Below are 72,089 nucleotides of genomic sequence, written 5' to 3'. Positions count from 1 at the left end.
CAGACCCTGTAACTCAGGGCATAGGTGTACCCAGGGCCTACCAGGGGCTGCAGCATGTATTATGCCACCCATGGCTGGCCATCTAAATCTGACACAACTGGCTGCACGACAGCTGGGGCAAGGTGGTGTAATCACCCTTTGCTTTAGATATAGTATACCTATATCTAACCCTAAAATGGACACACAGATTCCTATCAGTCACTCCTATGGCAGGCCTTGACAATCCTGAAGGCAGAGTGCTTGGAATCGTGTGAGATGGTGCTCTGGCATGAGCTGAGCCCGTTTGCAGCTTGCGGAACCAAGTCCTAATAGCTGTTCCATGATAACGCATACCATATACTCTTAAGTGCATTATAATCCTCGCGGTTATATGCTATCTCTGGTATCGCTTTATCAAAACATGTCGAGTAAGGTGTCATACGAATTGGAATACTAACCCCTCGCTAATTCTGGCGACGGGGTTAGCATTCCACCCTTCTAGAGGGACACGACATGAATGTAACTGTGAACCCCGGTTGAAGTTAACTCGAGCCTCAGCATCACAAAATGGATGCTGCCACCACAGACACAAGTCTGACCCCCTACAGCTGGGAGTCCTTCCAGCGAGGGGACCTTGGACAAAGGGTTTCCTGTCAGGGGCGGTGCTAGCACCATCCCAGACAGGGTTTTGTGTATCCTGGGTAGGCAGGGCTTTAGAGGAAGGTGACTGCAAGTGGCACCCCGGTGCTCACTATGCATCTGCCGGCTAGAACCAGTTCCAGGGGCACACCAGCCCCTGAGCTGGGGAAAGTCCGGCATGGGAGAGGGGTGTAACCACCCCCCTTCCTGGTCCCACCCATGGGCAGGACCTAGTCGCGTGCCAGCACCTTTTCCTAGTATAAAGATAGGAGCAGGCCCCCTTCCAAATTAGATCATCTTTGAATCCTGAAACTACTTTCTACGAAAGGAACTCTCGACTTCTTCTCAAGATTTCTCCCTTGTGACTAAGGAGTAGTCACCCTGCACCCGCAGGCACCATCCAAGAACACTGCGGTTTGCTGCACGTCCTTCCTCCGGAATCTGACTGACCAGCATGACGAGACCCGGCTTCCCTGGCACCTCTGACCTCTACCCACATCGTCAGCTCAGCTGAGATCCGTGGGTGCGACAAGACCTCGAGGGACCGGCCATCTTCAAGACTGCACGACTCTTGCCCAGCACGACTGCCGAGGGATCCTCGAGTGAGTGCTTTGGGGTCCGAGAAGCCCCAAACCTGAGCAGCTCCAGCACTGAAGTTCAGCCTCCCAGCCTCCACGAGATCTGCGTGGGGCCCTTCTGCTCTTTGCTGCTCACCGCGTTGTCTGGCTACTAGCCCGCTGGCTTGTGGCCTTCCCGACGACGAACGACGACATCAACACTGCTAGTCTGGTTGCTCCAGACTGGCCCTTGCTCCCCTCCAACAGAGGAGCACCCCGGACCCTCCTGGTCCACTCCAGACACCATTTTGAGTCCACCGCGTGGGCTTGCATTTGCCAAGACTTGTTGCCCCAATCCTGGGTCCAGCGACGTCGACAGCAGAAACCATTGTGGGACAGCTCGCACCTCCATCCTGGTCGCCGACAACGCCTCCTGGTCCGTGAGACTGCAGAGCCCAGCGTCGCCCACTCACCTGGTCGAGGTGACTCCATCCGGTGCCATCCTGGTGCCCATATAATCACTGGCTAGTGATTAAGAACTTGGTCCCCTCTGCTTACAGGTGTCTTCCATCTTCGATCCAGGCTTGGATCCATCCAAATCTCTTCACTGGTCGCCTGCCAGCAACTTCTTCTTTCAGGCTCCATAGACTGCAACGAGGATTCCCGACGTCTTTCCAGACCTATGCATCCGCAGCCCCTGGGCTAGGTAACTTCGGCATTTTGGTGCCCCAGCATAGCCTCACTATCCAAGGGTCCAGATCCTTTTTCGTTTCAGCTCTACCTAGTCGGATTCGTCCGATAACACTAATTTTGTAATTCCTAGCATCCATAGACTTTGTCCCGCATCCCGCGTGAGAGTGCACACTCTGCACCCGAGTCCCCTAGGCCTCCTGCTAGTAATCTGAAGGTTCAGTAGTCCAGTCCTAGCGATCCCAAACCCTATGAGATTAGTACTTACCTGCTAGTAATTTTGTATTCCACTTTTAGAGTATATGGTTTTTCATGCCCCTCGGGCATTTGTGTAAATTGTGCAACTTAAAGTATTTTCGTAAGAGTTTTGTTGTGTGCTTAGTACCCAGTCCTCATAAAGAGTACAGGGCTGTTGTGATCCAAATAAATACACTGTTTATTTTCATAACACTTGTGTGGTGTCCTTTCACTTGGTGTTCAAGGGGTATATGTAATGGTATAACAGCTGGCTTAACACGCCCTCTAGAGTTTAGCCCGAAGACTGCTCGTATCCATGCTACTAGGATAGCTGGTCTATAAGGTTGACTTACAACCAATCATCAATAAGGGTTGTTTGGACTGATACAAAGTGCTCACTAGAATAGTGAACATTATATATCAGGCCAACTTCTCACACCGTAGTCTAGTCAGCTTGTGACCAGTGCATGGGTGACCGTCTTTCTTGTTTCGGTGGGGATCCAACGGAAGATTTTGTTGAGCATACGTAGGATGTTGAAGCATGATGATGAAACGGCGTTGACTTGTCTGGTCATCGAGAGGGAGGAGTCCAGGATGAAGCCCAGGTTACGTGCGTGGTCCGTTGGTATGGGTGCGGTTCCCAGGGCCGGTGGCCACCATGAGTCGTCCCAAGCGGAGGGGGATGATCCTAAGATGAGGACTTCCGTTTTGTCCGAGTTAAGTTTTAAACGGCTGTTCTTCATCCACTCTGCTACTTCTTTCATCCCTTCGTGTAGGTTGGTTTTGGCGGGGTTTGGGTCTTTGGTGAGGGATAGGATCAGCTGAGTGTCATCTGCGTAGGAGATAATGTTGAGGTTGTGTTGGCGCGCAATGGGTGCGAGGGGACTCATGTATACGTTGAAGAGGGTGGGACTGAGTGAAGATCCTTAAGGTACGCCGCAGATGACTTCGGTGGCCTCTGATTTAAAAGGGGGGAGGCGGACTCTCTGGGTTCTTCCGGCGAGGAACGAGATTATCCAGTCCAATGCTTTTCCTTGTATTCCGACGTTGCTGAGGCGTTGTATAAGGGTGTTATGACAGACTGTGTCGAAGGCTGCGGAGAGGTCGAGTAGGATGAGGGCAGCAGTTTCTCCGTTGTCCAGTAGAGTTCGAATGTCGTCTGTTGCTGCGATGAGGGCGGTCTCGGTGCTGTGTTTGGCTCGGAAGCCGGACTGTGAAGGGTCGAGGGATTTGTTGGTTTCGAGGAAGGCGGCGAGTTGACTGTTGACGGCTTTCTCAATGACTTTGGCAGGAAATGGGAGGAGCGAAATGGGGTGGTAGTTCTTAAGTTCAGTGGGGTCTGCTGTAGGTTTCTTCAAGAGGGCACTGAGTTTGGCGTGTTTCCAGCTTTCCGGGAAGGTGGCGGAGTTGAGGGAGCAGTTGATGACGTCTCGAAGATGGGGTGCGATAGTGGAGTCTGCTTTGTTAAAAATGTGGTGGGGACATGGGTCCACGAGTCCAGCCTTGCCATTTTCTATGCAGATAGTAGGTGTCGTGAATGACAAAGGTGAGCCGTGCCAGTGGAGTAAAATAGGTAGATGCCTCATAAGAAAACTTTTGGGCACCTGCGCTTATTAATATTTTTGTTTATTAAGGTCTGTCCTAATATCCTATTTGGATTTAAAAGACAACCATAGTTGCGGTGCAATGCACCCCTTACATTTGTAGGCCCTACTGCCACTATACCGGCTTCAACAATGATAGCTACACCCTTGTTCATGGACCAATTGGAGATCAAACCAGTTGCACTGGATGGCAGGTTGATCAACTGTTACCCAGTAAAGAAACTGATTGTGCAGGACCCCACATTGTCAGCAAACGGGATGCTCCCTAGTGAACAGGGCAATGCTGATGTTGTAAAAATGTATTTCTAATATTGTTATTTCGCCCAGTGATAAAAATAGAAACTATTTCATTGGCAACTCACAATCATGCAAGAGATTAGGGCAGGGGACTCCAAACCGGTCCTGGAGGGCTGGATCCATTCCAGATTTTTGGGATATCCCCATTGAGATACATGTAGTAATTTTAAAAATCTGGCGTGGATCCGGCACTCCAGGACCGGTTTGGAGACCCCTCGATTAGGGGGTGGGAGGCAAAGGTGCCACAATAGGCATGGCTTATAGATCGCATTGATGTGGCTAACAGGTGATGGTCATGGGCATTTAGTAGCCCACCAAGAAACTCATGGTACCACAACTTTAGTACTGGCCCACCTGAAGGTGGCTTTTGTACACTTATCAAGTAATTTAGACCCAGTCCCAAGGATTCATATTAGCAAGTGGTTTTCATCACCCGTTTATGCAGATGACAGCATGTATTGATCACAGTAACACCAGTCCCTAGTAGGTAGAACATCCGTAATGGACTGTACCAGCACATCCCATCAGATCTGCAATACTATGAATGACAGTCTAAGCATTTTGTCGGACGTTTGAGTTGTTGTCAAGCAGGTTTGGCACTTCTCTGCAGGATTGCCGCAACTTTAATTTGGCAGTATTAGCCCTTCAAGGCAGACTGAAATACATTTAGTGAAACAGTTCAGTTCTGTGTAGGTCTGTCATAGTTTAAATACAACTGTACCATTAATTTGAAAATGTATGGCCCATACTTACAAAGCATTTGCATTATCCTTGCATTGAGCAATGTGATGCAAGGACAAAGCAAAGAATTCAGTAAGATTTACAAAGCCATAGAAGGTGCTATTTGTGCTGCCTTGCACTGCTTTGTAAACAAATGTAACCCAATGCTGCAGCTTGTGTTGCGTTACATTTCAAGCTGGGAGACATTCCATAATTAGGGCATGGGCGTTCCCATGCATCTACCCTTGGATTAGACAAAATTCCAGTTTTAAAAATATTTGTAGACCTGGGATTCTACTTGTTACTTCCTCTTTCCTTGCATCACGCATTGAAAGAGGAACATGCCTTTTTGGATTGTTTTTGTCAGAATACACTTTTCTGCACAAAAACAATCCTGCCCGTAATGCAGGCCCCTTTACAGCATGGTGCAAGGGTGCCTGCACAGGCACCAGGCAGTGCACAGTGCACCAGAGCTGAGAGGGAGCAGAAGTGCACCATATCTTGGTAGATATAGTGCATTTCTGGTCTCTATGTTTCACACAATGGAGCGCCACAACTTTGTTTGCTGCCCTGTGTTATGTGAAACATTAGTAAACATTAGCCGAAATGTTTAGAGGCTATGGGCCTGAGGTACAAAGATTTTTTTAGAGTCTGGGTAGTTTGTGATTAAAAAAACCATAAAGTTTGCAGCCACTAAACAACTTTTAACAATGTACCGAATCTCAGGGTTGAATTGGGATCAGAAATCAGCCCGGCCACACCAAAAAAAAGTGGCCCACATATGCGTATTGCCTTTCCGCAAAACACTGCTTCAGCGAAGTTGTATGAAAAGAAAGAGGGTGGGGGCATGTTTTATTAACTTCTCTTAGATTTAAAGAAAAAATGCACAGATTAGGTCACACTGCTGAGCAGCCGTGGTCGGCAGTAGGAGTTCCTGCAGGGCGGTGACGTGGTGAGGGGGAGGAGCAGGGTGGGGGGTTGTAATGTTTACTTACCTGTTAAACTCTGTAATCCATACATTACAACCCCCCACCCTGCCCCTCCCCACGTCACCGCCCTGCAGGAACTCCTACTGCCGACCACGGCTGCTGCTGAGTGACACATGAATGCAAGTGAGACCACTTCTGCTCAGCCCCCCTGCCCCGCTCAATCAGCATACATTAATGGGACGGCGCAGGGATAGAAAGGGAGTGATACCTACCCTCATCTGCCTCTAGAAAGGCCGCTCAGGCAACCAAGGGGCCGCTGGCGGCATCCTAACAGCACTGACAGCCCCCAGGCTGCCCAAAAAAGCAGCACACAGCTAGAACTTGTCTACCGGCCCTTCGGCCATTTCCCGAGTGCCCGCGTTACCAATCCAACCCTGCTGAATCTCATCCGCTAGTCATGTTCGGAAATGGCTACTGCAACCCTTTCTGAATGCCACATAGGACAGCGCAGTAAAGTGGGGTTCCCCACATATTTGTCAGCTTCAAAGGAATATACTGGTGGTTTGTGATTGCAAGTGAAGTTGGAAATTGTTGATCTGTTACTGACGAATAAGTCAGTTATATATTAACACTACAGTTACTAACAGAGATACATGTTAATTTTATATACCACCTACATTTTAAATAGGGTTCTGACATTGAATGAACATTAGTCATTTCTCTTTTTTTTGTGTGCAATTTTGTGCAAATTACGTGTTTGCTGGAAGAGGAGTACAGATCCACAAAAACACAAAACAACACAGAGTAGCCAAATTTGTTACAACACTGTCATGATTTAAAGGTTTCCCTACTGCATACAGAAAGACAAAATGTACTAGCAATTACTTAGAAACAAACAAAAAGATCTAAAAAAAGAAAATTTGGTTTTGTCCACCTGCATTACATGATGTAGTCCATATATTGAACGTGAACTATGGTATTGGTTTATTCTTTAGTATTGGTAATCACTCGTTCAACGCACAAAGATAAGGGTTTTATTCAAACATATCACAACCCATTGAGTGTTTACAATAATAAAAACATAGTATTTAAAAAGTCTATGTATTGTTTCCTTTTTATGTTTTATTTAGGAGAGTGTACATTGGACTTCCATATTTATTTAATTTACAGAATAAAGAGTTTAATGGCTCAAGTCACAGTCTGAGCTGCAGAAAGCCAACAGTGCACACCTTAGCACTGTCTACCTTATGTTATTGACATTAGCTTTGTCTCCACTGAGGCCAGGGGTCACAAAGACAGTGCCAGGGGTTGCGAGGAACAAACCAGAATATTTTGTGTGAACCACAAAAGAGGAGGAGCATTGCAGTGTTCAGCAAAGACTTACTTGAACACAATAGCTTGTTTTGCCATATGCATGACATTTCAACAAGGAGAAACCGTGATAATCAACCCAAAGGATGACTGTGAGGATTGTGAGACCTATTCACAGTGTACATACCGCTCCAGATGCTGCTAGAATACGTTGAAGGAAGGGCATACAGGAGAGAAGTCCCCAACAACCATTTCTGAGGTACACAATGAATAATAAATACATTTACATGAAATAACCACTTACAAGTTGTCATGACTACATACAGGGGGTTTGTGTCTCTAACATTTGTCCAGTTTATTCCCTGATATAACAACAAAATGAAAAAATCCAGCAGTCTTGAATGATAATCGTTGATGATGTGAAAAAAATTAAAGATGTACAAAAATATATAAATATTACATCCCAAGTAATGCGCCGAACCCAAAATGCAATTGTATTTTGTTTTCAGAGATTTTTTCAAAGGCCTTTAGCATGTGCTACTAACATGAGTTTGTGTCTTTCACCTTTGGCTCTGTTTCTTTCAGTCTCTGGTATTGGTTTCCCCCAATATACCCCGCTACAAATAAAATCAGATATTCCCTAGATCCCGGATATGATTTCAGCTTCTTTAGGATTTTATAATTGTCCTCCATCTGAATTTCAAAGCTGCAGAAAGTTAGGACCTTGAGAGTTATTTATGAGGTGACTCTTCAGCATGACACAGGAGAAAAGAAGACAATAGTATTCATGATCCCAACCTGATGAGGTGGTTGTTGGCCTCTGGTTCTGTTCTTTGCGTTGTCTATCTTTACTTGCATTGCAAGTTCTGGTGCTGAGTATGGCTGCATTTATAGATATAAATGTGAATATAGCCAAGTGTGTTTATTTATTTGTCACTTCGAATTGCATAAATTCATCAACAAGAACAACGCAAAAGTACAGTAATAAGACCATAGAACAAAGAGTATTGAAACGGGTTATGTGATGGAACCACACATGCAATTACTGGAGAACCGGGCCTTATGGGCCGGGCGGCTCAGGGCACACCTTAATCCCCGGGCTCACCTGCCTTGTTACTAACAGAGACACGAGACACTCCGTTGAGCGTGGAAGCCAGGTTTATTAGCTGCAGCTAAGCACAGTTGTCCTAGAAGTACATACAGAGTGTAAGTTCTAAGGAGACTGCCACTACAGTCCGTGGCGTACAATCTCTTATACTAAACACATTTACAATATCCCACTCCCCGCACACACAAACCGAACCAATAGGAAAAGTTGGAAAACAAGTTATCAGGTATCCCAGTAATCGCCTCTTTCTCGGACCCCGTGTGTCACCCCTCCGAACAAATTAATCAGTGATGGTGTTCACAATCCCCTCTCGCAGGTGGCAGGACATGCTGGTGTGTCTCAAAGGATAGTTGTGTAATAGGAGCATACAAGGAGAGAATAACGAAGGCCAATCGGATAAGATAGTATAAGGGAAGAATAGGAGAGGGCAAATAGTCAGCTGAGACAGGGATCAATCGAACCAGACATGGATTAACGAACTCGGCCAGACCCTGACATCGGGTTTCATGAACAAGGACAATAGAGTTACTTTTTAACTGAAAGGACACATAGCAACTGGAAAAGCAAAAGCGTTGCGTTCGCCGTGCCGCCTGAGTGAGGGCAACACAAAATGGCGACAAGACACAAAATGGTGGCTAGATACGGGACGAAATCCGACATCGCAGAACCTCATTACCACGCATGCCAGTTCCACACAGCCTTAACCACGCAAGTCGTACCCATGCATATGCCTTTACCACGCATGCCTTAACAACAAAATATGTGTTGTTAAGACATGTATGGAAAAAACATATGCGTGTTTAAGACTTATCAGGTAAGTATGACCCACAACTCCTAACCCCTGCCATGAGACCTAAAACTACCTCCTTCCTCTTAAAAACCAACCCCCTACCCACAAGCCCTAAAATCTTCCCCGCCTATAAGCCCTAAAACCTGCCCTGCCCTCCCATAAGCCCTAAATATGACCCTAACCCCCAGCCCTAAAAACTTCCCCAACAGTCCTAAGCCCTATAAACTATCCAACACCGCCAAGCCCTAAAAACGACCCCGACCCCAACCCCAAGCCCTAAAATCTTCCCCGACCCCTCAGTCCTGAAACAGCCCCGATGCCCCAGCCCTAAAAACTAACCTTAACCCTTAAAAACGACCCCCACCCCCATAATCTTGCCTCAGCCCCACTTACCTCACCGCATCCGCATCCTCTCCCTTTCCATCCTGCTTCCTAATTCCAGCAGCTAGACCGCAAACTGCCATAACCACGCATATGTGTGTGTCAGGCATATGCATGGTTAAGGGAAGCATGGTAGCGCTTGCGTTGCTGGGACACACGCAAGTCCGTCCACGTTGTTCTTTCTGTCTCTCATTATAAAGTTGTACAAATAATTAAAACATACATAAATCATAGGCAAAGTAGATAACAAATGCCTGAAGATGATTCTAGCCTATATTCGCCAAATGCGCAAATTATCATAAATTGGAATATACAATATATTAGCCAATAAAAACTAGGAACGATCTAGTTTAGTTAGCTAAATCTGTTTATATGTTAGCCAATACATGCTTAATGCCTGGCATCTGCAGGTTATATCACTTAGGACTGCTCTATAAAGGGCCAGTTCTTCTTTTGGCCAAAGCCTAAGCAGGTTCAAGATGGGTTTCATTCCAGCACTATTGCCTATCTTGCACATATTTAGATGCAAGGGTAATGTGGGGGAGCTCTCTGGTAGCTTTAACAAGGATCTTATCAAGGAGTTCTCATGGAAGAGTAGGTCTTCAACTTCTGTGACACCACAGCCCAGCATCATACAGCGGCGCACTAACAGCCTGTGCTCTTTAAACCTGCAAGGCAGGAGAGACTGGGCAGTTTTTAAAGCCCCTGAAGAACTTAATATTGGTGCTGGATCTATGTTTTAAGCGGACCTTACTTTTAGAGACTTGTTCTCCCCCTCTAACATTCTCTGACAATTTAATGCCTCAGCAGTCAAACTCCTTTTTTCTTTTGAGAGGTTTAGAGTCCACAATGATCATACATGTTCGACATCTAGGCATTAAAAGTCATGAATTTGATCTTTGAAGATTGATTTAAAGCCAATTTGTTTATCCAAATTGGTTGAATTTATTAACCAAGGTCTGTAGGCCTTTAGGTGTTTTGGAGATCAGAAGCGAAATGTAGCGCTGGAATTTCTTCCCTACCAAAGGGGGCGAGTCTTTTTCTGAATTAAGTAGAAATTCTATATACCCATTGATAAAACGTAGAAACAATGTGGGAGCCAGCATGCATTCCTGGTGTACCCCCTGCTTATTTCTAGCTTGCCCGTAAGTTCACCTTCTTGGCCACTGCGGATCCTGACATAATTGTCTGTAGGTAGGCATATAATAATGGATAACAAATCAGGCGGAATATCCATGTAGATAAAACTTGCCACAACGTAGTCCTTGGTACCAGGTTGACCACAGCATGTAAGACCACATTCCTCTCCCAACCAACGTCATCAATGAGTGGGGAAGTTCATAACTAACATTAAAATCACCTCCCATTATGAGTGATTTGTTTTTCCTACAAATGTAAACAGTTGAACCAAGAAGCGCAGTGTGGGAGATTCTGTTACTACTTATGGGTCTGATATATACATTGCCCAACAGTAAGTCTTTGCACAAACTGCATTCGAAATCAGAATATCCAGACATGAACAAGGAATCACTTTAACTAAGCCCTGGGTGGAAGTTTCAACACATGTGCACAATTCTCCCACTGCCCGACCCACCATGGAGCTCTTCGCCATAATCTGGAAGCATCTATATCCCAGCCTAAATGCATGAGTGGTCATCCAGGTTGAAGATATGATCATGATTTGATTGTTGATATTAAAATTGCCAATATTGATTTATATAAAAGTATGTGATATGTGTTATTAATATGCATCATTAATTGTCATGTTTATGTGTGTTATGAAAAATTAAACTTGGCCGTTTATACCCACACTCTAAAAGTATTAGCTGGTGTTTGTGGGTAACTAGGGAGCGGGCGGGGATCATACTAGGGGGTCCGGGTCCTATAAGACTGTCCACATTCCAGGAAATGAACTTCAGATTATCTAGGTTTGAGAGCATCCAGACTTTTTGTTGGCCAGGCTTGCTATATTGACCATGGAAAAAACCTGCGTAGTCTGTAGCTTTTTAGGTAAGAGCATGTCTCTCTGGGTGTGCAGAGTGAACACCAGAGGATCTGTTGATGGAAAATATAACATCAAATTGGTGCACTAGAAAACAAGATTCAGATGCAATATAATTGCTTTAGGAGAAATGGTTTCCAGATTACCCTCCTTCATGCCAGGGGGATGAGAACAAAGGTTTTGGAGTTTCTGAAGTATTTGAGGAGCTGTCGGTGAGAGTCATTGATTTGTGCATGTATTGTCCACTGTGTTTCGGGGTGATATTAGCAGTTGAGTTTCCTCCCTTCCCTTTTCCAGGGGAGCCGCCAGAGGAGTGCTAGTTAAACGAGCAGCTTTGAATTGTATCTCAGACCCTAAGGGAAGGTCATATCTAAGGCTGAGATATAGAAGCCCATTTGCTGTGGCGGCACTGGACAAAGTGAATTTAATGTATTTCCAATTACTACCTGGGAGATGGCAGCATATTGCACTCACTATATAATTCCAAATTAACAAATACCAATGCCTCATACTCCTAGTCCAATGGATTACTTTATTAATGAGTGATTCAACGTCTTCCAAAGATTGCCCAGCTTGGAATAATTTAGGTAGACATGCCATGTAAATCTTACTGTTGGCCAAACTGGCAAGACGGTATATTTGCTTGGAAGAACGCAAATCTTGACAGGAAAGCGGCCTTCATAACTAAAGAAGGAAATTCCAGTGAAGGCAAAATGTTTTGGTGACACTAGCAATATTACGAGGATTCAGTAACATATTACTATTACTAGGGCCTTGCTCACTTGAGGCTCTTGGAAAGTTTCTTCTAGACTTGTTGGGCTGGGAAGTAGGAGTTTTGGCAGAATAAGAAGGAGATGAGAGAAGGAGATGAGAGAAGAATAGCGGAGCCAACTGGAGTTAGGGCAATGGCTGCAGGGGGAGCACTCAGGCCAGGATAAATTCTTCTTGGATGGCGAAAGGCATAAAAAGGAGGCACACACCCTTGCTCTTGTCTCACCTCTAAGTAATGGGGCTACTTGCTATTACTTAAGTGTTTCACTGCATCAAAGTTTAGTGACAATAGACTTGAGGTTGATTATCTCTGATTGCAAATGCTGGATTAAGATGTCATTAGAAGCAAAAGTAGCACCAGAAGCGGATTGTACTCAGAGGCGCAACTAGAGCTAAATTTCGGTGGGGGGGCTACTAAAAATTTCAGGGGTGGGGGACCTGAATCTGATTCTTCCAGCAATTGGCAGAGTGGAGATGAAGGGGCTCTATGCAGAAACAAGTAATTGGTCTGTTAAATACCTGTGAAGTACTCGGGTGCGGCTGTGTGTGTCCCCAGGAAGCTGTCTCAGCCCGAGCTGACACACTAGGGGGGGCTGAAGCCCTTTGAGCCCAATGGGCGTTGCGCGCCTGATTGTACCACAGGGTCAGTTTGCGTATGCATGCCTCTCAGAGGTGGCTTGCCTTTGGGACAGGGCAGGCGATCTATTAATCCAAGTGGTTTGTTTCCATTACTACATGGAACTTGTGAAGCTCCTGGATCAGTAGCGTTAATGGAGCTGGAGATGCCACAATTAGAAAGGGGTTTTTCCTTCCTACGCTAACTGTGATGTTTTCTGTCATTCAAAGAAGTTTGCTGACTTCTGTTGCCCACGAGACTCCTCTGAAATGGACAGTGGTTTATCTCCCAATAATGACTCCACTTCCTCTATTTTGCTGTCTATGTCGGTGGCAACATAGTACTCAACCCACCGTTTTGCTGCACTCTTGTGCCCTTTTCTCCCTTACAGACTAAGTGGCACTTTTTTTCTCTTGCCCATTTTATAAGAAGACCTTCCAGTCAGGAAAGCACCCAAAGCTTTTTGTGTAATGCAAGAGATCTAGATCAAACTGTTACAGAAGAAGGCTAAGCTGATTATGCATCAGAAGTTAGGTAGCGTGAAGAGAGAGCATGCGTGTCCTTGGCCAGTTCCAGAGAGTATGGCGCTGTGTCTGCGTAGTCATGCTAATTGCATTGTGGCCTAGGGCCTTCACCCTTACATTGACGATGAGTGGGTTGGCCCAACGTGTGCAGCAGTCCTAAAGTCGGCGAGGGGAAGGATGCCTAAGCATACAGGTACCCCTGCCTGCAGGATGCACTCGGAGGATGTAGAAGATGGTGCCCGCAAACCCACACCCTGTAGCAGCTGCTGACAGTGAGTGTCAGTAACCTAACGTACAGAGGGAGAGCTTGCTGAAAAGGAGCAGTCTCCATTGACCTGTCGGGCGAGAGGTGAGCCCCAGGATTTGAGCCAGATTAAGTTGAGCCTTCAGAAGTACTGTCATGGGGAAAGGAGGCTGCCTTCAGGTGCCCGCAGTGAAGTGGATCACCACCCTGCATCTGAGAGGGGACCGAAAAAAGATTGCTTTGTTGATGCAGTGGGAGAAGTGTTGGCAAGTGAGAGGAGCGGTGTGAGGAGTTGCCTGACAGTTGAGAGACCCACCTTGCGCGTTGAGGAATGGGGGTGAAGTATTGTAGTCCACACTGTGTAGGTAGCGCCTGCCCAGTACTGGACGGGACAGCAAAAGACTGTGCCTGCATAATAAGGCACTGCTGCCGCCCTCATCCTGGGGAAGTGTGTTGGATGTGGGAGCTCCGGAGTGAAAAACAACTTGGTACCAGCATTTGAAATGTGCCACAAGGTGCACACCGTGATGGAAGCTGCCACTGCCTCCTGAACTGAGATGAGGGGAGGCCCAGCTGCGACACTCTGCACTGCCTGTCGAGGCAGAAATAGGCATGAAAACTGTGTGCAGCACATTGATATGCATGAAGTGTCCCAGGCACCCCTGAAAGAGACTTGCCTAGACAGAGCCAACTGCTTCCTGTGTACAGCACATCTTTTTGGGAAAGAGACTGTTACCCACCACAAGGAGGCAACCCAAAGTGGACCCACCCAGAAAGCTGCTGAGAGTACGCTGACAGCTAAAGGGAGTGACACCTAAGGCAGTAGAGGAGAGTGATAGCCCATGTTGATGCAGCCAGAGATAGGTTTTTGTCCTCAGAAACTGTGCAGTGTCCGTTTGGCCAGACTGCAGAGGCCACACATCGACAAGGAAAGTCCCTGGTGAATGGAGACAATATGGGCAGAAACCCGGAGTGAAAGCCCTGCAAGGAAGACGGCCAATGTCATCACAGGGTGGGACCAACCCTGCAAAGTCTGCCTGAGTAGAGGCAGGAGTGAGCCCTATGGAAGCGTAGCCTTTAGGCACAAGTAGTGCATCCTCAAGTGAAGAGGAGACATGCGAGAGGTCCATGAAGAAGAGACCTGTGAGAGGTCTAGTCCATGAAGAGAATACCTGTGAGAGGTCCACGAAGAGGAGACCTGTGAGACATCCAAGGAAAGTGTTGAGTCCTACAGAGAGAAAAAACGCAACCAGGGAGGTCCTTGTGAAAAGAAGATGACAGCGAGAGGCCTGGTCAGAGAAGAAAGAAGAGCAGAGAGTCATTCCGAGGTGGTAGGACGTGGCAAGGAAGGTCAAAGTGAAGTGCACGTCACATGGAAAGGCCTGGTCTGCAGGAAGAGGAGAAGAAGGGAGGAAAAGAAGATGGAAGAGGAGAAGAAAATTGTGGCACAAGGCCACAGCACTAATACATGAAGAAGAAGAGATTGGTGTGTAGTACACACCTGCCACACCACAAATTACAGACGAGGAACTGAGTGTTATCACAATCAAGTGCATCCCAAAGAAACTCCACAGAGCACTGGACTTCTAGAGTGGAGACCCTTGCCTATGAAACACCCAGAGGCCAATGAGTCATTTTGTGCCGTGGGAGGCTGGCCACCCAGAAACCAGCTGTGTGCACTGGTGAACCTGACACCTGCTGGTGAGATCAATCTCAACCATCAGATGATCCACTCTTGGGATTACACTTGAGGCTTGGATGTGGCCCTGTTGGGAGTTCTTCGGTGACCCCTTGACCAATGCATATGAGAGACCTGCGCAGCCCATGCAGGGCTTTGGCAATCCAGGGGCAAGGGCCACAAGGGGTTTCTGTGAACGGGTAGTCCCACCAAGAGAGATGTGTCTGCAGTCACTCAACGACGGGTATCAGGAAGCAACAAAAGCGCACATGGAGACTGGTGAACCCAAATATAGAGTTTATAATCAACAAAATTGGACACTTGTTACACTGTTAGACTGTTGGTTCAGTGCAAATAAGGAAACCCTCATAGAAGTCAGTGTATACGTAAGGTTAGCGGTATATTAGCTTCATCCGCCCCACACTGACATTCATGCAGTTATCATCGGGTTTTTCCTCTTGGTGTGTACTGCTAGCCTCATCCAGAGGCACCTCCAGTCTCGAGTGCAGTGTCCAGAGACAAAAAGGATTTTCCAAAAGGATTGAATAAAAATGAAAAAGATTGCCCTAAAAATTTTTAATGTTGGGCAAACTTCACATTATTAAAAATTTTGAATACTCTTTCATAAGTCAAGTTACAGGACTATGTGGTATTACTAGGGTGGTATCGTCGACATGTTTCAGCTCTATTGGGCCAGGCGGTCTGTAGAGCTTTCGTCAGGACTAACAAGGGGGTTGGTACAGAACAAACAAATAAAAGCTACTCACACGAATTGTGCGGTAATCCCACAACTCAATGCATTGAATTGAGTAATGTTATCTTCTGGATCTATGGAAGAATATACACAAAAAGCTATGTTAAGCTGTGAGCAGTGAATCCTTGAAAAGGGGGGGGAGTGCAGTAACATAGATAGTGATTAATAGTGACACTAGTGTAATTCATGAAAGATTTCTCATGAAGGCGAGCGTTTTGAAATTTCGGGAAATGATTACTTTCCACTGAAAATCGCTCGTGAACTCAAGGAACGGAAAAGTGGTTATCGCTACTGATGCATACACGTTTGTAAGTACAAGTGTTGTGGCTCAACCGGAAATTCATAATTAAAAATGTTTTCTCAACCTCTCATCAAATGTCATGGTGTCGATCATTCACATGCAGCAGGGTTACCCTTTCATAGCCCAGCAGATGCCTGTGCATCAGAGTCCAGATGGCAGGACTGACTCTGAAACAACTACCCTTGAGGTGGAGCGAGTGACTTGAAGGTGTGACAGATGGTGGTTCCGCCATGGCCCTGTGGTGTGGCAGGGGAGGTATACTGAGTTCTGTGGAAGCCCGGTGAAGAGGACCTCAGGGGACTCCAGTGAGAGAGGAATCCTGATAAGAGAGGGCAATCCTGATGAGAAAGGGAAGCCTAAAGTTGCTCCAGTATCGGGTAGCTGGAATCACTGCGGCATCCATGGAAGAATCTTTAACAGTCGCCGGGACGTCATCTGTTTTTAGAAGGTTTGCTACCTATGGAGCCAGGACACCATTGAATACGTATCAGCAATAGACTTCACTATTGCTCCAAATGCACCCTCAGAGCGAACATTGTAAATAGACTTCCACGCAGTGAGACCAGGTGGGGCAGGACCCACAGTGCCCAGGTAGACGGTGACAACTTGCACTGGCAAGCGAGAAATCTGGACTTCAGTTATACTGCCATTCGTGCCCAGAGTAGTCTGGTTAACCACAGCACTGAGACCGCCCTCATCGCAGCCACCGACGACATCAGAATCCTGATCGACAACGGGGAAACAGCGGCCCGCATTCTCCTGGACCTCTCTGCGGCGTTCGGCACTGTCTGCCACCGCACCCTAGTGAAGCGCCTCAGCAACATCGGAATCCGAGAGAAAGCACTGGAGTGGATCATCTCGTTCCTCGCCGGAAGGACCCAGAGAGTCTGCCTCCCTCCGTTCAGATCCGAGGCCACCGAAGTCATCTGCAGCGTACCACAAGGATCTTCACTCAGTCCAACCCTCTTCAACGTCTACACTAGCCCCCTCGCAGCCATCGCACGCCAACACAACCTCAACATCATCTCCTACGCCGACGACACCAAGCTGATCCTCTCCCTCACCAACGACCCCACCACCACCAGAGCCAACCTACACAAAGGGATGAAAGACGTCGCCGACTGTATGAAGAACAGCCGCCTTAAACTGAACTCAGACAAGACGGAAGTCCTCATCCTGGGATCATCACCCTCCGCCTGGGACGACTCCTGGTGGCCCCCGGCCCTGGGCACCGCTCCCAAACCAACGGACCACGCACGCAACCTAGGCTTCATCCTGGACTCCTCCCTGTCGATGACCAGACAAGCCAACGCCGTCTCATCTTCATGCTTCAACACCCTGCGCATGCTCCGCAAGATCTTCAGATGTATCCCCACTGAAACCAGGAAGACCGTCACCCAGGCACTCGTCACCAGCCGACTGGACTACGGGAACACCCTCTACGCCGGAACCATAGACAAACTTCAAAAAAGACTCCAACACATCCACAACGCCTCCGCGCGACTCATCCTGGTCATCCCCCGACACAGCCACATCACCGGACACCTGAGAGACCTGCACTGGCTCCCCGTCAGCAAGAGAATCACGTTCAGACTCCTCACCCACGCACACAAGGCTCTCCATGACCTGGGCCCCAAGTACCTCAACGACAGCCTGACCTTCTACACGCCCACCCGCCAGCTACGATCGACCAGCCACGCCCTCGCCAGCGTACCACGCATCTGCAGAAACACCGCCGGAGGAAGATCCTTCTCCTACCTGGCAGCCAAGACTTGGAACTCCCTCCCCACCCATCTATGGCGAACCCAAGACCATCTCTCCTTCAGGAAGCAGCTCAAGAACTGGCTGTTCGAGCAGTAACTTACCCCTCTCCCCCAGCGCCTTGAGACCCTCCCGGGTAGGTAGCGCGCTTTACAAATGCTGTGATTGATTGATTGATTGATTGATTGATTGGTTAAAATGACAGAGGAGTGCTGTGATGCCTGGTGCTTCCAGCAGCACCTGTCCACTCATCCTGCAAGCAACCTGGGTAGACTCAGTGGAGTTTTGTTTCGTTGTTTTGTTCTCTCCCACAGGTTGGACTCATTGTCCAATTTTTAATAAGGTTTGGGAGGGATGCAGTGACCGGCTGTGCACATTCTAGTCTTTATAAAATATGTGTTTCCATCAGCCACTTCTTGAGGGCAGGCTTCAACACTCACTCCACAACCATCCATCACAGGTGTCACTGGTCAGGTGACCCTGTTAATAAAAGGGGCCGGGTGTAAGTGCCCGTGGGCAGTTACAGATAGTATACCACTGTGTCTGCATTGTCATCCTAAGTGCATGGGGGCCTAGGGCCTGACCTTTACGTCACCGATTAGGAACACCTACAGCTTCCGTGCCACAGCCCCTTCTTGGGGCTGTTGTCAGAGGGCTCCCGTGAGTTAATAATCCACTAGCAGTCACTGTTAAAGCAGGGGCTTCATAAGCTATTTGGGCATCCCACTGCTGTGGAAATCAGTGGTCAGTTTGAAGTTCACAGGCTTAAATTTTGTTGTGGCCACTTCAGCTGTTCATCCTCCCAAGGTTGATAAAAGGAGTACCTTTTTTTTAACGTAACAATAAAATCTCATATACACAGATATGTAAGCCCTGGCAAACATGCACACACCAGCACCAAAACTGCTGGGGGGCATGACTAGAATGTGCATATATTTGTTTTTATGATTGGCTCATTTCAGCTCAGAGAGCCCTTATAACAACTTAATTTCCTTCTGTCCACTGAGAAAATGGCAAAGTGGCAGGACGACCAGCTGAAAGGCAATTTTTAATGAAAATTGGGTCTGAAATTCTGAATAAGGACAGCATGTTGCACTCATATTCACATTAAGTAAGAAGTGACAATTGATCCCTTCAATCCATTGGACTTCAATGGAAAGGTTCAGCAGAGATAGTGATTTGAAAGTGGATCCAGGTAGACTGTTCACATAGAGTGCTGGTGTTAGTATGGTTGGTCCAAGGGCTTGGATGTGCTGATAGGTATGTTCAATAAATGTTTATTAAGCCACTTCCACTTCTTAAAATTGTTCCCTAGTTGCTATGGGTTTTTCAGCCACACCTAATGATTTAGGTCACACCCTTCATAGGTATTGGTTAGTGATTCTTTAGGGGCCTTCAGGGGGGCTTCATTTGTACAAGAATAAGTTCTGTAGTCCAAGGTTTTGATGAGAAGCCCACAGCCGGTGCCATTGTATGTCAGCATGCCTAGTCTTGATCTAAACTCATGTCTCTTTAATCCACTGCCAGCCAATCATTGCTGCTTTCTCTCAGTTTGGCAGGCTTGTGCTTTGTCTGTGTCTCTGTTTTTTCTACTTTCCCTTCCTCCTTCTTTCACCCTTGTGTGTTTTTCACTTTCTTTCTCTGGGTCCAAGTCTGATGAGGAAACATAAATGCGGTCCCCAAAAGTTAGTGCATGTGGGCCCTACCTGTAACCACTGGCTCAAATTAAGCATTGAGACCCAGCCTCGTTTTTCATCCCCTTTAAAGCAATTTGCTTCTCGTGTTACAGTGAACTGACAGTAGAACTCCCAATTTGCATTCATTTGTAAAATCTCTGGAATTATGTGGTCTTGATCTTGTATGACTGGAGACTCCCTTTCACGCCAAGAAAAAGACAATACTCTGCAAGATTCTACCTCGTAAACCTTAGTTTTTCCATTTTTAGCTGTCAGCTAATTAGCCCATCACCAAACAATGACTTTGATCTAAGTGCTTATGGCAGTAAAGGATTGATGGTATTGTAGTATGAGAAAGAACGCTGCCCCTACCATCTCCAACCACTCTAGACGTAAACTCAGGGGTGGCCGGCTTGGCTCGTGGTTGGGGAGGCGGGTGTGGGGGCCCTGGGTGTCACTGGGGGTGTCACGGGTAGGGGGGTCACGGGAGGTGTCACACAGGGGGACCGGGGTTTAGAAATGGACAACAAAAAATAACTTACCTCTAGGCCGGGTCCCACGTCTTCTGTACTTCTGCTCTCCTGATTCAGCTTTCAGGAACAGGAAGCAGGCAGCTAGGCTCCCTCCCCTAAGTCAATCACAACACTGCAGTGCAGCATTTTGATTTGGGCTGTTGGGGTGGGCATGTTCTCCATGCAGGGGGTAATGCAGCCTTCATGGAGAACAGGGAAGTAAGCATGACTGCTTTTACCGGCCGGAGAGGGCCGACCAAACAGTCATTGCGTACGTGAGTGGGCAAGCCACTCCGCCCCTGCTCTGCTCTGTGAGCGGAGCAGCCCCTCCCACCCTCCCGCCCACAAAGGAAACATAACATGATAATAACTGAAAGTTATTATCATGTTATGTTTCCTCTTCTCGCACTGCTTGAAAGCAGTGGGCGACGCTCCTCCGCCATAGCGGAGGAGCTGCCACTGGGTAAACTAAGTTAACTGTCAACATCATATAGTGTACAAATCCAAAGGTTTACTACACAATAGAGAAATTGACAGCTTTTCTAAATGATCTTTATTGCTTTTTAAAGTGTGCTAGAGCTTGAAAAGAGTTAGTCAAGAGACATACAGACCCACATGCCTATCAGTCTATTATAGAAGCAGCCTGTAAGAAATGTCTTATTTCTCTTAGGCTGCCAGATGCATTGGACAAGCCTTTCAATATAAACTAGGTTGACATTCATCATGCAACCGGTTAACAAGCATTATATACTTTTTGCTTTTACCCGTCATTGTTGAGCCACTCCACATGGAGTCGAAATGTTCACCTTCAGTGACTGACCATGTATCAGACTGTGCCCCTTCTTCTCTGATTGTCCTTCCCTGCCACCCCCACCTTTTAGCATCCAAGGAGTTAAATGCAGACCATTCCGAGGCTGTGTGTCGATCTCCGGCGCGGCTCATCCCCTCTCCAGCAGGTCCAAGAGGTAACTGGTCCAGAACGGGCAGAGCGACTCTTTGTAATGCAGTAATTGGTTTGGATCAGACTGAGGAAGCACTGGAGTCCATTACGTTCCCAAATCGTCTGTTAGAAATGAGAGCAGCCACTCATGAGTGTCAGTGTTTAATCCCCTAAGAGGGACTAATTGAAATTCCTATGTTGGCTGCTTGCCCGACTAACTTCTGAGAGCTTTCTGCGCCCCACGCACTGGCCGAAACCTGTCAATGCTAATAAAGTTAAAATAACGCCTTCTGTCTATATCCAGACAGGGCTTTTAGCCACCTATGTCAGATTTCATTAAGGACTCCGCTTTCTCATTGAAGAGTTTTACTGAACCGGGAATCAATTGTCAAATAAAAAGTCCAAGGAAAGACAGGTTGGCTCCATATATTAATACATGGATACTGACAGGAGGCCAGCAGGGCCCGACCCACACCCTCTGCCCAGTTCCAGTTCTCCTGTACAACATCGGATTCTTTTTACTGGGTTATTTAGGCACTGACACTGTGGCAGCCTCCGAATTCGGAGTTGTGTGCAAAATGAAAATTCAGACCCGTGTTTTGTGCGCTCAATTTTGCGGTTTGCCCCCATTACATGACAAGCGCCTATGATTTTTGCATGAGCAATTACATCCAAGTCCTGCTTGCATAAAATTACACGGGCATGATTGTGCCGCAGCGGCAGGACGGTGAAAAATCAGCCTAAAAAAGCATATCCATGTATTGCTCCTTTTTATGCACTGCAAAAGTAATAACCACGCCAAACAATGATTGCTGATTGTATTGTCTTCTTGTCAAGTTTGGTACCTGATTTAGGGTGTAAGGCAAAAAATATGGTATTTGCATCAGTTTATCACGTTGCTAGCATATTTATACCTTTCTGTGCTTTTACCAGCAAGCCGGAGCTGTTGGTAACAACAAAATAGAAAAGCAAGAATACAAAATTTATGTTCAGTTCTGTAAGAGCTGATTTCTGAAGATGTTAGAACTACCGCCTAGATCTATTTGAAGTATTCAGGGTGTCATTTACTGTTTGGGGGTGTCACAGTGCGTCTGGTATTAATCAAGCAAATCAACGAAACCTCCAGCTGCCAGGTGATCCTCTCCTTTAAGATATTCAGGGGCAGATTTACAAGCCCCCTGCGCACCAGTACGTCCCTTTTTTTGTGTCGTACCGGTGGCATGTTTTACTGCTCCATATTTACAAGGACAGGAAAAACCACCCTGCTTGGCTTTTCCTGTCCTTGTAAATAAGGCCCCTTTACATGCAGCACTTTGCGTGAAAGGGCATTCCATGGGTGTTGCTGTGGATGTTCTCGCACAGCACCCATTCAACAAGACGCATTTCCAGAATTACGAGGAATCGTAATTCTGGAAATGCGTCTGAATGCTACCTCCCCAGGGGTGGTATAGCAAGGCGCATCACAATTTTTTTTCCATTACTCCTAGTTTTTTTCCTCTTTCAATGCGTGCTGCATTCTACAGCACACATTGGAAGAGGACAATGCCTGTAGTGATTTTTTTTGTGCAGGAAGGTGCCCCTTCTTGCACAAAAACAATCTCCCCATGACCATGGTGCAAGGGTATCTGCACCGGCGCATGGCAGCTGTTTGTGCGCCAGCGCAGGATAGAGCAGAGGAATGTGACATATTACTGTAAATATGTTGCATTCCTGTGCTTTGGAAGTGCTGCAATGTGGAACAGCCAAAGGGCTTGCGTTGCCGCGCTGTGGCGCTTTCTAGTAAATCTGCCCCTCAGTGTTTAGGCTATGCGCCACATAGCAGGCCAATCGCAAGAAGGACTACATGCGCAGAGGACTATGCTGCAGCACTGACTCTCAAGATTGTTAACATGAGCTAATATCTCATTCTTGCCTTGCACTGGTTGGGGGACGCTGCATTGATGTCAGACCACATGTGTGTGTTGCTTGGCTTGGCCAGGGGCGGCTCTAGGCTCATGGCGGCCCTGGGCAGGGAGCATAGGTAGGAGGCCCCGGAAGAGGGGGTCCGGGCGGGGTGGAGCGTGGAGGCCAGTGAAGAGGGGGGGTCAGGGTGTTTGGAAGTGGAAAAGAGCCGGAGGCTGCCAAATCCCTGCCAGGGGCCGCCACGCAAATATGTATCCATCCTCAGAGGATTATTATATTAAGGATATATATTGGTGTGGTGGCCCCTGGGATTTAGTGGCCCTGTGCAGGTGCACAGTTTGCACATGCCTAAGGCCGCCCCTGGCTTGGCTGTGGAGAAATGGCCCTTTTTTTGGCAGGAAAAGGCTCAATCAGGTGTCTGGGATTGGGCAGCACGACCTTCGTCCACTGGTGCTCAGTGAGCTGTCAAGTCCAGTTGCTCCCTGTGCGGCCAGCAGCATCTTGTGACCAGGGCCGGACTGACTAGTGGGCAGTTTGGAATGCTGCAGAGCTGAGGGCTGATTTCACTGTGGTGGGGGCTGATTTCGTTCATGGAGAACTGCGTGCGCTTAGAAATAATTAAGGCAAAACGAATTTCATTTAGCACACGCAGGTTTCCATGAACGAAATCAGCCCCCAGCTCAGCAGCATTCCAAAGTGCCCGGTAGCCAGTTCGGCCCTGGTTGTAACCGTCACCCAGTGATGTGAGGAGCGGCGCTTTGAAGGACACAAAGTCAGACCAGATTACCGAGCTGAGACGTCATTGGAGGAGAGGCCGAAGATTGGGACAACTAAATGGAAGGCTGGGGAAGGTTAACAACAAACCAATGTCAAGACCACCCTGCAGCAAGTATCTATGGTTATGTCATCAGAGATGACAGTTGAGCTGTAACTGTCAGTTTCTGAGATCATCAAGGCGAACCAGAAACACAATGATGACAATACAGGGTAAGGAGCTCCTCAGAATACTCACAATATCAAAGATGCTGCCATGTGCTTCCGTCATATTTCACTCCCAGTTCTGCTAGTCTTAAAACATGAACTTTTACCCAGAATCACTTTGCATACGGTCATCATTTACACTCAAATTATTAATGAAAAAAGTAGAACTACGAATCTCAAAGTGCAATGTGATATTGGTTGAAAAGCTAAAACTAGCTGATAATGTCACACATGGTAAGGGGACACTTGCATCTAAACAATGTTTAAAAGAGAGCTTTTCACAGTATTTAAAACAACAGCACCAAAGATATATGGGAATGAATAGTGCATAGTGAAGATTGAGGAAAGGGTGCTATGGAAGGACATAGGGACTAAAGGAGGAGCTGGAAGCAATATGACAAGAGAACACAGAAAAGCTTGAGGAGTTTGAAAGGAGGAGATACAGAAGTAGAGATATTAAAGCGAGACGGGGTTGAAGATAAGGGGTAAAGGGTAAAAGACTAGACGGAGAAGATGAAGGCAAGAGAAAATACATACATAAAGAGAAAAGGAAAAGGACTAGCAATTGAGAGAGGAAGAGAATGTGAATTAATGAATGAAAAGAATGGGGAAGCGGGTGTAAAGAGAGAGAAGTGTGCTACCAGGAATGTTCTAGTCTGTACAACAACAAAAGGATGGCCTGAGTCTCTGGTGCTTTGTCATGCGATTGCCTTGTTCAGGGCTTGTTTTAGGAATAGATGGAAATGGAGACATCTCAGACTCATGAGAAAAGTGGTCAATCTAGAAGAAATTCACAGATGGAATTACTTTCACACTAGAGATATCATGGTGGTGGAATTACCACAAATGGAATCTCCATTTTATGCAGTCTGTTTTTTCTCTCTAGGGCCAGTAACCCAGCTGTTTAGCATTGCTCCTCTAAACTGTCACTTTACTCCCCACCTCTGTCTAAATTTTAGCTGACTCAGATGCAGGAGTAAAGAACAAAGGGTTGGCTGTTGTACTGGTGACTTGATCCCTTTGACAGCTGTGCTCTGCTTGTCTTTGGCCTATAGGATCCAAGTCATTGTGTCCTAAATTTTGACATGCCAATGTAAGCATGTGTGTCTAATGTTGCTGCAGCTTTCACAGTCTTGCTAGACCATTATGATTTAGAAAAGGGTGTTATTGTTACAAATAATCTCTTTATACTCCATGACACGAATCCACATACAATAAAGTGTCACCCAAAATCATTGGAGCGTCATACATAAAATCATGGCATATGTGAATTGTCACACATAAGCAATCTCAAAACTTGGCAGCTATGTATTGAGATGTCATCATCCTGCGACGCATTGTCAGCACTGAGCAGGGCATGGATGACGTTAAAATGACCCCCCCCCCTGAAAAAAATTCTGCAAAACCCATGCTAGAAGGAACCGCTATGTTGAAAACCCATTGCATCTTTATGAGACCTGCTCAGCATTAAGTTTTGGTTTTCAGAAACAATATTCAAAATGGAATTTCATTTTGATAAGCAAAAAAACAATGGGGCTACGTGCAGGGACATTTTTTCCTGGACTTGGGAGCCTCTGTTAATTTTCCTTGTACAGGTATGCCATGACTCACACCCAGTCATGAAAAATATGCATAAGAAGTGAGGGTACAGTTTTGATGTTTCAAAACTTGGTGTTAGTGTCCGTGCCCGATTGCAAGTGGACCATCACAAACAGGCAAATATGTTAGTTCGAGATTTAAGTTGTATCCTTAAAAAAATTATTTCTAGCTCCAGGTTAAAAAAAAGACTTTTTTTACCATCATGTTCAACAGTTCTTCATTCAAATGCTTAACAATGAAAGATAATATAGAAATTCAACTGTCTGAGCTGCAGGTTGCACACAGGTTTCAGGCCTGGGTCATTAACCTAGAGAGCTTTATTTTTTACAGTGATCTCAATGACACTTTATGGTCAGGTTGATTCAAACTGTCAAATAATTTAATGGGCAAAGGAATCCCCAGAGTCTGGTATCGGCTGAACTAGCAGATGTGGTCAACAAGTACACCAACGCCTCTTAAAGAATGGCAAGATTATTTCCTAGAAATCTCAGGCCAAGTTGAAATCAGGAGATATACTACCATACTAGCACTTGTTAGTGGTTGGTAGTCATGTGATTGAGGAAATCACAGAACAGGCTGAACATTGGAGATACCACAACAGACTAGTACCCCAGAAAGTCCAAAGGAGTTGGGGCTAACTGGAAAATCAGGACGTGAATGCCTCTGAAAGATAAGTGGTGTTGGAACGTGTATGTTACTCCACCATAACACCGAATACAGAATATCATGAACGCAAATTATTGTGCAAAAAATATTGAGGAACAACGGATCGTGAAGGTAAGTTTGTACAGGTCAGCATAGGTTTTCTATACCTAACTCTTCTTATATTTGTAGTTTGATGATATATATATCTCATCAAGGTACATAGATGTGTAGTCAAGAATAATATTTCTACACCTATGTGTATGCACTTACCTTCTTGATATTTTGATCCTCGATATTTGCATCCCAAAATATTTTAGTTGTTGATATTCAGTCATGCAACCACCACGGCACTGTAGTCGTCGTTCCACCTTGTCCTCTTTCGTCCACTAGGAGAAGCACCACCCCATGAACCTTTAGCTCACTCTTTCAAGTTCTTTTTTCATTCCTGCTTTCTTACTTTCCCACTGTTCTTCTGTCTTTCTCTTCCTCGGTTCCAATTTTATGTTTTTCTCTCTTCTGAACTGGAAGAAAGTCTGCTGATGAAAAATAAGTGACGAACCCTAAAAATGAGTGCTGGTTAGCCCCACCTGCAACCACAGGTCATATTAAACACTGACCATAAAATGATGTTATTAATGAATGTCATGCTCTGCTTCTTTATGTGAAGTCAGATAAATTTGATTGCATGTATGAGTGCATGAGTGTGTCCTACCTGTTTAGTGTGAAAAGGAGGATGAGCATGGTGAATTAATGATGCTCTTGGTGATGTTTTCTCCTCTTCTACTTGTTAGCTGTGTTGCTGAAGAAAGAGACATGCCATTTCTAGAATATTAGTGGTCATACTCCGACTGACTTGATGAGTATAAAGGGGTTGCAAATAGCACACATTAGGGGTTAGCGTAAATTGTACTCAGTCTTTTTGCACACAGTTTCACACCGCACTGTATGCTAGAGAGAATCATGAATGTGAAAGTGTGATATGAGTGATCCTAACCAAAGCAAGCATTGATAAGGCCAATAGTTCTTGCCTTTATGAGTTATTGACTTTACCAAGGGAATTTGGCCATGCTGTATGCCAGTATGGCTGCTGTTGAGCATGGCTGAAAAGTTTGTGGTGTAGAGGAAAGTGGCATGGAGTGTTGTAGCGTGGAGTGGCAAAGAGTGGACATAGAGTGTCTTAGAGTGGAGTGTCTTGGAGGGGAGTTTCGTGGAGTGTCATGGAGTACAATGAAGTTGGGTAGAGGGACATAGAGTGGAGTGGCATACAGCGGAGTGGCTTACAGTGGAGTGGAGTAGAGTGGAATAGTGGAGTAACTTGTAGTAGTATGTCATAGAGTGGAATGTCATAGAGTGGAGTAGTATGTCGTAGAGTGGAGTGCCATAAGTGGCATAGAGTGGAGTGGCATAGAGTAAAGTGGCCTAGAGTGAAATAGAATAGAGTAATGTGTCGTAGGGTGGAGTAGACTAGCATGGAGTGGAATAAAGTGTTGTAGATTAGAGTGGAGTGGAGTGGCGGACAGTGGAGAGGCGTAGAGTGGAATGGTGTGAAGTGACGTTGGGTGGAGGGGGTGGGGTGTCATAGTTTGGAGGAGCATAGAGTGGTGTGTAGTGGAATGATGTCGAGCGGAGTAGTGAAGTAGAGTGGAGTACAGAGGAGTGTCATAAAGTGGAGTGGGGTAGACTAGAGTAAAGTGGCTTTGAGTGGCATAGAGGGAATTGTGTAGTGAGTAGTAGAGTGTCACTGAGAGAGGTGGTGTAGAGCGAAGTATAGTGGAGAGGCATAGCATGGCATTCAGTGGAGTGAAGTAGAGTGGAGTAGTGGAGTAGAATGTCAGAGTGGAGTGGTGTAGGTGTTGGGGAGTGGAGTGTCATAGAGTGATATGGTGTAGAGTTGAGGGGTGTAGAGTCAGTGGCAGCCCATGCAGGGAAGCGCAGTGGGGGGTGGGGCGGTGTGGTGGGGTGAAAGTGACAAACATCAGGATAGGGAATGTAAAATAAATGAATAAATAAAACCAATTACCTTGAGTTTGCTGAGTTGAGATGCAGTGAGCCCAAGATAAGTGGTTTTATTTATTTTACATTCCCAATCCTGTTATTTGTCACTTTCACCGCAGCCCCGCCCCGCCTCGCCTAACCTTGCTTACCTGCACGGGCCACCACTGTGTAGAATGGAGGGACAAAGTGTGGAGGGGCATAGAGAGAGTGGGGGGCTTAGAGTGGAGAGGTGTAGAGTGGCATACAGTGAAGTGGTGTGGTGTGGAGTAGTGGAGAAGAGTTTAGTAGAATTGAGTGGCACAGAGTGGAGTAGAGTGGAGTGTTGTAGAGTGGAGTTTCGTAGAGTGAAGTGGTGTAGTGAGGAGGTTAGTAGAGTGGGGTTGTAGGATCATAGAGTGGGATGTCGTAGAGTGGAGTGGCATAGAGTGGAGCAGTGTATAAGGAAATGCATAGAGTGGAGTACAGTGAAGTGGCATACAGGGTCATAGAGTGGAGTACAGTGTCAGACTGCAGTGAGCCATAGAGTGAAGGCTCATAGAACGGAGAGTTATAGAGTGGAGGGGTGTAGAGCGTTGTACAATGGAGTGGAGGGTCAAAGAGTGGAAGGGTGTAGACTGGAGGGCATAGAGCAGAGTAAAGTGTTGCAAAGTGGAGTGGAGTAGAATGGAGTGATGGAGAGTGAATGGCATAGAGTGGATTAAAGAGTCGAAGATTGTTGTAGAGTGGAGTAAAGTGGCATAGAGTTGAGTGACGTAGAGTGGTGTGTCATAGAGTGTAGAGTCATGGAGTGGCACAGAGTGGAGTACAACTGTGGAGTCGAGTGGCATAGAGGGGAATTCATAACGTGGAGTAGAGTGGCCTAGAGTAACATGGCATAGAGTGTTGAAGAGTGCAGTTTTGAAGAGTGGCATATAATGGAGTGTAGTATCATATAGCGAAGGGGCATAGAGCGGAGTGTCGTAGAGTGGAGCAAAGTGCTGTAGAGTGTAGTAGAGTGGAATGTCACAGAGTTGAGTGGAATAGAGTGGAGTAAACTGTAAGGGTGGAGTGGCATGTGGAGTGGTAGAGAGTGGAGTAAAGTGGCATGAAATGTCATAGAGTGGAGTATAGTGGTTGAGACGTGGCATGGAGTGGTGTAGTGTCAGGATCTACAGAATGAATAGAGGGCAATTGACCTTAACCATTTGTTCAGTACATATGAGATGCCATAAAGAGCGTTACTCACCAACCAGACAACTTAATTCATTGACCTGAAGATCAAGATGGTATGAATGAATTCTAAAGATGGCGGCCGTTGAGCGCTAAACCTGCTGCTCTAGTTGTTTTTTCCTCAACGAATCTCTCAATAATCAGTGTGGAAAGTTGTGACTTGTGCTCAAAACGTTCCGATTGGCACACTTCACAGAAGAAAACTCCGCAGGCAGCGTCTCTGGGGAGACACATGAGCAATACCCATAGCTTAGTAGTTAGGAATAGTGGCGTCCAACATCTCACATCGGGATTAGAGAGTAGTGTCTTGACAGAGCATCAGTCCATGAACTCTTTGAACAATTTTCATTCATGATACAGAAGAAAGAGCGAAAGTGAAAGAAAGGAAACAAAAGACAAGCGAATACCAGTTTCTTTGTGGAATCTCCGAGGAAGGAGCATCAGAAAGTCAATTCAAATTCTACTGGTTACGCAAGTATCCCTACATGGGAAAAAGACAATATAAAGCATTCTTAATGATTTAATTAAAAGTATTTTCAATAGTTATTTCTTAAAATCCCAAAACAATGTAAGAAATGAATAAAAACAAAAGCATTAGAAATTAAGCAAAAAGTTATTTTGAGAAGAAGGAAAAACATTATTAAAAAATCATACTATTTAACTTGTTTTATATGTCAGAAGAGAAGCAAGGGTCTTTGTCTGGAGGGTATGAGAAGCTTATAAGAACGTATATATAATTTTAGAATAAATGCATATGGTGCAGGAAGAAATAAGGATTTAATAAGCCCGCCTTGCACTAAATCGTCCCCCACAATCTCCATCTGAACCCCTACTGCGCCGGCTTCACTGGTTGCCCATAAAAAACGCGATGTATTCAAGCTCCTATGTCTGGTCTTTAAAACACTGCAGGTAAGGGTACTAGTCTATCTGAAAAATAAATGAAAGCCTTATATCGCCGACTGACAACTTAGAACTAGTGACCAGCTATTACTGTGCCCTGAAAGGATAAAAAAGCCAGACTGGGTGGTCATTCCTTTTCCTACATGGCCCTTCATCAATGGAACAAACTGCAGCTCTACATTCGCTCCTGCACTAACCTTAATCAGGTCAGAAAACTCCTCAAAACCTGGTTATTCAATCTCTAACCGGACATGGTTCTGCTTTTGTTGCTTGACACTGGAGCGCCAGGAGATCCCCCTGGGTATGATTTGTTGTACTTAATAAATAATATTAATAATAAACAGTGTTGTTTGTCTCAGAGTTTTCTAAGCGACACCAATATGAGGAGAGTCAGAAAAAATCAGTCAGGGGTGAATATCAAGCTGAACCAGTATAACTAGATAAAGGAAGTCTCTTCTTTCTGTCCCCATCCCCTTTCCCCATTTGGAGCACTCTTAGTCTCTAGACACATACATATCTCGGAGATTGAGGGGATTCTGGGAGAGGAATTGGGATATGCACATTAGTCTGCTCTTGTGAAGGTTGGGAATCACACTGTACGCTTTTGACTAAGCATGGGCGAATTTTGCGAATCTGGCGTTCGCGAATTTTGCGAATTTGCGAACTCGCAATCCGCAAAATCCGCGAATTCTCGCGAATTTGCGGATTTTTTTTTGTGTTCGCAAGGATTTCTGCCAGTTCGCAAGGATTTCTGCCAGTTCGCAAGGATTTCTGCCAGTTTGCGAGGGTTTTGTACCAGTTCGCAATTGCGAACTTACATGTCGGCTCGCAACGGTCACAATTATGTTGTTTCTACGTCTGGTTCATCATCACAGGTTCCCAGCACCCTCTGTTTCACCCCTGCCACCCTCTGTTTCACCCATGCCACCCTCTGGTACATCAATGCCACCCTCTGGTTCATTATCACTGTAGATTATGGGGGGAAAAAGCAAGCACACCTGCCTGCTTCAACTGACATGAATTAATTTGGGGTTGATTTATTAATGTGTCACTGTTTTAAAATTCCAGTCTGGCACATGCTTACTTATCTGTAATTTGCTTTCTGTTGCAGTGCAATTTTTTTCCCCAGGACCTTTGTGGCCTACTTGTAGCTATTCTATGAGCCTGCTGTGAGGGTCAGAGCAGGGTCATACAATTGTTGCAACTAGCAACTGAACTCTGGAGGGGCCCTTGTCAGGAAGCACTACAGGGAATGGTTACTAATGATGAGTTTGAACTTTTGAACCTGCTGAATGCTTTTTTTGTGTTTGCAAGGATTTCTGCCAGTTCGCAAGGATTTCTGCCAGTTCCCGAGGGTTTTGTACCAGTTCGCAATTGCAAACTTACATGTCGGCTCGCAACGGTCACGATTATGTTGTTTCTAAGTCTGGTTCATCATCACAGGTTCCCAGCACCCTCTGTTTCACCCCTGCCACCCTCTGTTTCACCCATGCCACCCTCTGGTACATCAATGCCACCCTCTGGTTCATCATCACTGTAGATTATGGGGGGGAAAAGCAAGCACACCTGCCTGCTTCAACTGACATGAATTAATTTGGGGTTGATTTATTAATGTGTCACTGTTTTAAAATTCCAGTCTGGCACCTGCTTCCTTATCTGTAATTTGCTTTCTGTTGCAGTGCAATTTTTTTTTCCAGGACCTTTGTGGCCTACTTGTAGCTATTCTATGAGCCTGCTGTGAGGGTCAGAGCAGGGTCATACAATTGTTGCAACTAGCAACTGAACTCTGGAGGGGCCCTTGTCAGGAAGCACTACAGGGAATGGTTACTAATGATGAGTTTGAACTTTTGAACCTGCTGAGTGCTTTTTTTGTGTTCGCAAGGATTTCTGCCAGTTCGCAAGGATTTCTGCCAGTTTGCGAGGGTTTTGTACCAGTTCGCAATTGCGAACTTACATGTCGGCTCACAACGGTCACAATTATGTTGTTTCTACGTCTGGTTCATCATCACAGGTTCCCAGCACCCTCTGTTTCACCCCTGCCACCCTCTGTTTCACCCATGCCACCCTCTGGTACATCAATGCCACCCTCTGGTTCATTATCACTGTAGATTATGGGGGGAAAAAGCAAGCACACCTGCCTGCTTCAACTGACATGAATTAATTTGGGGTTGATTTATTAATGTGTCACTGTTTTAAAATTCCAGTCTGGCACATGCTTACTTATCTGTAATTTGCTTTCTGTTGCAGTGCAATTTTTTTCCCCAGGACCTTTGTGGCCTACTTGTAGCTATTCTATGAGCCTGCTGTGAGGGTCAGAGCAGGGTCATACAATTGTTGCAACTAGCAACTGAACTCTGGAGGGGCCCTTGTCAGGAAGCACTACAGGGAATGGTTACTAATGATGAGTTTGAACTTTTGAACCTGCTGAATGCTTTTTTTGTGTTTGCAAGGATTTCTGCCAGTTCGCAAGGATTTCGGCCAGTTCCCGAGGGTTTTGTACCAGTTCGCAATTGCGAACTTACATGTCGGCTCGCAACGGTCACGATTATGTTGTTTCTACGTCTGGTTCATCATCACAGGTTCCTAGCACCCTCTGTTTTACCCCTGCCACCCTCTGTTTCACCCATGCCACCCTCTGGTACATCAATGCCACCCTCTGGTTCATCATCACTGTAGATTATGGGGGGAAAAAGCAAGCACACCTGCCTGCTTCAACTGACATGAATTAATTTGGGGTTGATTTATTGATGTGTCACTGTTTTAAAATTCCAGTCTGGCACCTGCTTCCTTATCTGTAATTTGCTTTCTGTTGCAGTGCAATTTTTTTTCCAGGACCTTTGTGGCCTACTTGTAGCTATTCTATGCGCCTGCTGTGAGGGTCAGAGCAGGGTCATACAATTGTTGCAACTGAACTCTGGAGGGGCCCTTGTCAGGAAGCACTACAGGGAATGGTTACTAATGATGAGTTTGAACTTTTGAACCTGCTGAATGCTTTTTTTGTGTTCGCAAGGATTTCTGCCAGTTCGCAAGGATTTCTGCCAGTGCGCGAGGGTTTTGTACCAGTTCGCAATTGCGAACTTACACCGCACACCGCAAAATTGTATCACCAAGAAAAAAAAATCCGCTGCGTGCGAATTTGCGGATTTTCGGTAAATTCGCGAGCGTTCGCGGATTGCGAATTTACCGAAAATCCGCAAAATCCGCGAGCGTAACGGATTTTCCGCCCATGCTTACTTTTGACACATACAGTGAACTAGGGTGGACTGGCATGAAGGCGCATAGGGTGGAGTGTCATGGATTGGAGTGTCATGAAGTGAAGTGTCATAGAATAGAGTATCGCAGAATGTAGTGTCGTAGAGTGGAATAGAGATTTGTAGAGGGAAATGCTATAGAGTTGAGTGTCGTAGAGTGAAGTGGCCTGGAGTGCCTCAGAACAGACTGTTGTAGAGTGGAGTGTCATAGAGTGGAGTGTTGTAGAGTGGCATAAAGTGGAGTGAAGTAGAGTGTTGTAGAGTGGAGTAGCATAATTCAGAGTTTCATGGTGTAGTAGCACACTGCCGTTACAGACAATACTTTTTCAATTGAAATGACCATTACACTTTCGCACATATAGTTTTATTGTTAGAACTATACAGCGCACAAAAAGGGAATGGCTTCACCTTGTGTACTGATTTGTTTTGAACGTATTAAATATTTTTTTCCACTTCATTTCAAAACTTTAAAAAAAATTGATTCATTTGTTCTTTCCTAATTCTGATATGTTCTGAAATGTTTGCACAGTTCATTTAAAGACATTTCAATTCTGCTGTGTGCTAGAAAAAAATGTTTCTTTTCTACCCCCCAGTAGAAGTCATCTCAGTTTCAAGTCAGTGAAAAAATAGTAAACACCAAGCTTTCTTGATAGACAGTGACTGACATTTTTCCTCTGTACTTGAAAGCACAGCAAATGTGGCAGGATAACAACAACATTTAAAGGGCTGTTTCCAGAAAACAAACACTCATGGAAGAATACAGTGAGCAGGCTATGCTCGATGAAAATGAAATGAAATGAAAGTTACGTTTATAAAGCACACTACTACCCTGAGGTGTCCAGGCACTCCATGGGAGGGACAAGGACATGCTGAACAGCCTATAGCAGTTAAAGCCAGCCAACAGAAAGCAAGCAGATTTGAGATACAAACCACAAAATCAATGTTAAGCAATGCGTGTAAAGCATTTCCATATGAAATTTCAAAATTTCCCCAAAAGTCTATTTGCAATCAGACAGCGCAAAAACAGCCACAGAGTAATTTTGCGCATTATTTCTCATTATAAAGGACAAAACTTTGTATATCTACATATGTTTTTTGGCATCTGATTCTACTTCTGGACACAGAGTGAGACCATGAGCATAGAATGTGGCACTGGTTCTTATCCTGTACTCCTCTAAATAAGGTTAGCAGTAATATGTTGAGCCCTCCAGCTCTTATCCTCCAAATAGTAACATGTGAAAAGCAAATAGAATCTGGGGGAATAGACCACATGATACTAAGTTCATTAGGTACATAGACATTACTGCGCATTATAATTTACCTCATTAATCGAAACATGCTCAACTTTTACTTTGGGTTGAACGAAGTGCTTTCACAGCTCAAATAATAAACAAAAGAATAGAGGATGTAACCTTGGTAATCACCATTGGGACAATGTTTTCACTTTTTTATTCACTATCCATAAAGAAACACATGTCCAATAAGCAACAAGCAGAAGTGATTGTCTAAAAGCTCTTTTGTAATATCAACTTTCAGATCCTAAATATTTGTCAATGTGCAAACAACAATGTTTTTTAATAAAATATAAAAATGACACTGTTAAAACAATTTATAGAAAGTTCTTTCAAAGAAAAAAATATTTAACTTTAAAGCTTATTTGAAACATTACTTCCTATAGGTAGTGCCAATTTAACATGCTTCTGTGTTACTATTGAATTTTGGATGTTGTTTTGCACCCTCATGTGTCCAGACACCTACTTACAAAGGAATTCTCTTCAATTAGAGAAGAGCTAATACGTGGGGATTTTTGAGCATGAATCAAGAAGAAGGAAACGGCAATGAGTAATAAGGTAATCATGAAACTTCAAAATCCTAAGCTAGTGTCCTTAACAGCAGGAACGCTTAAGGGTCTACCAAAAAAAGTCTGAAGGTGATGTTGCAACTTTTGCAATTGTAATCTACTCCTCAAGGAAACCTCCAGGAGGCTTGAGGTGGCTGAGCTAAAGGAGATATAGGTAATTATAGATTTATTATTCTGAACTCCACGTCTGCATAAATTGCAGAAATAATGTATACAATTCTTCGGATTCTGCAATCCCTGTCTAATCGGCAGTCACAAATTTCTTTATATTCGTTAACCTGTGATGCACCAAGTGGCCGATTATGCAGAAAAGACATCAGAACTCAACTAATATAAGTTTATTACAGTTGAGTTCTTATGTCAGAATGCTTCGTTCCTTTATATGGTATGGAATTCCTCAGTGACTTGCAATATCCATATATTGTAGGGTAGGGGGTACTTTATGCCTTACTTCATCAATATACATAGAAGAGGCAATTAGAATAGTAAAGCGATTTTCACTCATATGTATACTTACCTTTGCTATATTTTGGTTGTTGATATTTAGGCCATGATATTTAAGACTGAATATTCCAGTGCTGCACTGCAGGACAATGTGCCACCAGAGTTGGGAAATTAGACTTTGACCTAGAGCAAGAAAGAGACAGGAGGAAAAGGGTGAAAGAAGGAGGAAGAGAAGGATGGGAAAACTGTAATTAAGGGAGAAAGCAGGAATAAAAAAGAACGGGCAAGATTGAGAAAAATAAACAGAAAGTGTTGGGTGGTGTAAGAAAGAGTCATGACGTGGAATCAAGACAAGACAGTCTTTGCATTTTACAAGTTCAGCATATTGCAGCACCAGAGGTGGGCTACTATGAAAAACGTTAGGCTCTAGTTATTTGACAATTACGCAGTTCAGTTAATAACAGGTTCTTTATGCCTCAGGTCCAGATGTTACATGGATATTGCATGCCATTTAAAAATTCTAAGTACTTGTAGTATTATAGTTTTATAATACATAGGACTCTAAAATCCCCGTATAAACATAAGCCTCTAGTTTCTTTTTTAATCGACGACTTGTGACACAGCCAGTTGACGATTATTAAAAAAAATATATATCATAACTGGGCTATTTTAAGTTATTACAGTCAACTTCTGACTTCCCAATGCCTGCTGCCAGAGCCAGTACTGCAGTAAAAGGCAGGGCAGGCCACAGCGCATAACTGAAGCCACTGTTTAAAGTAAGGAAAAACTAAATTGTTTTTTTTACTTTATTCTGTTCTATTTTTCTAGCTTATAATGGCAAGCAGGGATAACATGTTTCTTTTCCTCACACCTTAGATAGAGAAAAGCTAGACTATTTCTGCATGTTTTTACACATTCTGAGCTACTGCAGCTTTTTTGTTTTAAAACCAAAACTGACTTGTATTGAACTGTTTCTTATATCTGTTTGTGACAAATATAACAGTTTTTGATATGTTTAGTTTTCCACTAGAGATTTTATTTTTATTTATGTTTTCAAACATCTCACTCTTTCATATGAAAAAGCTATGCACCAAGGTTTTAAGTGGTTTGTGGGAAAGGTGACTGCGTGACCATGTCTACATGTTTTATATGGTATAAAGTACTACCTGGCATACACAATAAGGATATTGCTAGTCACCTCTGAGTTACATAACCTTTTAAAGGAACCAGGCCCTTAGCCTCATGCCTCTATATGTTTAGGGAACTCCTCAGTGAGTTGCTCTATCATTATAATGCATGGCAGGGCATACTTTATTCCTTAAATATTTGAGTGGCATGCAAAGTTGGGCATAGTGTGAAATGGTCAGGAAGTGTAGTTCATGTGTGAGCACTGACACACTTTCTGGTGTTCACTTGCACTGAAAATCTTTGTGCATGGTCATTTTACAATTCTCACAGGGTGCATGTGTGATTACCTCATCTGTGATACGGGCCTGGTGACTGGAGAATTCCTGACTCCCCACCAGCAGTAGCAGTCGGTGATGGGAGTGCTGCCTGGCGGTGACGTGGGGCACGGGAGGGGCAAGGTGGGCATTGTAAACTACGGAATGCAGACAAATACAGGTAAGTTAACATATAAATAATAAAACTAATGTCATCGCACACAATGCATCACCAAATTCGATGCAGTGCGCGCAACAAAATTAGTTTTTTAAATGTATATGTTTACTTACCTGTATTTGGCCGTATTCTGTAGTTTACTACCCCCCACTCTGCCCCTCCCCGCCACACGTCCCCGCCTGGCAGCACTCCCACCACCGACTGCTACTGCTCACCAGTACAGATCTATCTTTCATTTCCTAGACTCAACCCCGTCCTTGTTTCTGTGTAGTGTACCAGATGTCTCATCTATTCTTTTCCAGCCTCATTCCCACGCTGAAGCAAGGGGGAAATTTCAGTCAACTATACTTCTGTGAGAGGTGTTTGCCTATCAATCTGATTGAGGAGGTGGGCACTGGATTTTTACTGTGTGCCGTTGACGGCACTGTCTTGCAGGTGGTGCCCAGTCTCACTGCACATTAAGAGGAGGAATTGTGAAACACAGTGGCCGTTTAGTTGTTCAACTCAAACCATGTGTTACCTGTGAAAGCTGCTTCATCTACACGTGTAGACTGGGCAGCACAAGGTTGTGAGAAAATCTGCAGTGCTGCCCTGTGTGAATGGTAAAAAAGCTGCACAGGTCCATATATGTAACGGTACATCCACCACTACAAATTTGCATGTGATGACCATCATCCGTATAACATGCACAGTTTTGCTGAAATTAATCATTTAACGTATGTGAATATTAAGGAATAACTAACTTCCTTGTTGTTTACACCTTGTACATTTTGTGGTAGGATTTCAGACAAAGGTAAGTTATGCTAGATTAGTAGTTCTGTCTTGACAAGTGATCCTAGGGATGTTTGTGCTGGTTTCACCCTCTTAGGACCCCTTTGCATACATTTTCACAGGGTTTGCACTTCAAAACAAAACTAGGATCAGGTGCAACCTTACAGGTAATTTGGTAACTACATCAGAGAAACATTATTTTGAGCCCCAGATTTGTTGATTTGTCAAATGGTGTGATCCTAGACAAAGACACTGGGCAGGCTTAGCATTAGGCTGTCACCCTATTTGAAAGGATGTCATTGGGAGTTAAAGCTGAACTGTTCCTATTGGAGCAGGAATAATACTGATTTACGTATGGCTGGGGCTAATCTGAGGTGGTATGGTGAGTGAGAGAATGGTGGGTTGGAATGCTACTCTGAACGATTGACAGTGGTTGGACAAATTGCAAACATATCTTCGTTCAGGTTTTGTGTGTTTAATGAAATTATGGTCCACAAGTTTTACGCTACTCAGGCCCCAGCTTCACAGACATTAAAAAATAATCACAGAAAGCAGCTGTAGTATGCTTAGCCATTTCAGTAGATGTCCATGGGTTTTATATACATATCCGTAATTCCTTCTTAATATCTCTATCCAGTGCTAAGGGGTTCAGCCAAGGTCCCCAGAATTTCAGATGTTTTACTGAAAGGGAGACAATGATGTGACAGTGCCCATCTGTTAGAAATAGAATTTCTGGTTGTCAGAGCATGCACCCTGTGCAGAAACCTTTTAGCACTACTTGCTTTTAAATACTTCACAGCATTTATTCTTCTAAAATTCAATATCCCGACTTCTACTAGTTGGATTTTTGTCGTTTTGGTCTTGTTTTGTTTATAATATAATAATCTATATTTATAAACCTGTGTGGAGTCTTTTTGTGGAGTATTCCTTTTGTTACTTTGTGTGTATGCTGCACAAATAGCTTACACATTACCTCTCAAGATAAGTCTGACTTTTCTGTGCCAAGCTACCAGAGGATGTGCACAGGTTATCTTTTAGTGTGTCTCTAGCTTTCCCTTACCAGATCAGTGGTTCCAGCTCAGGTTTCAGACTACCAGTAGAGTGTAAATCAGCTCTTTGTGTGAGGGTAGGATGCAATGCATTCAGATGTAAATGTGAGCCATCTCTCTCCCTTCCTGCCTAGGAAGACTATAAGTATGCATTTGAATGCAGATGTATCCCCTGTTACATCCAGCCCTTCCTGTGTTGTGGGTGTCTAAAGGGAATGTACAAAGTGTAGCTGTCACCCAGCCAACAGCCACAAAGAGTCATAAGAACAGAGAAATGCCCACTTTCTAAAAGTCTATTATCCGGTACAGGTATCTACAAGGAAATTTACTTTGCTATGTAGAAACAATATATTATAATAACACTTATGAACCCCCCAGATAGTGGATTAAAATGTACAAATGTGAATTACTTTGTGTAATCAAAAATGGGTAAATCAAAAATGAGTAAATCAGATACAAACGGGTGTATTCTTCACAAGTAGAACATTTATAATCATTAAAATCAAGTTTGAGGGTACATTGTAGTCTTTACATAAACAAAAGAGATTGACAATCTTTCAAATGAAAAACTTCTACAAGTCACTTGTGTACAATACCCATTTCTGATACGAATTTCCAAAAAGGAATTCTTCCTGTATATTAAGTAAAGAATTACATACAATGTTATTGTTTCATAAATGAAAATCGGTATGTTTTGTTTATGTAAAAATAGATTAAACAAAAATAAAATGAAAAGCAAGCAGTGCACATACACAAGTAATGCGTCCAGGCTCCCAGAGAGGGACACACACAAAAAGAGAAAGGAGAGCACACACACACAAATGAGTATGAAGAAAGCTTATCAGTGTGACAATGAAGCCAAGCAATTGTAAGCAATCGACTGGCTTTAAACCCACTGTAAGCTAACAATATGTCTCACAAGCTACACCACATGTGCTGTCTTGACCTAAAAATTAAGTGGGCATAGTAGGGACCTGGCAGCCAAGGAATGCTTCTTGAGTGGACTTACAATGGTTGCTATAGCGATCAACAGGAGTATTCTGTATTGATTGCTAGCTCCCTACATTCTATAAGGGGTGCTCGAATGGTTCAAATCTTCGAAGCTATAAAAACGAATTAAGCTTAGTCTTCAGATTGACCGATTTAAGCAAAACTATTTTCATATACACATCAAATATGAGCTTGGTACAGAGAAAATAAGGGAAGACTAGATTACATATTTCCATTTTATGACAGATGCAGCTGTGGTGAGTTAGTAAGCTTTTAAAAGGGCTCATGGGACATTCAAGGTATTTTTTTATGGAGAATAAATATGCAACTCATCACCAACATCATGTAATAAGTAAGGTGGTTTGTACTATTGGGTAGTTCAACTTGTAATTAGTAGGGTTTTACACCTTTTAGAGACCACCAATTGACTTGGTAGGGTCTAGCTAGGAATATGTTATCAGAGGCTTCTCTGACTGTGTGCAGAGAATTGGACAGCATGCACCAGATCACAACGCAGGTAAATCATAAGGAGATAAAAAAGCAGAAAATATCAGGGGCCACCTAATGCACATAGAATTTTTCACACTACTACTTATATCCCTGTGGGTTATCCCACTTTCCTAATGCTCCTATTTTGGTGCATCGTATGTGGGTGGTAGAAAGAGCAGGTACTACATGTATTGTTTACATGTAGTACCTGATGGCATCGGTCACCGCGACCAATGACATCAGGGCCCTTCTAGACAACGACGAAACCGCGGCCCTCATCCTCCTGGACCTGTCAGCTGCCTTTGACACTGTCTGCCACCACACCCTAGGCACACGCCTCCATAACGTTGGGATCCGGGACAAGGCTCTGGACTGGACCACCTCCTTCCTCTCTGGCAGAACCCAGAGCGTCCCCCTCCCCCTTTCCGCTCAGAAGCCACCGAGATCATCTGCGGCGTGCCCAAGGGCTCATCCCTCAGCCCGACATTGTTCAACATCTACATGGCCACACTCGCCCACATCACCTGAATGCATGACCTCAACATCATCTCCTACGCCGACGACACCCAGCTGATACGATCCCTCACCAAGGACCCCCTTAGCGCCAACACCAACATCCACAAAGGAATGAAAGCTGTTGCTAAGTAGATGAAGAACAGCCGTCTGAAGCTAAACTCGGACAAGACAGAAGTCCTCATCCTCGGCTCCACCCCGACCGCACTGTGAGCAGCGCCAACACCCGCGCCCACGCACGCAACCTGGGGGTCATCCTCAACTCTACTCTCTCCATGACAAAACAGGTCAACGCCGTCTCATCCTCCTGCTTCAACATCCTCTGCATGCTCCGCAAGATCTACAGGTGGATCCCCTCCTAAAAAAGAAAAATGGTCACCCAGGCCCTCCTCAGCAGCAGGCTGGACTACGGAAACGCCCTCTATGCAGGAGCCTCTGCCAAACTCCTGAAATGACTACATCGCATTCAGAACGCCTCTGCACGCCTGCTCCTCAACATCCCTCACCGCAGCCACAACACACCCCACTTGAGAAACCTGCACTGGCTCCCTGTCAACAAGAGGATCACCTTCAAGCTCCTCATCCACGCACACAAGGCACTCCACAACACCGAACCAGCATACCGCAACAGACGACTCACCTTCCACACCCCCAAATGCCAGCTATGCTCTGCCAAACTCGCCCTCGCCACCGTCCCCGCATCCAAAGAGCGACCTCCGGCGGCAGATCTTTCTCCCACCTTGCCGCTAAGACCTGGAACACCCTCCCCATCCTCCTACGGCAGACCCAGGACCTTCTAACCTTCAAAAGTCTACTCAAGACCTGGCTATTCGAGCAGTAGCAGCATCCCCCCAGCGCCTTGAGACCCCTACGGGTGAGTAGTGCGCTTTACAAATGTTCTGATTGATTGATTGATTGATTGATTGATTGATTGATTTAAGGTGTGTGTCTGTACACCCTCGAATATACTTCCCAGAGAAGGAATTAGGCCATTTCCTTCACACAATACCACCTTGCTCGCAACCTCTGCATCATACTCGACTCTTCGCTCACCATGAACCGCCAGATCAACGCCGTGTCCCCCACTGCTTCAACGCCCTTTGCATACTCCGCAAGACCTTCAAATGGATCCTCCTGATTCCAGGAAGACCATTACCCACGCACTCATCACCAGCAGACTGGACTACGGAAACGTGATCTATGCCGGAATCAACTAAACTCTCCTCCGCAAACTCCAGACCGTCCAGAGCGCCGCAGCCAGACTCGTCCTTGAAATCCAACAGGATGACCACATCACCCAATACCTCTGCAAACTCCACTGGCTCCCCGTAGAAAAAAGAATAACCTGCAAACTGCTAACACACCCCTACCAAGCACTCCACATAACCGGACCCCAATACCTCAACGGAAGAATCTCCTTCCACGTCCCCAAAAGAAACCCCAGCTCTGACGACCTAGCCCTGGCCAGGGTCCCCCGGATCCACAGAGCCAGTGGGGGTGGTAAATCCTTCTCCTACATCGTGGCCAAGATCTGGAACAAACTCCCCCCAGATCAGATAAATCCGACACTGCACCTATTCAGAAAGGATCTTAAGACCTGGCTCTTAGGATGATCACGGCACGGAGCTGCTAGAACCCTTCTTCCAACCCCCCCGCCCTCCCCAGTGCCTTGAGACCCCCACAAGTGAGTAGTGCGCTCCAAAAACTCTGATTGATTGACCTCCAGAAACTTCCGTTCAGAATACGGTGGTAAAAGGTGCTTGTGCAATTGACCGAGAACATGAAGTACCGCCACTGCCAATCAGAAATGTTTTGTTATCTGGCCCCTCTTCTCCCAACCAATACCAAGGGGGTAATGAAACTTGCTCTCACAGACAGCAGCCAGACTGCCCAATAGGGTGACCAACCGTCCGCAAATTTCACGGACAGTCCGTAATTTTGGCTGTCTGTCCGTTGTCCGTGAAGGATTCTTTAACGGACGCCATTTGTCCGTAATTTTAACCGGGCACAGCTTGCCCCCACCTCCCTTCTTGACTCCGATGCTGTACGAAAGCTCAGACCCCCAGCAGCATTGGAGAGGCACAGCGGGATGGCAACCCTCACACCTCCAGCCCTTGATGAGCTGTTAAGAGGTGCTTGAGGGAGGGGCTGCAGGTTCAGGAGCAGGGGGCATCCATTCACATGCAAACAGCCCTGAATGCGTCTTGTATCTGCTATTTAGAGGGGGGCTCACACATTCCATTTCTACCCAGGGCCCCAAACATCCTAGACTCAGCCAGATTACACCCCTGATTACACAGAGGCGGCACCTGCTTCTCTTCACCGAGCTTAATTACTGTCACTAATTTGTAAGCAAACCTCGGCTCTTCAAACATGCATAATGTAATACAATAAAGAAATGGCACAATCGCACCCACACTGATTAACAAAGTATGGAGGACAATCAGTTCAATCAGTTCTATTGGAGTATCTCCTGTAAGTACTGTACATCACAGTGGGGGATGGCATTTTGGACAGAGAGCCTGTCTTCTCGTTGTCTTGTGCAGGAGGGGGCGAGAAGCCCAAGATGATACTAGAATACTGCATGCCCACCCCTGTGCCCACCCTGGTGGATCCTGTTCCCTCTCCTCTGATGACTCTTGCTCCTGTCCCCCCATGTGGTGGCTCCAGTCCACCCCCCGCCTGTGATGGCTCCTGTCCCCCCATGTGGTGGCTCCAGTCCATCCCCCGCCTGTGATGGCTCCTGTCCCCCATGTTGTGGCTCCAGTCCACCCCCGCCTGTGATGGCTCCTGTCCCCCATGTTGTGGCTCCAGTCCACCCCCGCCTGTGATGGCTCCTGTCCCCCATGTTGTGGCTCCAGTCCACCCCCGCCTGTGATGGCTCTTGTCCCCCCCCTGTGGTGGATCCTGTCTCCACCCTGGGTGGCTTCTGTCCCAGTCCTGGAACGAGCCCCTGCAGCGAGGGTGAAGTTCTTGATGGGCCTCTTCTCAAAAGGGCTCAGCTCAAAATTAATATGGAAAGGTGGGCGAGTAAGTAAGGGAAGGGATGTGTGAATGGCTGGATGAATTAGTGAAAGGATGAGTGGATGAATGAAAGATTGAATAAATGGATAATGAGAGAGGATAGATGGATTGATGAGTGAGGGGAAGGATGGAGAGAAAATGTAAATAGCTGGATGTATGGGTGGAAAGGTAGCTGGATGATTGATGAGGGGAAAGATGGATGAGGGGAAGGATGATGGATGGAGAGGAAGGATGGATGGATGAGGGGAAGGATAAATGGATGAGGAGAAGGATGGATGGATGGATGGAGGGGAAGGATGGATGGATGAGGGGCAGGATAAATGGATGGGATGGATGGATGGGTCAGGGGAAGGATGGATGAAAGGAAGGATGGATGACGGGAAAGGATGGATGATGAGGGGAAGGATGGATGGATGGATGATGAGGGGAAGGATGGATGGATGGATGGATGGATGGATGGATGGATGGATGGATGGATGGATGGATGATGAGGGGAAGGATGGATGGATGGATGATGAGGGGGTGGGTGAAAGGATGGATGATGAGGGGAAGGGTGGATGGATGGATGATGAGGGGGTGGGTGAAAGGATGGATGGATGGATGATGAGGGAATGGATGGATGATGAGGGGGTGGATGATGAGGGTGAGGGGAAGGTGGATGGATGATGAGGGGAAGGACAGATGGATGGATGGATGATGAGGGAAAAGGATGGATGGATGATGAGGGGAAGGATGGATGGATGATGAGGGAAAAGGATGGATGGATGATGAGGGAAAAGGATGGATGGATGATGAGGGGAAGGATGGATGTATGATGAGGGGATGGATGGATGGATGATGAGGGGAAGGACAGATGGATGAATGGATGATGGGTGGGTGAAAGGATGGATGGATGGAGAGTGGGTGAAAGGATGGATGGATGGATAAGTGGGTGGGTGAAAGGATGGATGATGAGTGGGTGGATGAAAGGATGAATGGATGGATGATGAGTGGGTGAGGGAAAGGATGGCTGGATGAGTGGGTGGGTGGATGGTGGGTGGGTGAAAGGATGGATCAGTGGATTGGATGGTGGGTGGCAGAAAGGATGGATGAATGGGTGGGTGGATGGTGGGTGGGTGGATGATGGGGGGTAGGTGGATGAGTGAAACGATGGATGGATTGATGGATTGATAAGTGCAAGGGTGAATGAATGGACATATGAGTGAAAGGGTGGGTGTAAGGATGGATGAGTGAGTGAAAGGGAGGGTAGATTGACAAAAGAATGAATAGATGTGTGAAGGAGTGAAATGATAGATGGATGAGTGATAGGGGCAATGGATGGATTCATGAGTGGATGAGTAGATGGATGGATGGGTGCGTGGATGGATGGAAGGAAGGCTAAGTGAAAGGGTCGATGGAGAGAGAAAGGGAGGATGGATGGATGACTAAAAGAGTGGATGGGTGGAAGGATTAGTAAGTGAAAGGATGGCTGGATTGGTGAAAGGGTAAATGGCTGAATGGATGAGTTAATGGATGGATGGGATGAAGAGTGGATGGATAAGTGTACAGATGGATAGGGTGAAAGGGTGGATGGATGGATGGATGGATGGATGGATAATGGAGGATGAGTGAAAGGATGGATGAGGGGATGGATGAAGGGATGGATGAGTGAAATGATAGATGGAAGGAAACATGATGGATAGGTTTGCAAATGGTTGAATATGTTCGGAAATGGCTGGGCTTACTTATATACTATTGCACGGCCTCTGATGTGTCTGTAAAACGAACCTATTGTCCTGAAGTTTTGTCCTGAATTTTGACCTGCTGTCCTGAATTTGTGTCCTGAATTTTGACCCTTTGTCCTGAATTTTTACACTCACCGTCCTGAATTTGCACCAATGCCAGTTGGTCACCCTACTGCCCAAAGGGTTTGAGAGAAGCCACAACAACTGCTTTGAGATGTCAAACTAAGGTTTTAAAGCGAAACGTTCATATTCCACTTCGGTGAGAATTGGTAAAGAGGCTAGGGGTGAGAACGCTTATCTCGTTTTGTACTTGACACCCTGTCAGGAGGATTTGAACTGAATATTTAAAATGAGCGCCGAGCAAATGCATTTCCTCTACCTTAAAACCCACTGTGGGGAAAGAGACGCCACTTCCCTCCAGTGGAATCTAGATTATTATCATGTTTATTGTAACAGACCGAGTGCAAAGCAGTAATGATCACACGCCAGTGCAGTGGCGTCACTAGGGTTGGTGTCACCCGGTGCGGGTAACTCATGGTGTCACCCCCTCACAATTTACCGGATGGACCAACTCACCCTCTGCCTGCACCATGTCCCCTCTGCCTGCACCGTATCTCCCTCTGTCCGCACCATCTCCCCTCCGCCTGCATCCTTTCACCCTCTGCCTGAACCATCTCTCCTCCGCCTGCACCATCTCCCCTCCGCCTGCACCATCTCCCCTCTGCCTACACCATCTCTCCCTCTGCCTGCACCATCTCTCCCTCTGCCTGCACCATCTCTCCCTCTGCCTGCACCATCTCTTCCTCTGCCTGCACCATCTCCCCTCCGCCTGCACCATCTTTCCCTCTGCCTGCACCATCTCACCCTCAGCCTGCACCATCTCACCCACAGCCTGCACCATCTCACCCTCAGCCTGAACCATCCCTGCCCCTCCGCCTGCACCCCCTCCCCACCTGCTGCTCTTTTAACTCTTTCCTCGTCGCCTTCTCCACCCCACCCCCCCACCCTCTCCCTCACAGTTCTTGGCTTTTCTCAAAGTGGCTGAAATAAACACATGAAATGTGCTTTGAATTCGTGCGCGCACCGCTGAGGATAAGTTTAAATAGACACAGAGCAGAGGCGAGCAATGGCGGCTGGTGACATTTGAAAGTGGTGAGCCGGAAAGTTATTGTGGTACCCCACTGAGGCGAGTGAGCGTACCTACAGGGGGTTCGGGGGATCTCCCCTAGAAATGTTTGAAAAAGAGTGCATAAATGGAGCATCTTCAAGCAAATTTGAGGAAGCAGGAAGGTTGATAAAGTAATTGAGAAAGTTTTATGACATCAATAGTAGATATTTCATATGATAATGACGTTGGTAACCGCTTGTTCAGTATAATCAGAGAACTTAACTTTACAACCCCCAAAAACACAACGCACTGACTCACCGGTAAGCACTGTATTTTTGTTTACAATTGCCTTCTCAATATTTTGGCAACTGTGTACCTCCGTCACACACACAGTTGCACAGAATCACAATTGCAACTTAAATAAGTGACCTTTGCTTTGATTGTTCAGCATAGAGGCCAGGGGTTGGATGGCCAAGTTTTCTGAACACCTTATAGACCCACTGACAGGCACTGTGAGAAACTGACACAGCCTTCAGCCTTTGCTCTAAAGTTCTCAATGGTGGCCCGTTAAATATGACTGAACGAGGCTCAGTTCAAAGTATGCACTGTACAAGAAATATGCTACACAACAAAATACAGCATCCTGGAAATAGTGGGCACTCTTAAGGAATGCAAGATTAATTAAAACATGTGAAACATAAACAAAAACCATATCACTGACATGGAATACCTTAATGTTTTATACATTCATTGTTCAGAAATCAGTACTTTCCCAGTTGTGGATGCATGGATGCATGCATGCATAACCTGCGCACTCTGCCCCACTCCCGCAGTGAAATACCCATAACATTTCCTACTTCCCTTCCCGCCAAAAAAAACCACTACACCTTTCTTCGTGGTGGTCATTTGTTGGCCGCAGTTTATTACGGGTTACAAGGAAACAGGTATTACTTGCATTTGCATGTTATGTCATATACATTTCCTGCCAATGTCTCTTGCCCCTTTTGGGGCGGTTCTTTTGTAGGTTGGGTTTTCCTTGTGCTTCCTCAGCGTGGGAAGGGGGTATTCGTTGTCCCAGAGTTAGGCTGCCTCGCTACCTTTCGGACCTTGTTGTGCCCTGCCATCCGGCGGGGGCTGGGCTGCGAGCGCCGTCTCTGCCTCTTCCCCTTCCCTTCGTCGCATGTCACCCAGCCGTGAGGCATCCCAGAGCCGCTGTCCTTAGGCCATCTCACCCAGCCGTGCGGCATCTGAAGGTGAGTGTACCTATTCTGGCGCACCGCTCTCCGGTGTGCCTCCGTACCAACCGTTCTCTGCGCAGCCCTTCGCCACGCCGTCAGGGAGGCTGCCGTCTTCCTGCGGCTCCCCCCTTGCGCCCCGTTATTCATTGGCAACCTGCTAACACCATGGCGCCCCACAGATTGCTCCAGAAGATCTCCATCCCCTGTTCGGACAGGTGCACCCCGTCGGTTGCGTAGTATTCCGGGCGCCCGGTGTGAATCAACCCGTGCCTGACGAAGCCCAGGCCGTTAGCTCTGCAAAATTTGCTTACAGTGAGGTTCAGTTTTTTCCTCGAGTTCTCAACGCCTTTATATGACTCAGCGCCTCGCCACTCCTGCCTGCTGATCACTTCAGACCAAATGATCGCCGTTTTCCCGCACCTCCTGGCTGTTTCCACCAGGTCGCTCTGTATTCCGAAGAGGAGGGCCCTCCGGCCCATTGCGGCCAGGTCGTTCCCCCCGAGGTGGATGATCAGAACGTCTGGGTGGCGCCCGGCCCCTTCCCTTATTTTCTTGAGGGCCGTTGCGAGTTGAAACCAGCGCATGCCCGATTGGCCGAACCAGCGGATGCACGTGTGTTGTGGTCTGTCCTTGCGCTGACGCCCCCTGCGCTCCCACCATGCGCCCATCCGCTTGACGAAAGAGTGGCCCACCACCCACACTAGGCGTGGTCTGCTCCCTGTTGATGCAAATGTAAAGTGACTGGTCACTCTCACGCCTACCCTGTTTGTCTCTTAGTCACAGTAGCTGGGGCCTCACGTAAGATTTATATGCTCGCGAGCGCCACCTCCCTACGGCCTGAATTTTTGCCTCTGGCATCCCCTGTTGTGCCGCGGTCGTGGCCGCCCCTATTCGGAATGAGTGTGATCCAAAGGCCCCAGGCGGCAGGCCTGCACTGCTGAGGGCCTGGCGCATCACTGCTATAAACTGGAATTTACTCAAGTATGACCCATCCCTGTGGATAAGCAGGGGGCCATCCCCCGCCGGGCGTATTGCCATAAAGGCAAAGAGGCAGCACACTGCGCAGTTCTCCTTGTTCTGGATGCAGTGTATGGTTACCGTGGCCCCGCGTCCCTCCTGGTCCGTCTTTGACCGCCGCAGCGCCAGATCTACTCGCCCGGCACCTGGTGTCACATCGCTAGCCCAGAGGCAGCGCTCTGCTTGGCCCTCCCTGGCGGGGGCCACTAGTTCGCTGATGCGGAATGCCCCAAAGAAGGCCATAGTGAATGCTGCCCTGAATAGTACTCGCTCGTACTCCCCCGATGTCACTCTGTCTAGTGCCTGCAGCAGCGCCCCCAATCTGGTGAAGTCTATCGGGCGCCTTGTGTCCTCTTTCTTTCCTTCATTCCTTCTCCACCCCTTCATTGCCATTTTTATGTAGTGCGATGCCAGTGGGTTGTGCCCTGTTTCCAGTTTTGCATGGTGTGACACGGCTGCAAGGTGGGCTTGGGTCCATGACCTGGATTTGCCGCTCTTGTATGCCCAGCTGATGAACTGCTCTGCTGCCCTGTGCGTGGCGCTAGGTATGGCTAGTGAGTGGATGCCCCCTACTGTGAGTACTGTGGCTACGTATTTTGCATATCTCCTTGCCGCCCCAGGGGCCAGGGCTTGGGTGATCAGTTCCGAGAGGTCTGCCCTGCCAGTTTCCACAGCTGGGGTGGGAAAGGGGTCATATCCACGTCGGCCCTGGGGGCTAGCTCCCTGAATTTGCTCATCATGCCTCTGGACAGGGCGTCTGCTAGCTCGTTCTCCACCCCTGGTACGTGCCTTGCTCGTAGGTCTATGTTGCCCTCCAACTGTAATGTAACCAAACGGCGCATTAGTCTCAGTGTGTCCGGGCACCTGGCTGACCCCCTGTTGATGGCCTGCACTACGCCCTTGTTGTCGGACCACAGGGTCAGTTTCATGTTCTTGAGTTCCTTTCTCCAAATCACTAGTGCTACCACAATGGGAAACAGCTCTAAAAATGTTATGTTCGTTGTGACCCCCTGTCTGCGCCAGCTGTCGGGCCACTGGCCCGCGCACCACTTGTCCCTCAAGAGTGCCCCAAACCCTGTGCTCCCTGACGCATCCGTGTACAGCTCGACCTGTTTGCAGGTCAGCCACCCCTCCCTCCAGATCAGCACTCCATTGAAGTCCGCTAGGAAGGCATCCCACACCTCAAGGTCCCTTTTCACCTCAGCCCCTAGGCGCACATGGTAGTGTTTGTGTGTGATGCCGCGCGTGAGTTTTGTTAGCCTCCTTGCGAACACCTTGCCTGCTGGGATGACCCTGGTGGCGAAATTTAGTTTCCCAATCAGTTGCTGTATCTCCCTCAGGGTGGCTTTGTCCCGCCCTCGCATGCTTCTTATTTCCCCCCGGATGTCTTCTACTTTCTCTAGGGGGAGCCTTGATGTGCCTGCTACCGAGTCCAATTCTATCCCTAAGAACGTGATCCTTGTCGATGGCCCTTCTGTTTTCTCTTTGGACAAAGGGATCCCTAACTCCCCAGCCAGTTTGGTGAATGCCCCCAGCGTGTCCTTGCACACTGGGGTGTCGGCGGGGCCGGTAAATAGGAAATCGTCTAAGTAGTGCAGCTTACCGCCCGCTGGGTGGCGGTCATGCAGTGCCCATTCGACGAATGTGCTGAACAGCTCAAAGTAGGCACATGACACTGAGCAGCCCATGGGCATTGCCTTGTCGTAGTAGTACTGTCCCTCCCACTGGAAGCCTAAAAGGTGAAAGCTGTCGGGGTGGACTGGGAGGAGGCGAAATGCCGACTCTATGTCTGCTTTTGCCATGAGTGTGCCGCTCCCCGAGGCCCTTATCAGGTCTACTGCGTCGTCTATCGTGGAGTAGCTCACCGAGCACACTTCCGACTCAATTCCGTCATTGACTGACAGCCCGTCTGGGAACGACAAGTGGTGGATCAACCTAAACTGCCCTGCTTCTTTCTTGGGGACCACCCCCAGTGGGGAGGTGACCAGTCCTTCCCTTGCCGATGCCGGGAGGGGGCCCTCAATCCTGCCCAGCAGCCTCTCCTTCTCTATCTTTTTTGCCACCACCCCTGGGTGCTGTCTTGCTGATGCCAAGTTCCGGTGGCAGGTGGGGGGGAGGGGGCCCTTGAAAGGTATGGTGAAACCCTCCTCGAATCCCTGGACTAGTATTCTTGCGTCTGACTTGTTGTGGTATCTGTTTGCTAGTGCGCGCAGCCTTTGAGTGTTGATGGGGGACCATGCTAGAGAGGGGGTCTCCTGTCGCGCTTCACCCTCGTGGTCCGCCCTGCGCGCCTCATTGCTTCTTACCCTCCTTCTTGTCGCGCTTATGGCTATCTCTGCGCTTGCAGTGTGCCGCCGGGTGCCCTCCCCCGCATGCTGAACATGAGTGGGAGAATTTACATGACGCCCCAAATGTGCATTCATTGGTCTCGAATTTCCAGCATATTGCTGGTGGTCCGCTTGTGTGCGACCCTTTTCCTGTGTTGAAGTGTTTATGCTTCTGAAATGGCCTTCCTTTCCCTTTTTGAAAGGAGCTCCTGTAAGAGTGCTCGGTCCTACCCCCCCAGGACCTGGCTTCCTTTGCTACCATCATCTTATGTATGAAGCCTGACACATCCTCTTCATTCCACTCCATCTCGGGGTGCGTCTGCATTTTTAGCCTGAAACCCTTATCGTACTCCAGCCACGCTTCCCCCGGGAACTGCCTTTGCGCATTGTGTATGTTTGCCTCGTATAACCATAAATCCGCTGCGCATTGTGGGAACTTTTCAACTATTATGCACGCCATTATCCTGAATGCGTCCAACCAATTATCAAATGAGCGCTCCTTCCTCTCCCTTCTCCTCTCCCTCCTGTCTTCCTCCTTCTTGTCACATGTGGTCAGGTCTAGCCCTTCTAGCTGTATTTCCAATAAGGAGAAGATGTCTATGAACTCTTTCCGCCATATTCTTTCCTTTACCGCCATTGGTATCATGCTGGCTAACCCTGTGGCTCTGGTGGTCAGGGGTGCGGGGCCTGGGGAGGGTCTGGCGTATGCCCCCGTTACTCCTGTGGTCATTGAGGGCCCACTCCCCTGTTGGGCCTCCCCCCACGCTGCTGCCGGTGACCCTCCCTCGCCCCCCGCCGCAGTATATGGTTGCCCTATTCCCTGCTGCTGTCGCGCCGCGCCTGGGTTGAGTAGGTACCATGGGGGCCCCATGGCCCCTTCCCCTTGCGGGGGCGTGGTACCCCCTGGTCGCCCTGTCCCTTGTCCTGCACTCGGTTGAGCCCTCGCACCCCCTGTGTTCTGGACCCCCAGCCCTTGTAATAGTAGTGGCGCCATTGCTTTGCAACATTCTTGTATGATCGTGCTAATATGCTCACCATTGGTTGGCGTGTCGTCGGTCCCCTTGTCCGCCCCTGCCACCGCCGTGCTGGCTTCAATTGGCTGGGTTCTCTTTGGCGCTTTCTTGGGCGGAGCTGCATCCGCTAGCTTCGCTGGTGCCTTCCTGCTTCTCTTAGCCGCGGGGGGCGTGGTCGCCTTGCCCCTTCCCCCGCTCGTTCCTTCGCCTGGGTCGCGGTTGAGGTGCTCCTGCAGCCATCCGTCCCCGTGGGCTTCTGAGGCTGCGCGGATCTTCCGCAGTAGGTCGTTCAGGTCGTCCTGGCCCCTCCTTGAGCTCCCTTTCTTGGCCATGCCTCGTTGCCTGGACTGCCTGTAAATTACCGTGTGTACAGCGGGGTGCTGCCGCTAGCAAATTATGCACCAAAGCCCCCTCTTGTCGCTCTCCCTGGCGGGGTGCAGCCGCCGCAAGTTATGCACCAATCTCCCTGGTTCTGTAGGAGCAGCCTTGTCTCTGTTGTTTGGGCTCTGTTTGAATGGCCTTATGTCGCCTGCAATTCCCCTTTTCGCCACCAGAGGGCGCCCCCGGTCTCCTCGATTGCACTCGGGCTGCCGAGCGGACACTCTCTGTCGGCTCTTGGATGATCCGGTCGGGCTTCGGGAGTCTCCTCGTCCCGGTAAGTCGGGGGGGGCACCTCACCTCCCCTCAGCCCACTTCCGATTTTTCTGTCCTACCGGTGCCGTCGGGTGGGCTCCGGCGCGCACCGTTGATGTGTACTTGGTCCGGGGGCACGTCCTGCTCGCTTGGAGGCGCTCCTGCTCCGAGGCCGCGCCGGGTGGGCTCCGGTCGCGGTCTTCTGCTCTGCCTTGCCGGGCGGGCACCGGCTGTGCTGATGACCCAGGCTGGGCGCAGGCCGCGTCGGGTGGGCTCCGGTCGCGGCCTTCCTTCAGTTGCAGGCCGCGTCGGGTGGGCTCCGGTCGCGGCCTTCCTTCCGTTGCAGGCCGCGTCGGGTGGGCTCCGGTCGCGGCCTTCCTTCAGTTGCAGGCCGCGTCGGGTGGGCTCCGGTCGCGGCCTTCCTTCAGTTGCGGGCCGCGTCGGGTGGGCTCCGGTCGCGGTCTTCCTCCAGGTGCCGGCCGCGTCGGGTGGGCTCCGATCGCGGTCCGCCTTAAGGTGCAGGCCGCGTCGGGTGGGCTCCGGTCGCGGTCTTCTTTAGGTGCAGACCAGGCCGCGTCGGGTGGGCTCCGGTCGCGGTCCTCTTCCCGGTGCAGGCCGCGTCGGTTGGGCTCCGGTCGCGGTCTTTTTTAGGTGCAGGCCGTGCCGGGTGGGCTCCGGTCGCGGTCTCTTCCCCCACAGCCGGGAGGAGCTCCGGTCACGCTCCGTGTCGCCTGCTTCCCCAGCGCGGGAAGGGGAGCGTCTTTGCTCTCTGTGCCGGTGTCTTCTCCAGGGGCAGCACGGGTTCCCGTCGTCCGTCGTCCGTCTTCTTCGAGATTCCTCCTCAAGATTCCTTCGCGCCGTGCTGCTCCCCCCGCTCCTGTGCATAGGAGTATCACTGGGGGGAGCGCGCTTTTATGCCCCCCGCCACGTATGTCCTCACCTGGGGAATCCCCCCATTGGGGGGTTTGAATCTCGCTACCCCCCCCATTGGCCGGCGCGCGGCGGCGGAAGCCAGGAACTGGGGGGGTATGGGGGGGGGGGGTTAGCCGGCCCTTCCGGGGTCCCCTGGCTGCTCGGGAGACCCCGTTTACCCGCGTTTCCTTTCCTTCCCGGGCCGTCTTCCCCCCCCTTTGTTGTTTCTTCGGGGGGCTCGCCGCGTGGTTATGGCGACGGCTCCCTAGCCCCTGCGGGGGTCCGCCTCTGCAGTGCAGGTATGTATGTATGTATGGATGGATAATTGGTGATGTGGAAGGATGGGTTTGGAAGTGAATAAATATGTTTGAAAGGGATGGATGGTTGATTGGGCAAATGTGCTCATGGGTGAATGAATGAATGGATGTGTGGGCCATTGGTATATGGATGAGGTTGTTGGGCGAATAGTGGGATGCAGTAAGTAAGGAAGGAAGGGATGTGACAGTCAGAGAGAGGCTGAATACGCCTGATCCAGTGCTCATTGTGAAATCAATCATTCAGTATGGATTGGGCAGTGTGGATTGGGCTCGATAGACCCCCGGACACTACCACTGCGCCGCGCTTCGTCGCAGCAGTGGCACAGTACAAAATGAGATATCAAAGCGGACAGGTTGGGAGGTCATTAATGTGATCGTATAGGAAAGATATGAGTGCAAAAATGGAAAGTAGGCACGCAGTCAGTGGGGAAAAAGTGAGCAGGCGAATGAACCTAAATATGGCCTTCGAGGGTGTGCACGTTAAGTGAAAGATCAAATTGTCAAGCACTGGTCTCTTTCGAGGACAAAATTTCTCTACTTGCTGTTGCTTTTCTGAACATGATGGGTCTGGAATAGAGAGGAAATGAACCCGGTATAGTGAGTACGTGCAGAGTATTCACCAGTGCAACCACAGCCAATACGGATACAATTTTAATGCCTGCTGTGTAGAAAACAAATGTTCTGAAAATATCTAATGGATTTAGAGTGGCATCATTATCTGTGGCCATCGGGAGGTCTAGAACAAATGTTATCGTACAGAAGCACCATGGAGTCAGAGATGGAAAACAGACATTGTGGCTGTTGTGATTGTGAAATCTCTTTAGTAACACGTAATTAAATGCGCACATGTGGGCACGGGCACACTAAAAGTAAGTCGATCAAGCTCATTTGGAAAGGAAGCTCTCTTACTAGAAAGGCTCATCGTCGGTGCTGCAGAAGTCGCTCTGCATTCAGAGAGATCGTTCTGATAACAAGCAATGAATTCACACGCATCTGTTGAATGGTTCCAGATTCCAGCCGTTGAGCTTGCCGCCTCCATCCTCTAACCCCACCCTCTCTCAAAATTCGTCACAAGATGGGGTCAGTGGTGCTTGCTCCCACCCCATCCTGTGACGCAGCCCTGATGGACATGAAGCCCCTGGAGCTACAGGGCTTCAGCCAGAAACACCCAGGGACAAACTTTTCACCATGTTGTCAGGAGGGGAGCTTAGCCTGGGAAGTAATGATTTTGAGAGCTCGTGACCTCACAGGCCTCAGCCAGCCAGGCTTTGAGCTCATCCGTCCGCCACGTAAGCTTTACTGAGTTAGCTGCGCAGGTGCAGCAGACGGCTGCTCGAGTTTTTGTGTGACGGCAAGTATTTTTTTCAGTACTACCGTTAAAAGAAAATATTTTATTTTGGAATAGTGGACTGACTCGAACATTTGTTCAATAACAACAAGCTATTTTGGGAATGAAATACAGGGGGCGAAGCCCCAGCGCCCACATGAGAGAACCGTCCCTGGAGGCGAGGCTGCAGAGCACAACCTAACCAGATGGTGTCACCCCCTGTGAGGTGTCACCCGGTGCGGTCCGCACCCCCCGCACCCCCCTAGTGACGCCACTGCGCCAGTGTCGCTATTAACCAAACAACGGTACACGCCGGCAGAGCTTCGATCCTGCGGGCCGCCGTACAGCGCGCGGCTCCACATTGGCCGCCAGGGCCGTTCCTTCACTTTCTGCTGGATGTCACTGGGACCCCTGGGGGTCTCCATTCATCTTTCTGCTTTGCATGGTGTTTTTTCCCTACTTGTTTTGATTTCACCGGAATGCTTTACTTCACACAGGTTGTGTGAATAATTCATGATTTTTTACTGCAGGCCAGATGAAAATTGTGTCTCGATACTTGCAGCCACCCGTGAGACATCCATCTGTCAGCGGAGGCCGTGTATTACTGCCCCTCAGGTAAACGGTTCGTTTAAAAAAAAAGAGAGAGGGTAAAAACAGACAGGCAAATTCCTATTTTAATCGACACTACATGGCAACATAGCGCACGTTTTTGTGAACACATGGGCCTTCCAGAAAATGCTGTGCTTGTGTGGTGGGGTTTAGCATGCTTCTGAACCAAAAATAGCTCTACCTGTGAATGCATGTTAATGTAACACTAACGTAAAATATATACAAGACATATGTATGTTACGTCCCTTCACCAGTAAATAACTAGCAATATTAAACCAATTGCAAAAAATTTAGAGAAAATCGAAAGTTACTTTTGAAATTGTAAATGTATCCAGACATGCAGATAGATGCCTGTCAACAGGGTGATCATGTAGTGGGCTAAAAGTTACAGACCTGAACAGGCTCAGATGATCGTTCTGGGAATGGCTGAGCTGTCAGGGCCAGACATTCAAGAAGTTTTCTCTTTCTGCCATGCTGGTGGCTAGCCTTCGATGTAGAAGAGGCTGGATGCTCCTGACAGAACAATCTAAAGTGATGTCTGACGGATGGAACAGACTTGAGGAAAGCTTAACTCCCCCAGTCCATCACCATTCATTGGTCACAATTGGCATCGTTTAGTGAAGTTCCATACAGATCGTGTTGAATGGCAGTCAACCTCACTGTTGATGTGAAAAGTGATTAATCAAAGTATGATGATGCTATTAAAGTCACCATCAGATTCTCTTCTTGGTCGGGGCATCCTGTTGTCCCTGGACTTACTTGCAAGCTTTAGGGACACCTCCTCCTATAGGTGGTTTAATACTGATAGGAACTCAAATCTGCTACCTCTTAAAGGGATTAGCGATTAAAGGTGATTTTTATTGTGGAGAATGTGATTGCTGTTTGGAGTCCTCTGGAGTATTACATGTATATTGTACAGAAAGAAAACCTACTAGTCTCATCTTCCAGAATGTAGAAAGCCAAATCAAAGTGCCAGCCATGAGTGTGCCATGGAATTCAGTGTACAAGATGTCATTGGGGCATAAAAGGGTTTTCTACCATGTGGTGGGCAAGGTCAGCTACAACTCAGGTAGTATTTAGAAAATCTAAGGACATCCAAATACATGTAAATGACTGAACAGGCTGAGTGGAAGTGTGAATTGTAGCAAAACAGTCCGTAGTGTGTGTAAAACTGGGAAAATTACACAGAAACCTAGTCTGTGTCCTAGATAAAAAATTCAAAAATAGTCCTGCAAGATTGAACTTTGGTTCTGGGTCAATAGGAGGATGGCCTTTATTTCTGGCGGAGGTGTCTTTATTTATTTATTTTATTTATTTATTTTGCATATTTATAGAGCGCTCTAATACCCGGAGGTGTCCTGGCGCTAGAAAGATAGACTGGTGTGACGGCGCGTGCTTACTGAGTGAAGAGCCATGTTTTTAGACCTCTTCTGAAGGCCATCAGATTGTGTGTCTGTCTAAGCGCAAGTGGAAGTTTATTCCAGGCCTCAGCCGCCCCAAGAGAAAAGCTCCTGCCTCCCCAGCGAGCTTTTTTAATTCTGGGGACCTTAACCAGAGCCAGTTGTCCTGACCTCAAAGTTCTTGCTGGTTTATGCCAGCAGAAAAGGGATTTCAAGTGCCTGGGTCCCGAGTCATGGAGGGCCTTGAAGACCATGCATACTGCCTTAAAAGTGATTCTTTTACGAATCGGCAGCCAGTGTAACTTAACCAGTTCCTGAGATACTGAGGCAAATTTGGGTGTGTCAGTGATTAGGCGGGCGGCTGCATTTTGCAGAAGTTGGAGTTTATTCAGTATGCTCTGCTGGGCATTTAGCATCAGGCTGTTGCAATAGTCTAGGCGTGAGAGCACTAGACCAGTGACTATTGTTTTCCTGTGTTTCTTGTCCAGGTAGGGTAAAATTTTCCTGATGGTTTTGAGTATGAAGTGAAGGGAGGAGGAGAGGGCGCCCACCTGGGATTTAAAGGTCAGAGTGGTGTCCACCAGTATACCGAGATTTTTCACTTTGTCCACCGGTTCTGGGAGAGGTCCCATTTCGTCTGGCCACCATCTCGGGGACCAAAAGTTGTCTCTGTCACTAAAGAGCAAAACCTCGGTCTTTGAGGAATTCAGTTTAAGGCAGCTTTGTGCCATCCAGCGGCCAACTTCGAGCATGCAGTTTCTGAATCTATCGGCGGTGTTTTCTGTGTTGCCGGGAAGGAGGGACACCACAATCTGAGTGTCGTCGGCGTAGGCCGTAAGTTGAAAGCCGAACGATCGAATCACTGGGGCGAGGGTAGACACATATACATTAAAAAGGGTTGGGCTTAATGAGGAGCCCTGGGGGACTCCACAGGGAAGTACAAAGGGTTGAGATTCGTAGCTGCCCAACGCCACTGTCTGGGATCTATCAGATAGGAAGGCTTGTAAGATTTTTAAGGCCTTACCCTGAATTCCACAGGTCCTCAACCGGTCCACCAATAGTTTATGGTGGACCGTATCGAAGGCCGCAGAAAGATCCAATAGGATCAGGGCTGCTCTGCCCCCTGCATCCATCACCTGCCTGATATCTTCCATAGATTTAATCAGGGCGGATTCCGTGCTGTGCCCCTCTCGAAAGCCGTGTTGGGAGGAATCCAGTACATCCGCTGCTTTCAGGAAGGCACTAAGTTGTGCGTTCAGATAGCCTTCTATTATTTTGGCCGGGAGGGGGAGTCTGGCAATCGGGCGATAATTATTCATCTCCGTGATATCAAGATTGGGTTTTTTGAGCAGGGGTAGGATGGAGGCTTGCTTCCAAATAGCGGGATATTCCCCTTTCTCCAACATCTGATTGAAGAGGGCGGTGAGAACCCTGGCAATCGCATCTGGTGCGAGTTTAGTTATTGTCGTGGGGCAGGGATCATGAGGGGAGCCTGATTTAATTTTTAGTAGGCGACTGCTCACTTCTTTTTCCGTAATGGGCGGGAAAAATTGAAGCATGGGTTCAGGTCTGGCGGGATCGGGGGCCTCTCTCGGTGAGGAAGTCATCACTATCCTGTCCAGGGGGAGAAAGATGTTTTCCACCTTTTCTCGAAAGAATGTTGCCAAACTTTCGCAGAGTGGGAGGCTTGCTGGAATTTCAATGGGTTTGGGGTTAGCTAGGGAAGCGACCGTGAGGAAGAGTTCTTTAGGGGTATTAGTAGCGTCTTCTATCTGACTCGTGAGAAAGGCTTTTTTCGCTTGTAGGATGGATTCCTTGTAACGTCTTTGTTCCGAGTTAAGCGTTTTTTTGTCCGATTCCCTGTAGTGCATACGCCAGATTTTTTCAAGTTTTTTGCACCTTGTTTTGTGTTCCCTTATTTGATTTGTAAACCACGGGGCGGCAGGCTTGGCTCGAGTGGAGTAGCTGGTTTTGGGGGGAGCTAAGAGAAGGCAGGCCCGGTCCAGCCAAGTAGTATAGGTCTTAGCTGCTTCCTCCACAGTGTGGGAGAGAAGGGGCAATGTGTTGTTTAATGTGTTGTCAAGAGAGTCCCCAGTGATATTTTTCCATTTTCTCACTAGTTTCGGGTTGTTTCTCTTATTAACAGATTTTTCATGGGTGGTGAGAGGGATAGAGAAGTGAACTGCTGAGTGGTCGGACCAGAAGACTGGCCGAACAGAGGAGACATTCAAATGGACCTGATTAGAAAAGATCCCGTCTAGGGTGTGTCCTGCTCTGTGAGTAGGATCGGTTACTAGTTGTAGCATGTCAATCCCCGCCAACAGGTCAATTAGTTCCTGGGTGTCAGGAGAGGTCTTGCATTCCAGATGGAAATTAAAATCACCCAGAAGAGTGAATCTTTGGGAGCAAGCTGCTACTTCTAATAATTTGCTCAAGGCTGCTAGAAATCTAGTTTTCTCGCCCGGGGGCCTATAAACAAGGCATCCTGTAAAGGACTGGTGATTGGAGAGGGTAAAATTGAACAACAGAGATTCGTCTAGTTCAGGGGGACCGGGTTGAAAGGAGCCTCTGATGTCTTTGTGATATATGATGGCTAAGCCGCCCCCTCTCCTCTTATCCCTATTTAGTGTGTAGCAGATAAAGTCCTGAGGGGTGGCTTTCACTATATCTGGACCTGATGCTGCATCGGTCCAGGCTTCCGTGATAAATGCAATTTTTATACCGGTATCCTGAATGTACTCGGCAACTTCTAAGCTATGCTTAACAAGAGACCTCGTATTGAGGAGGAGGCATTTTGCCAGGGGGTAGTTGGTTGTAGAGCAGGAGGCCTGGTCTCTTAGTTGAGCAATTGGTAGCCAGAGAGGTTTGAGCATTGGAGACAGGCACTTGGGGCAGTGGGAAGGCATAGGAAGGTGTTTGGTCCCGGGATCCCAGATATTGCCGTCCCTACAGGGATGTACAATGTTTATGGCTAAGAGCGAGTCTCTGTTATAGACAAGCCTGGGTAATGGGTAGGGTGTGGGAGCGACAGGGGGACTGGCCCTTGGCGCGGGTCCGTCTTTGCCCCTGCCCTCTGTTTCCCATGCTATACCCAAAATAAAGGGCCCTGTGGTTTAGTCTTGGTGTCCGAAAGTAACAAACCCCACACCCTCGGACTTTTAATCGCCTACCTGCAGCAAGAGGTGGGCAAGCAAAGAAATTAACAGAGAGAGCAGAGACAGACCCAATCCAAGCGTTTGTCTGGGCCCTCAGAAACTGTGCATGAGCTGAGCTATGACATTTTTAATATGTAAATCATGCAACAAACGTTGTATAAAAATGAGTCACTTTAAAATTAAAACTACTACATTTCACTAACACACTGAAGTTGTTTTTTTTACCTTAGCACATCAGAATGCATCACTACATTGAGAGGCATTTATTAAAAGTGAAAGTTTTTAAACATGTAAACAGATATATTCATGTTCTCCTCCCCAACAAGACTGCCACTAGTGCACAAAGAGCCAAGTCACTTGCCATTTGCATCCTCTATGCGGCCTAGATTCTTATTATCATGGAGCATCACTATAGTGCACTAAATTGAAAACAAGAGGTTTTTGTAGACTGCACATCCCAAACTCCCGTTTTTGAAGCTGTTCTCAGAAGTGACAATGAAGGAAAAAAACGGAGGTGCAGTGAAATAAAATATTTTTCAAGGATTAACAGTTTGATGAAGCGAAGAAGCCGGGGTTGATCCCAGATTTTGTGGTTTCACATTGTGCAGTTCACCTCTACTTGCAGTCACTCTGATTAAATATATGAAGGCTTAAGGTGTGCTGTGTGTGGCTCTGTTGGGTATTCCGTGGTGGTCTGCTGTGTAGCCTAGAAGAGGAGATGCCACTCGTTTACCCTATTAGCCAGGAACAGGAAGGTACCAGAGTGGTGCTTTACCAGATTATTATGACACTGGTAGCAGTAAAAAACACACACTTGATGAAAAGAGCAGATGAAAATCCAAAAACCTGATGTGCAGAGGTATCGAACCAATTGGGAAGAACAAAAGAAAAGGTAGGGAGAGCCACTCTCTCCTTGCCCAAACTAGAGAAGCTTTGCTGAACAGCCGTGATGAAGACACTTGCTGTAAGAGATAATTTGCCCTTTCTTGCCACATAATTTTGCCAACGCTCCCACATAAAGTGGTCCTCATCTGCTGCATAATTCCAGTGGCCCTCATTATAGCTACATCACTTGTATTAAATAGGCTGGGATAGTCTACACATTTGTGACGGAGTAATCGTTCGTCAAACTCTAAAGCAGGCCCTAAAACAGTCATCAATTCAAAGTCTGTTTCCGGTGTCATGATTATATCTATACCTGTTGCGTGTCATTCTTATTTGATATCCTAACTGAGATGGCCAATATTTGAAATCCTTCCAGAGATGAATATTATTTAAAATCAGAAAACACAGATGGCCATTGTTTCACATCTAGCCAGTTAAGGAATTATTTCTAAACCTCTCTGATTATGTTATTGTTGCTAACCATCCCAGAAATGGTTATTACTGTCATAGCCTGTTTGATACAGGACGTATTTTAATCCGTTATTATGTGCTTATTATTCAAAATCCTGCATGGTATAATTATTATTGATAATAATACCTAATATGAATAGTACTAACCGGTTCTAAGTGTGTGAGAGAAATTGTGTAATTTAGGCTATGCTTTAGTTTTACTATGTTATCAAAAGATGCATTAGAACATGGGGGGGGGGGTTCTCTCAGAAGGCCTTAATAGTGGGGACAGACAGGGCATGAATTTGAGTTTCCAAGCCACATGAGGTGCAAGCTTGAACATGAGGTGGTGCTAAGGTCTAACAAGATGACCGCTTATGTTACTGGATTCCACAATTGTGTGGCGTAATACAGCACATTTTGTGATAGTACTAATTAATTACTTAATTATTTTTAATACGCCTGGATAGAATTTAAATTGCATTGGCATTATTGGCATGATTTAGATTTTTTTTTAACAAAATGTAGGCAAAATTACAGAGAATATGCCATTACATCACTTTGGGTAATTTCAGGGAGAATTTTAATGCAAGATGTATCGTTCAGGAAATTTTGGAACATGAGCAGCACTTCAGTTAATTTTTTTTACCCAAGCGTACTGTTCAGGAAATTTTCAAGCACAAAACTACGAATCCAAATACGAGCAGCAATGTTTTGAGTGCGGGTAGCAGTTCCATTATTGTGGGCGGGGAACAAACCTTTCATGTAGATATTTTACCAGAGTCAACTGTTCGAGTAATTTTCTCAAGCAAAACTACAAATTCAAATGTGAATTGCAGTGTTTTTATATCAAGTTGAAATGACATTTCTTAATGACATTTTTACCTGAATGGACTGATCAGGTAATTTTTTTAATTCGAGACTCATTAAACATATATTGGGTAGCTTTTCTTTAATTTGTTTGTAATTAGGCTACAACAAATTACAAGAGTTTCGCAATCCTCCCTGTTTCAGCCGGCACAGGTAAGAGCGGTGGGCAGCCCGGGGTAGAGTCAAAAGACAACTAGAAAAGTAAATTAAATGCAAAAATTAATAAAACCACTTACTTGTGCTCACCGTATCTCCAAGTCGGCGATATGGCGAGTGGTCGCAAACGAAAAATTGGGCCGCTTGCAACCGCTAAAAAGGGTTATAGTATGTACAAACCCTATTTTGTGAGTTGGTAACCTATTACAGACTCGCAAAATAGGGTTTGTGAGTTGCTACTAGGAAGAGGTGTGCCATGGGCGTCCCTTCCTAATGGCGAGTCGCACTGGTATGCACAATATTTTGGGAACCGTAAATGCAGTCACAAAACAGTGCAGTTGTCACCTTCTTTATGTAGGTAGTAAGCCAGTTGCAAATGGGATGGGGTCTCTGGAAGCCATTCCCCTTTGTGCGTGTCTGCAAAAATATTTTTTAAGAGCAGGCAGGCATTTAAAAGAAAAAAAAGTCATTTTTTTCTTTTAAATGCATCCCATTTTCCTTTAAAGAAAATGGGCTGCATTGAAAAAAAAGTTGCTTTATTTAATAAGCAAACAAAGACATGGTGATCTGCTGTCCCCAGCAGGCCAGCATCCATGTGTTTTTTTGCCCATTCCCAATGGGTTGCAGATTGCAACCTGCCTCATGAATATTGATGAGGTAAGTAATTTGCAACTCCATTGGGAATTGCTAAATGTGTCTTAGACACATTAGTACATTTCGTTTTGCGAGTTGCAAATTGCGAGTCACAAAAAAATTGCAATTTGAAACCTGCAAAACGGAATGGTCGTACATCTGGCCCATAATTCCTAGTGCCAATCACCTAATTATATTCTCGCCAAGAATACAAGCCTGTGCCTTGCGGAGCTCATCAGAATTACAACATGGCATTCATGAGGGACAAAAATGTAAGCAGATTTGGCTAAGCAGGCTAGTTTTCACATTTTTTGTGAAGAATGCCAGTGCACAATGCATCTAGGTCTCAGAGATGAGACCATCGAAACGCTGAGTAAGAATGAGTGAGTATTTATTGCTAAAGCAGGTTACAGAGACACTTAAACAGGGCAATGCGTTTAAACTCTACCCAACAGAGCTCTGTACATCTGTGATGGCTACAAACATGTAGGGATGGCTAAAACTGCATACCCATCAAAAGACTAATAACTTTTCTCCTCTCACAGGCCGAACTACGTGTTTTTACCTTACGTCTCTTTAATAGGGACAGTAATTAAGGTACAGTTCTATCTCAGTGACCTATAGACTAATGTAAGGTTGGCTTTGTTTCTCTCATGCAAGCTTTTACTGTAAAAAACACCAATGATGATAAGCCAAAATTAATCTTGTAACCACCCTTGAGGTGTTAAATATAATCTTTTCCACCCAGGAGAGTGGGTTACTGGCTCTTTCCTGCATCAAATATACTCTCGCAGTTTTTGACACAGTGGTAGTGGAATCGTTAGCTTTTTTTTCTGGTTTGTTGTCCCACCCAACAATCAATGAAATTTTAGGTTATTTTGTGAAAGCTGTTGTCTAATTTGAGCATCTACTATTTTGATAATTCCTGATCACTTAGGCACAGTTCAGCCCAAAGAAAGAGTCTAGGTCTCCTTTAAAGGGTACATAAGCAACCTCAAATAGGTTTAAGCCTTGTTGGCCCTCATCAGTGGCACTCATTGTAGCCCAGGGTCTTTTTGTTTGCTGTACCAATTTAGTCAAGGACTCACCACATGCAAAACAGACTAAGTACTGCCCCAAAAGATACCTAATACTCATTGAATTAATTTTTTGTGGTTGAGACAATTAAATTCTCTGAGATCATATTCTGATGTGAAGATTGCATTTATTCAGGTATCTTGCATGCGTATTTCGCTGTGGTGAGGTTAGCAAAAAAGAGCTTTTTGAAGGCATTTGCTGTGTGACATCCATTGTGAGTCTGTACTTGTGTTAATCATACCGCAGTTGATTTTGACCTGACCCACATCTCTTCCATCCACATAATTCAAACAAAGTAAAGAAAATCCTTTAAAGGTTCTGTTTGTGATGCATATCAACCTGACCCCAGTGTGAAACACTTGTCTACCTAGATTTAATGGTGAGACCTTGCAAAGAGTCTTCAACTCACACTTCAGATGATGACAGATACCATGCATCTATCTAACCATGGTCCAGGAAAGCCAAACCCATCACCCATGCAATAACCAGGATCTAACTGACAGCAAACCTACCATTAGACAAGACGTGAAACAGTGGAATAGAACAGACATTTAGGAACTCATAGCAACATTGAAAACATCTTTTTGCTGAATCTAGGTTTTTGCCTGGGAGAGGCTAAGGCAACATGCAAAATAACCATCAGCACCAAAGTCACCAATAGCAAAAAGGCGCCTCTTTGTGGAAATCAAGTCAACTGCCAACCAGCTTCACTAAAAGGTCAAACCAAACAACTTCCTACAAAACTTTCAATTGTACTCAGATTGCAGTGCAGAGACAACCACTATCTCAGTGGTAATGATGTTTTTCTTCTCGATGACAATCACAACTCATGACTTCTTGTCCTACTTTACATCCGATCTCTCTATCACATTCAACACCATTGATCACCAAGTCGTTTTTGACATCCTCACATTCCAATGGACTTCAATAGACCAATCCAAAGCCTCACAAGTATAAGAAAGTTTTCCCCTGTTTACGACCTAATTAAGTAATTGTGGCATCCTCCAAGGTCACATCCTCTCACTGTTGATCATCACCATGTACATGAAAATACAGGAAGCCATTCTAGCCAGCAAATACATTAGTGTTCACTAATATACAGACAGGCTAGCTGCAATTTAAAAAAAAGTGTCCCACTACATTGACCATTTGAGATGAGGCTACCTAATGATGTAGAATCACTTACAAAGATGAATATGTATGTTTTTACAGAACACTCTCAGACGACTCAATCTTCCTGGAATTCCACATTGACTCCAACCTCATCTTGCTGATGCACATTCCATACAAAGCAAAGACTGCCTGCCACCTGTCGAACTTAATCCACAAAAGCAGGTTCAGCTAGTGGCAGGCAGTGTTTGGAATAATGAATAAGGGCAGAAGCTATCCGATTGCAGATTATTTGCGGAAAAAAATGACAGTGATGACTGAGGATTAAGATATTTTGTAATCGATATGATATCTAAGAGCAATAGAAGGAGAGATAGAGAACAAAATCTCAGATTTAAATCTTAATATATAATAGAGAACTTCATCCCAAGGACCCCATGGGATTGAGCATGGAAGAAGACTTCCCCACATATCTATGGGCTGTTTACTCTTACTAATAGCTGAGAGGAAGATGTCTAAACCCTAGTTATTTAGAGTTCAGTCTTAATTCCAGTACAGGATTGGCAGAATTAGATAACAGAAGTTGTTTAATAAGATGATTTTTTATGGTTCAGTGCTTTGGTTTTGCACTTAGGCCCAATTTGGTACCTTAGAAAACTGAATTTAGTAACTGTTGCAAGTCGGTGTTACTATTTTGTAGTTACATGGATACATAGGTGCTAAGAGTCAAGTCAATTATATATTTGAGGTATACCATTAGGATAAAAGAATATCTGAAGTATGGCTTACAATGGCATAACGTGTCTATGTGATGTGAGGATGTTTGTAGCAAATTGTATAAAAAGGAAATGGAATTGGAAATTTGCACTCAAAGAACTATTATGGAATATTGAGCAACTGTAGCTCACTCGGGCATGATTGGTTTAAATATCAAATTGCTTATTTTAGACAATGAATAGGTATAATAACTTTATAAAACATAAGGTATCCCATTTGTTCAGTTTTTACCAATGTACTGTTGAAGATAAGCACCTTAAATGACAAAGAGTCATCTTTGAACATCAATAATTTGTATAAAACATAAGGTATTCAATGTGGTTGTTTTTACTATGTACTGTTCAGCATAAGCACTTAAATGTACAAAAAGTCTGTATTCATTTTCTATGATCACAATAGCGCAAGTGCACTTTAAAATTGCATACCCAAGATGCCGTCCCTCATTTTAAGCTAGTCTGGGGGTAGCCGAAATGCGTCAAATGGAAGCGATGCACTGAAAGAGATTTACATAACTCTATTGTATCAGCACCTTTTTCCAGAAGGAGCTAAACAGACTGTGTGCAATTTGTACAGAGATTGCCGCCTGTATGCAGACACTCCCTTTGGTATGGAGCACAGCGGAGACCAGCAACTGTTAAAATGTATAAACATACATCTGCGTGTTTTTATTGTAATATAACCTTTCCTTATAAAATGTGGGCCTCATTTACAGTCAGCAGCGCCTCAAAGCTTCCCACTGTGCTGCTCTCTGGCCAAAGAAGAGATACGCTGCATTCCTGTCAAGTCAAAGTTTTTATTTATGATTTGGAATTCCAAGGAATTCCACATAAAATACAGAATATAAATCAGCTTATACACATCATATTAGTTAAAAATCTTTCTCAGAATTACACTTATTAATACCAAGAAGTTAATATCAAAGACACCATTACAAAAAGAACGAAAACTTTTTTTTTTTTTTTTTTTTTTTTTTTTTTCCCACAGTTTTCCTTACTTATATAGCAATTATTACTAATCTATAGTGTCACAATAAGGGGCATGATATAGCATTAACCTTGATTTTAACGGAACAAGTACACTTATCACCAAAAAAAAAAACAATTTCAAGAGTCCCAAAATGTCAATATATGATTTGCTTTGTAAGAGACCATTAAAAAGAGAAAACTATGAATAAGTGCAAGCGCATCAAAAGGAAAAGAAGAAGAGTTAAAAATACATCATAAAAAAAAAAAAAACATCTAACAAAATATAACATCATTATTACAGATACTGTAACAGTAGTGTGGGCATGATTAAAATATTACTCTTACGGGTCTTTTAAAGTGTCTATAGTGCTTCGAAATAAGTCAACTTAAAAATTGATTAGATAAACATGAACATTCCTTAAAGATCCCGAACTTCTCACAACCCATACCAATTTCAATAGACATTTAAAAATTCTTTAAAAAAACAGAATATTTTATAGCACATCAATTCAGACGGAGGGGACATGAGGAAATTACGAGCCTGTACTGCTGTAGAGATATTATACTGAAGAAAACCAAGCCTTAAGTATTTGCGACGGACAACATGGAGTGCCGGACATATAATTAAAACATGATTAAGGTCTTGTACACCACCATTACATAGACTACAAAATCTTTCAGTTTTAGGAATACCTTCCCAGGCACCTGTCACAATCCTTAGTGGGAGAATGTTCAGTCTCAGTAAAAGGAGCACTCGACGTGCTCCATGATACACATTCCAAAAAACGTATGGCTGAGGTTTTTTCACAATACAACTCTCTGAAATGCAATCAAGTCTTCCATTCATAGTACATGACTGCTGATCTCTTTTGCACGAGATCATGTATATAGATTTTTTAATAACAATCTTTAAGGATGACTTATCTAGACGGAGTACATTTTCCAAATCAAGTTCAAAAATATTTAACGATTTTAAAAAGTTCCTAAAAATTACACTTTTCATTAACAAATTTTCAAAAATTTCCTTGTGCAATGCAGCCCTTAGTAAATTCTCCTGCCCATTCACCAAAGCATTACACCACCGCAAGCAAGCTGCCATCGAGAGCACATATGTTGATAGAAGACCGAATTCAAGTCTAAGTGCTGCAATGGGCGCAGAAGAATTTAAGTTACATATTTGGCGCCAAATTTTACCTTCGACCTTCTCAAATATACCCCACTCCCTTTCTTCAATAGTTTCTATTGCATAATTTAATGTGGGCGGAATCTTTATTTTATATACCGCAATGGTATGAGAGAAATGTCTTTTTCCACATTGCAGATAGAGTCGATTAATACCAGCTGCTTGCGAAATGGCTTTACTTTTACAGTGGGCCATATGTCTTTTAGCAGAGCACCTATTTGTGAAGATTTTTCCCAAGTACTGATAAAATTTTACAATTTCCATTCTCTCGTCTCCTAAAAACCATTTCAAATTTGGTCTCACCTTACAACCACTATATCTAAAAATCATCACTTTGCTCTTTGAAATGTTTATTTTTAAAAAGTTTTCTTTAGTGTACATAATCAGTTCCGTCAATCGCCTCTGAAGTCCAATTGGAGTTAGATCCATTATTAAAGCATCGTCTGCATATAGTAGACTGCTTAACTTTAGGTCACCCAGTTGAGGAGGGTCCTCCTTACATTCCCCCAACCGGCTCGGCAAATCATTTATATAAAGTGAAAAGAGCAACGGGGCTAATAGACAACCTTGCTTTAAGCCATTATTAGTGGGAATTTTCCTTGATAGTCCCTGGGACCCTCCTAACAAAACTTGAGTCCAAGTGGCTGAGTGCAATGCTATTATTATACGCAACAGGTTCCCCGGTATACCCAGAGCGAGCAATTTCCTCCACAGCGTCCCACGGTCCACCCTATCGAACGCTGTGGAGAAATCGATAAAAGCAGTATACAAAGGGGACCTACGACTCACCGGATATTTATCAATGAGAGTTTGTAAAACAGATATATTATCCAGCGTTCCACTATTCTTTCTAAACCCCGATTGCTCAAGAGGGATTAAGTTATTTTCAAAGGCCCACTCTTGCAGATGGATTAAAATACTTTTTGCAAATAATTTACCTGTTGCGTCTAGCAAAGAGATTTGCCTAAAGCTAGATGGAGTATTTTTTGGGCCCTTTTTATAGAGCGGGACTATTACACTTCCCTTCCATGAGTAGGGGATAGTCCCGAGGTTATAACAATGAGCGAACAATGGAAACAGAAATTTTGCCCAATCGGCGCTATCATTCTTTATGATGGCCACGGGAACATCGTCTGGGCCCATTGCCCCTGAATACCTAGCCCCCTTAATAAATCCCTCAATTTCCTTTATTGATGGAGCTACAACATCAGCTACCGTTTGAGGGATATTACACAGTCCTACATCTTCTACAGACCCTGTATTTGCAGCATACAATAAGGAGATGTAGGTAGACCATTCTTCCTCCGGAATTAACATGGGTTGAGATTTTTCTATACTATCACAATATTTGGCAATTAACGCCCAATATTTCCTAGTATCCCCTGAGAGCGCCACTTCCCGGAGTTTTATCCATTTTTCATCTTCTGCTGCCCTCCGGACTGCTATTAATTTCCTTTTCCGTATCTGTTTTAACCTGTATATCTCCCGTTGTCTCACTACCGCTGGAGTTTTAAATTGAGCTCTTATTAACTCATTTATTTTCTTATTTAATTGTTTACTATCACTTGACAGGTTTTTTGGGGGGCCACCTCCATCACTATGCTGCTTTTTACCTAATGCTTTTATGGCACTCATAAATTTCTCATACCCCACGATCAAGTTCTCCTCAACGAGGCCAGGTAGAATATGTTCAAAGACCCACTGAAAATTCGGGAGATTCTTAAATGACCAAAAAGTGCGACCATTCTTTCGAGAGTAAGATATATTATCCTTCCTCTGATTCCAGAGTTCTGGTTTCCCTAAACTTATTGCTAGGTTTACCATCAGAATGTCATGATCACTCAGCTTTGTTGGCATCACGTTAAATTGTGAACATGCCCCAAACATTTGGAGTGACACGGCCATATAATCAATCAAAGAATGGCCAAATGCCCCATGGAAAGTTAATGCTGCTGGTTGATCTTCTGCGAATCTACCATTTAACAGAACAAGGTCTAACTCCCTAAGACTTTGTAGCAATAGTAACCCCCTTTTATCCTCTTTTAAATTTGGCGGGAGAACGAGATCTGGAATACACCAGACTTCCTCCAGATCTTCATTGGAGAACGTCTTGATAGAACTATCACTTATTTTGGCGTTGAAATCACCAACCATTAATATCCGCACTCTGTCTTCGCTCCTACATAAATCATACACATAAGCACCAATAGAATCAATCAAAGGGGTAGAGGCCTTTCCCGGAGGAATATACACGTTTACCAAAAACAGGGACCCACCATGATCCTTAGAATTACTATCCAACCTCAACTTAGCACACATACAACATTTCGAAGAGTGTATATCTATCACTGCATCCCATACAAAATCACAACTCAACAAAATTGCTAGTCCACCACTTGCGCGACCTCTCTGTGATTTCTTTGCAGCAACACAATGCACATAATAGTTCTCCAGCTGGAATTCTTCTCTTGCCCATGTTTCCTGGAGGCAGATTATCTTTGGATCTTGGGGGATCAATGATTTAAGCTTCAGATTATCTTTACCTAGCCCAGCAATGTTCCATGAGGCAATGGTGCACGGCAGGCTACCCCTGCGTCTTTAATTTTGTTGTAGCTGGATTTGCCCCATTAAGGGCACTTGCAATCCAACTCCATTTGGACACATCATTTGCTCTGTCTGCACCAATAACATCTTGGACCACCAAATCCGGGAGCTTAATTGATCCTACTCCTACTGCCCTACCCACTGTTATTTTAATATCATCGTATTGAAAGCGCGGGCTTTCTCCCTTATTTTCCCGGTTTTCAATCCCTAGCCGATTGCTAAAAACCATGTTATTTTTAATTGAATCATCATATAAAGGTGAACTAGTAAAGACGTCAATTCCTCTCTTCCTGAATCCGTCCGCATTCGCTAGAATGAATGAGGACACTACCCCT

This window comes from Lissotriton vulgaris, chromosome 11 (assembly GCF_964263255.1).
Source record: "Lissotriton vulgaris chromosome 11, aLisVul1.2, whole genome shotgun sequence".
Classification (NCBI taxonomy): Eukaryota; Metazoa; Chordata; class Amphibia; order Caudata; family Salamandridae; genus Lissotriton; species Lissotriton vulgaris.
This window is presented reverse-complemented; position numbering follows the sequence as displayed.